This window comes from Ammodytes marinus (genome assembly GCF_949987685.1).
Source record: "Ammodytes marinus genome assembly, chromosome: 6".
NCBI classification, from domain to species: domain Eukaryota; kingdom Metazoa; phylum Chordata; class Actinopteri; order Uranoscopiformes; family Ammodytidae; genus Ammodytes; species Ammodytes marinus.
In genome coordinates, this window is record NC_137235.1 from 17,312,469 (window position 1) to 17,384,557 (window position 72,089).

The following is a 72,089-nucleotide window of genomic DNA, read 5'->3' on the forward strand; positions in this document are numbered from 1 at the left end:
GTAAAGTTGACATTAGCATTGCTAAAACCAAATACAATTATGTGAGCTAACACATTTTAGATAACTTTATCGAGGTAGTGCAGGGAATATTTTATATCTACCGGTAAGTGAATTAATTTAGTGATCTTAATACCAGAAAAACATGGCAAGCTAGCTAACTGTGTACAGCCACGTAGCTAAGCATGAGCTATCAGCCTTGATGTAAAGCGTAAATTGAAATTAGTTAACATCATAGGAGTAGATTTAGGTGGGGACGCAGGGGACACCCCCCCCCCCTCAATAATTAGAAGAGATACATTTGTATACAGCAATACAGAATGCCTGAGAGCCTTACTGCATAATATTCCATTATATTTACGTCACTGGGAGCCTGTTGTCTTTTCCTTAACAGAAATTAAGACATTAAAGCGGACCTATGATACTTTTTGACTTTTATGACCTATAAACGTTGTTATGATGATTTATAGTCATGTTTAACCATACTAGATTATCAAATAATGACGTACATGCATTTCGACGTATTCCCTGCTTACTGTCTGGGGTGTCTGTGCAGAGCACGAGACACTATTCTAGCCAGTCGAGAAGTCACGTGTTCAAAGCGGCTTGACGCTTTGTAACTTCGTGACGTCGCATGTAACTTGGTGTCGTCACCACGCGGATGTTTCCATGTATGGTAATGCTGCCACTTTCCTACCGTTTCCTACTCGCGTCTGCCTCGCGCCCTTATAGGTCCATGCTCGCACCTCCCGCCACTGAAAGTGTTCCGGAAGGAAGGTAACCAATCACAACGAAGTTGGGTTTTCAGGAAGGGAGGGGAGGGGGCGGAAATGTCAAAAGCAAAGTGTTTACAGTGCATGCTGGATCGCCAAAATAAGAGAAAGAGCTTCCCGAAAATCTACATAGTTTTTTGTGATGTGATTCGTGTCAGGTTGCTCTATAGCAGTGTAAAACAAGAAATTAAGACCAGAAAAGTAGTATAATAGGTCCTCTTTAAGTCCTCCATTAATAAATAAATACAGAAAGCATTTAAATTAGTGAATAGAAATTCACCAGAATGCACAACATGGTATGTTTGAAGCACATTTCTTTATGGTGGAGTACCCCCAGACCCCCACTCAATTCAATGTAAATCACTCCAAAATAGACTGGTTTGCTGTCAAGGTCAAGGTCAAGGTCAAGGTCACTTTTATTTATGTAGCACTTTATAAGAACCTAAATTCACCAAAGTGCTTTACATAAAATACATACATTAAAATACAACAGCACACATTTAAAAACACTTACAGCAATGACACAAAACAATTCATTAAAACGTAAAAGCCTGTGAAAAAAGGTGAGTTTTAAGAGTGGACTTGAAAGTTTCCAGAGACTCAGATGAGCGAATATGGTGTGGTAAGCTGTTCTGTTTCGGGGCAACCACGGAGAATGCACGATCGCCTTTAGTTTTAAGCCTGCTGTTTGGCACATCCAGAGATAAGCTGTTTGCAGACCTCAGAGCTCTGCTTGGTCTATGGACCTGTATGAGTTCCGCCAAGTACACGGGGGCCATACCATTTAAAACTTTAAAAACAAACATCAGGATCTTAAAATCTATTCTGAAGCGGACCGGAAGCCAGTGCAGGGAGGCCAGAACAGGGGTTATGTGCTCCTGCTTCTTTGTGCCTGTCAGAAGACGAGCAGCCTGCAGCTTCTGTACAAGCTGCAGGCGACGCAGCGAGCACTGGTCTAAATCTACATACAGTGAATTGCAATAATCCAGTCTTGAGAAAATGAAGGCATGAATAACCACCTTTGACTACAGAGCCAATTTGCTTTTCAAATTTTAAATCTCTGTCAAACATGACACCAAAGCTCTTAATGACAGAGCAGTTTTTTAAACCCAGGGATGGGGGTAGAGCAGCAATACATCAGGTCGGCAATACGTCATCTAGACGGAACTCTCGTGACCACGCCCCCTTTGGGGGGAAAACAATACGGCTTACTCCATTGACACAGACAGCGCGATCATTCAAAATAAGCTCAAATCTGCAATGTCCTGAGCTGTTGAAACAAACATCATTGTTTTATTCCTTCGCCATGCCCCCAAAAATTCCCCTAAATAAGGTCTGTATGACAGCAGGAAGCTCCTGGCTTCCCCTGTGCTCTGCATCCAGTGGGAGTTTGCCATCGTAAAGAGCCGTTAGGACCGTTGGTACAGTCTAGTCAAGGCATAGCGCTATAATGTTAACATATAAGCATTATTACAGACAACAAAACTTAAAATAACAATTATTTCACGTGTAATCATCTTACATAGAGACTCAGTGAGGTGAAGATATATATCAGGGCATGATATCTCTGGCCAATGGGTCGGATCATTGCGCCAGCTTGATGCTGAGAGACTAAAAAGACATGGTTTTAGATTGATCAAATTAATCATTTAAAAGTGTCTTTAACGTTATCCAGCCAGCAGAGTTGTTGTAAAGGATCTTGACATTGTGTCGGTCGGTCAAATTTTAACTTATTTACCTCTGATCGTTTTCTTTTTGTGCTGTTTTGGACCGCAATTTTGCATTATAGTCAATGGCACGTTCGGTTTGTTTTCCCCCCAAAGGGGGCGTGGCCTGATTGCCGACCTGATGTATACAGTCGGCATAACATTCTACACGCCCAAACACTATACCTTCTGTCTTACTGTCATTAAGACTCAGGAAACTAAGACTCATCCAAGTCTTAATTTCATTTAGACAAGCAAGAAAAAAATTTGCAGAGTCTTTACAGTTCATTTTCAAAGGGAGATAAATCTGAACATCATCAGCATAGCAATGAAAAGACACATTATGTTTGCGGAGAATGGATCCAAAGGGCAACATGTACAGAGAAAACAATAAAGGACCTAAAACAGACCCTTGGGGTACCCCACAAGTCATATTCCATTATATTAACTTCACTGGGAGCCTGTTGTCTTTTCCTTAACAAAAATTAAGACATGTCCACCATAAATAAAAAAATTATAGAAGGCATAAATTAGTTCATATAAATTCACCAGAATGCACAAAATGGTATGTTTGAAACACATTTTTTTCCTGGTGGTGTACCCCCAGACCCACACTTATAGTCTCGACAGTAGTTTGTGTGCTGGAAGTTTTATTGTGAAAAGGACACACCAGGAAATGGTGAAACTACAGCGAAAACTGCCGGTATGAAGCATGAAGTCAATATGACTCTCAGCACAGTATTTCTCTGTAGCTGTCTCAGAACATTTTATTTTGGTGATAATTAATGAATATAGAGCTAAATAGGTGTGGCGCCGCCGCCATCTACTGGTGAGAATGTGTATCGTTTGTGACGTGCGTTCACGTTATGCTGTCATTCATGCTGTCAGAATAAGGGCTGTCAGTTATGCTTTTTCGCGGTACTCTCCCTGGATGGAAATGACGGACAATATTATTTAAAGCTAACTCTTCCCAACAAAAGAAAGAAGGCGCACACGGTATGTTTGTCAACTTTGTTTAATATGTTTGTAATGTGTAGGATATTGTATTTCTGTGTATTTACAATATTTCTGTTTGTATTTTTCTTATATAGTTTTTCACGGTGGTGATGTTGACACAAAATGGAGGAATAAAAACCAAGTCAATCTAATCAGTGAAGCGTAGTTCTTCTACAATGAGTTTGGGAACAGTTATATTCTCTATAGTTTAAAGCAGAGAGACCCGAGAGAGACGCGCGTCTCTCAGAAAAAAATAGGCAAGCCTCCTGAGGTAAAGTGGAGCGTCTCTGCAGATTCGCCTCTGACGGGCATCGGCAGTGCGTTCGAGGTTGGATGTGTGGCCGCTCTAGGTTGATTACACGGTCAGTGAAAAAAAGTCAGACGCAGACGCGCAGTAGACGTGCAGTGGAGGTAGGATGTGTGGAGGCCATCACTCGTTGCTTCCCTTGATTGACTACCGCTCGCTCTCCTCACTCGCCCACTAACTCACTGACATCAGTCACAAAAGCTACTCTCGTATCTTGATCAACTGCATTCAGACATACAGTAGGCTACACACACTCAGTCACTACTATCCATGCTTAAAGGAAGCAGGATTAAACCACTGGATAAAGATGATCAAATGTATTTTAAAAAAGCAAAACAAAAACATACTTCGATAAAATGTTAAAATGTTTCAAAAATATGTTTAAAATGTGTAAAATAATGAGAAGATTTTTCAAAGCACACAGGAATTTTGAAGAAAAAAATGTTGGGGGGAGAGGGGGCTCAGCTGAAATGTGTTCACTCTCTCACACTTTGAAAACCCCTGGTCTAGTACAATGATTATGAAATTTTGAGTTTGGAAAAAAAATAACATCCAAAAGTATAAGGTAAATCTATCTCACCTTAAAAACAAATGTGCACATTTGGAAAATATGTATATCATAAATAGACAATAACTTCAATTTATAAAAAAAAGTGTTGCACTTTGTACCAGAGCTTTTGAGAAGGTCACTAATCTAGCAAACTTTTTCTGCAGTAGCACACTTTTATATAGACGATGAAAATGTACTTGCCCAGACAATATTACAGTATGTTAAATATGGATAAATCAGACTGTATGTTAATAAACATGACTAATGAACAAAAACTCTTCTTTTTCTAAGGATCCAAAGTGATTTAGTAACCTCATTGCAGACAAGGCCAACCTTTTCTCTCCAGGAGAGTTTCTTCATCATTTATATACAATTTGATTTGGTCATTGTCATGAATCTTTTCACCAGCAAATAACATGAAATTGGACTTTTTGACATTAAGAGATACTGTAACTTGTTTGTTTGGAACCAACTTGAGAACTGGATAAGATTATAAAGTTAGCTCCCCTATTAAACTTTTTAGGTCTCTATGCACTCAAACAAATTATTCAAGCCCTTCTTAGATGTGACACATTAATATTCTATTTGTTTAATGAAATATATATTCATTCAAATAAAAACCAAAGTTTAACACATGTAACTTAAAATATATTCATCTCTCTGCTGACCCATCCATTCAACCCAAAAAGATTGATTTCAATTAGGGGAGCATGCGCAGGTGAGGTGACCACGCCCTTTGAGTCTTTCCATGCCATTTTGTCCCTCTTCCTGCAGCGAGCGACTACAACTCTACTACTCTCGGTAAGTTTTCGTTTTTTTTTCAGTAGTCCCAAAATGTGAGATATTGTGCATGTTGTTTTATAAATTGGCATTTGTAAAGTTGTCGTGATAATGTAAAGAACAGACAAGTTTCACAAAGTTTTTTTAAGGTTGAGTTGGCAGTCCGTGGCTGTGAGGCCTCATTTCAGTTTTGAGCTAGCTTAAGGAACTTTTAAAAATATTTTAACTGGAAATTTGGCAGCCACACTACCTCCGTGAGCAGCGCCTGTCACATGTGGCTCAGCTGAATGAATCTAGAATATATTCAGGTTGAGGCTGGGGATGCATCTGTATACAGCTCAAAGTTAACATGATGGTTAAACAGCAGATACCTGATTTTGAAAACAGCAACACAGAAGAGAAATTGCACTCAAAATCAGATTATCTTCAAAAAAGATTAGATGACACAGACACCTTTAAAAAAGGTCTCTCAGCTCTCCTGCACACACAAGTTGAGTCAACACTCGCCACTGCACCTATACAGGTATTTGCCATTGTTCTTCATCCACAGTAGACCTCTGCAATATTCACTGTATTCATCAATATTCATATGTTTGTTTGAGGTCTATGTTATTTGGAACTTGGCTTTATATAAAAAATTGTGTTTTATGTTAAAAGAGTGTTGTGTATTTTAGTTTTTCAGCCATCTGCTGCTGAGGATGCCGAGAACGTCCTTGCTGCCACAGTTATGGGCATTCACACAGTCTGTCAGTTTTTGGAGCCAGGTGAAGTTGGAGTCGTCAATGAAGGCGTGAAAGTCCTTACCGATGTCAGCAGTGCTACAATAAATAGACTTTAAAATGTAATTTTGAGGTTAAATTCTTGTCTGTAACTGTTGAACTGTGCTGGTGCCTGTCTTGGCCAGGACTCTCTTACAAAAGAGAATTTTAATCTCAATGAGACTTCTCCTGGTTAAATAAAGGTTAAATAACATTAAATAAAACAATGTATTTCATCTTGCTGTTTGGGCTTATCTATGATCTGGATCTTAGTTTCCCAGACAACCTGAAATACACTTTTGAGTTTGTCCAGAAAATACTCAAACTGGATTAACACAGGCTCAACACCGAAATACAGCAGTTGAAAAATCAAGCTGTTCATGTGAAAGGAGGAATGGGTTACCAATAACTTTGAGCATTCAATAAATGAGCATTGGTCTGCAATTGCTCCTCCCTGATGTTTTGCTGCCTGGACCAGTTGCTTTAAGCCTGTGGAATTTCGAACTCCATTTGTAAAATAGACAGTATTTTTCAAAAATGCTTATGCACTTTTATTACTATTTATAGTATTTGATCTTGTAATTTTTCAGGTGTACACTTACTACACAGTTAATTTAGTTTTGTATGCATTTAAGTTGTGGTTTGCAAATAACCTTATGACATCTGCTGTATTTCTGCAACTGTCGGGCATTTTGAAAATGTTTGGAAGTTTTGAAAATGTTGTGGCTGTACTGGCATATTTCTAAGGTTAACATAATTTTTGTATTTAACTGCAAAACTATGTGTGTATTCAGAAGTTCTATAAGAAATGTTATTGACCTTAGGAATAACATTTTGAGGTTCCAAAAAATAATCTTTTGGCTGCATTACTGATCCTGTTGGGTTAAAACGACTTTTAAATAAAAGCCCCACAAACAAGTCATGTCTCATGTATGTTCTATTAGGGTAGAGGGTGGAATAGGAGGGGGGGATTTTTGAATAACTCATTTCCAATTAACCATATATTTTTAGGTTGAACAAACACAATTTATTTTAACTACTTTAATATATGTACTTTAGTTTAGCTCTCTTTGACACAAATATGTAGAGGTAACTCAATTTCATTTCATTAGATAGATGAATTTAGTTTCAGCTGGACCAACTTAAAAAAGATTTGGTAGATGAACTCAAATACATAATATTGAATGGATCGACTTGTTTTAGGTTGGGGTAACATATTTATTGGATGGAAATTCTGCCCACAATTTAATTGAGTTCATTTATTTGAGTGTGAGAGAGAACAAGGCTGGTGTCATCTGCAAAAAGCAATGACATTTGGTTGATTATTTTTATGCATAGGCCTACATGACGGAACTGGAGGGTAGCCTACAATGTAGCATTAGAACAAACATGTTGTTTTACACTTGTTGATTTGATTATGCCACTTGTCAAAATTTTGTGTAATTTCAGGGACTGTGGATAAAACGAAGCAGATGAAGAAAAGGCCCACAAGTTAATAAGTTACAGTGATTAATATTTCCTTATAGTGTTATTAAGATGTTTGTTATTTAAAGCCGATGACGTAGTAACTGTCAGATAGCAGTGGTGACGTCAGTCAGCCGGAGCGTCTATGCATGACTTTTCTTATTTATGACCACTTTTGCAGGGCTGGAACTCACTAAGCAGGGCTGCACACTAATTAACTGCCACGATTCACTGGTCGTAATGGATTAACCTCTCATCACAAGTGTAATATGCCTTAGCAGACTATTGTTCTTTTCCCTGGTTTTGCTCCTGTGCATGTACTGTAAATGTAACCCTTAAGGGCATTAGAGTAGGCCTGCTCAGATATTGACAAGTCACTAGTTCTTAAAGCTGGGGTATATGATTTCTGATTGGTCAAAGTTAACATGAGCTGTACACTTTGACCAATCAGAGCGAGGCTCTTGGACTGTCCAGTCACTTTGGCACGACTTTGTTGGTGTAGAGCGTGTCAGGGATGGACCATAGGGGAGGGACCAAACAGAACAAGTGGAGCGGTTGAGGTATTTGCATTTGAATCTCTATCCCAACTGCCATTTTCTCCCCAAATCCTCCACCCCAGCTTTATAGAGGAAAGAATTAAATGACAACACAATGATTAACTGGAGCCACTGGTACATTTTAGATTGACTGTATTAAACTTGGTCAAAAAAAATAAAGTATCCAGTGTTCAGTGCAAGAATATTCACAATGTTTCACAGGTTAGACCATAACATTTTTAACCGAGAAACAACTCTTTTTAAATAGGCTACCATTAAATAGGCTAGCTAAAAAATGTCCGTAAGGAAAAAATAGCAAGTGTTCCTTTTAAGTTCAGTTTTCGTTCCTTTAGTTTCTTCGGTTCGGCCAGTTCAGCATACTGTAGTCAAAAAGGGGAATGTCAGAAGTAGTCTAAAAAGTAAAAAGGTCAAGTGGTCATGTGTGGCGCTTCAGAGCGCTTTCACCTGATATAGGCTACTCAAGTGGTTGATGTAAAGGAAGAATAGGCCTAGTCTCATCCGGCACAGGTGATCTCGGTCCACTCCTTTGGATAAGGAGATCATCCAACCACTCTCTCTCACTTCGGTTATGTTTCCCTTCAATTTCAACTTGGTGTGTATAAAGTTTAACTGCCACTTGTTACATTTCACTCGTTTTCAATCACCACTCGTTTCACTCTGCTGGTGTTAGCGTTCTGGCTGCGCATTGACGACAGCTACGGGAAAGGGCGGGGCTTACTTCCCTCTACCCAATAGGAGGTCTGTATTCTTAGATACAGCCAGTAAGACTCCAGTGTGAGCAAAATCCCTGATTGACAGCTTAATGACCCAACAGGTAAACAATGTGAGAATTAGGGGAATAGAACAGACAAAGAACAGAAAGGGGAAGAATAAATAAATAAGTGTATACTATGGGAAATAAGATAATATAACAGGGCCCACCCTTTCTACTGGGTTACATCAACTAAAAGGATAATCAAACAGCGGATAAATTACACACCAGTTTCCTCCACAACATTAAATAAAGAATAAGCAGTGAGAAAATGTTTAAAGAGGACCTATTATACTACTTTTCTGGTCTTAATTTCTTGTTTTACACTGCTATAGAGCAACCTGACACGAATCACATCACAAAAAACTATGTAGATTTTCGGGAAGCTCTTTCTCTTATTTTGGCGATCCAGCACGTCCTGTCAACACGTGAGTGTGTGTGCTTCGGCAATCTCCGCTCCCTCCGCCTGTGCATCGGCCATCTCCGCTACCCTCCCCCCCTCTTGCAAACCCCACTCCGTTGTGATTGGTTACCTTCCTTCCGGAACACTTTCAGTGGCGGGAAGCGCGAGCATGGACCTATAAGGGCGTGAGGCAGACGCGAACAGGGAAGTGACAGCATTACCATACATGGAAACATCCGCGTGGTCACGTCACAAATTTTTATGCGACGTCACGAATTATGAAAGGGTAGACCGCTTTGAAGACGTAACTTCTCGACTGGCTAGAATAGTGTTTAGTGCTCTGCACAGACACCCCAGACGGTCAGCAGGGAATACGTCGAAATGCATGTAAGTCATTATTTGATAATTTAGTATGGTTAAGCATGACTATGAATCATCATAACAACGTTTATAGGTCATAAAAGTCAAAAAGCATCATAGGTCCTCTTTAACAAAAAACAAATTGTGAATGTTGACACTTGTTGGTTGTTGTGTGGGAAACCGTTGTCCTCTTTACAGTCACTTCCATGCTTACCATGTCACAGTTGACACCGACTGGATTCTGCTCAATTCAGGAAATGAATTGGACCATGAACCTCTTGAGACATATTTTGTTGATGACAAACATTTTGTGTCCTTATGGTATTCTGTCTAAATATTTTTATGTAAATTTGTTTGTTACATGCCTGTTATGTTGTTTACTTTGCAAACTTCACTGTGATAAGTTTAATACTGGATCTTTGTAAGGAGTTTAATACTATGTGAGGAGTGTAATATATGATTCCAGGCCCACCAATTACATATGTCATCCCGAACAGGTAAAGGTTACGCCTTGTTGCCAATTCGACTGTAGAGAACCATCGACACCACCATGGCAGCAATCTGTAAAGAAAACAGTACATCAAAACAGTATAATGATATAATGGTTCTGGTGGTAATGGTACATTGAGCTGAAACTCACTATGAAGCTGATTGATAATTTATCACTAGGAGTGAACCTTTTGCATTGTCAGATGGTTATTTGAAACATTTGAGACTGTTTGCCTGATGAAGGTCTAGACCCAAAATGTTGCAGCTATTTATTCAATTTTTTTTGCAGGTAAGACAGTGATCGGGAGTCTAATTCCCTTGTATTGTCTTATCCAAAAAATATGCGTAACAGCAGACGTGTGTTGTAACAAATTTTGATTGTTATTATTTTATGGGCATATTAATCAAGGAAGCACAATATAAAACAAAAGAAAATGTAAAGATATTTCCCCCAAACACGTCTCTAAAGGCCAGGACACACTGCCGTCGGAGAGTCTGGAAGGGGCGGGGACACGAATCTGTTTGGTGTGTGCCGTGATGTCGGTCGTCGTAGATGTCGTCGGGCTTCTTTTTTCTTCTTCAGTTGGAGCAATTTGATTGGTGGAGGGCTAGCGAATCAGTGAAGCCCGGAAGTGAGGCGGGTAGCACAAACAGCTAACAACATTTAGCCATTGTTTTTTAATGTGTTTGTTTGTTTCGTTCAGCGAGTAGGCCTACTCACAGGCATCAACCCTTGTTGACTGCTTGACACCATGCTCGACACTCTCTGCTAAAAATGGTGCTCTTTATGGTCCATAAATATAAATACGTATTTCTATCTATGTTTATGGTCTAGAGAGCTGTCCCATCATTTCCGGCTCCCGTATTTTTTTGGGACACAATACAGATTAGCGCCGCCTGCTGTTATGGAGACATTACGTCCCGCGCAAGCGCAGAGCGTACGGAAAGTCAGTAGTCGGCTCGGTGTGTTCTTGGCACTTTTTTGGCCGCAACGGGCAGACTGGAACTGCCTGAAACGGCAGTCTCCATTTTCGGGTAGTCGGACCGGTGTGTCCTGGCCTTAAAAGCAACCATGTGGCCAAAATAGACGGCACTATGGGGGGTTAGACCACTATATATGGGTTTGAAGCTGTTTTCTGTACCTCGATAGCAGCGATTCCTAGAGCCACCGCTGCAATGATCATTGCGTTTTCTTCTATCCATTCCGCTATCTTGATAGAGCAGCCTTTAATGTACTGGAAGAGAAAATGGCAGTGATGAAGAATTACTGTTACAGTTAATCACAGATGTGGGTTTTGTTATTAACTTGCATTCAAGTAAGCCAGAAGTAACTTGGTCTCTTACCGACGTAGATACATTTTCTTCATTGCATGGGAAGGAGATCGGGTTGCAACATTGGTCTGGATACAAACCTTCGACTTTGTTAAAAGGAGAGTCCTCGAAATCTGTGTAGTTGCTGTATCCGCAGCATTCAAGCTAGAATAAAACCACAAAGAAACCGAAACAAAAGTTCAAAAGTCTTCAGGAACAGCTGTAATGCTACAGAATTGATAGAGGTGTGTACCGATTTATTGTGAAAATCTTAGTCATCAGCACAGTTTTGTTTTCAGTAGCAAAGAAAAGTCTGTGTCGCAACTGCAAATCCTAAGAGTAGGCTAGTTTAAGAAATGTAATAATTATCGTTGGATGGGGTATATGTTTAAAGAGACACCTTTTCCGTCTCAAAGTCTGATCAGATCGATCAGCTGTGAGTGACCATAGAGATGAGTTTATCTTGGGACACAAGTATTGACTTAAAAAATCAATTAAATTACCGTATCCATGGTGCTGTTCCAGCGATTTGTCAGAGCATCATCTTCTCCGTAGTTCTTCTCAATGCCCTCTTTAACTTTATCCTTCAGCTCCATAAATACTTTGTCAGCCTGAGGGGGACATGTAGACAATCATTGTACTTGGTATTAAAGCTCTTCAGGTTTGTCCAAGTTGCCTAATCCGACAAATGGCACTTCTTGTTCAAGTAGGTAGAGTTTTCCTTTTAAAGAGCCACTTACACATTCCCGGAAGACAAACAGCAACACAGCTCCAGCAACCTCGACAAGGAAGATGATCAGCACAATACTGAAGAACTGGATGAGGAGAACATTGATACTGTAAACACTGGAGCCATGAAATCAAGTCTGACCAACAGTGTGGCTCAAGCAGATCATTAACAATGATAGTTTGTGTGTGTGTGTGTGTGTGTGTGTGTGTGTGTGTGTGTGTGTGTGTGTGTGTGTGTGTGTGTGTGTGTGTGTGTGTGTGTGTGTGTGTGTAGCTGATCGTAGAACCGCAGGGATCAAACCAAAAACGACATGCTAAAATATCTAACAGCCCCCCCACATCTCCCAGAATGCAAATGAGATTCTTCTTGACTTCTCTGATGAAATAACCGCAACCAATTCAATATCTCCAATACAAATTATTCTCTCTGCTCTCCAACAATAATCTAAAAGCATTTTTTATTTAAAAAGAAGGATGTTTATGCTTCCTTGAACACATCACTTAGACTTTAAATGAATCCCAAATCACAATGATGTTTTTTTTATTGAATTTCATTTTGGTTTGTATTTTGAAGTAAATATGCTATATTTTTCATTCTTCAACAGAGACATTTGTGGCGTTATTACAAACTTTGTAAACACCAGAGATGTTGCTGTCTACAAGGCGTAAGCAAATAATAATAAGTGAATAGCTCACCGTCATTAGCATACACCTGCTCTCCTTGACAGCTCCGCAGCAGCCCAGGAAGCCAATGAACAGCAGCACTGCACCCACTCCAATGAGCAGGTAGCTGACGGTGGCCAGGTACTCTAGCTCTGAAGGAGCATCCACGGAATCCAGTAAACCCATCAGAGAACCACTGTCCACCTTCAACCACACTCCCACACCCAGGACGGCTGCACCTGCCAGCTGCATGATGGGTGAGGGAAGAGGATAAAGAGTGAAGCTGAATGTTGACTGTTATTACACAAACAAAATTAAAATAAATTATCTTGTGAGTTTGAACTATAGGAACGTGGTTACCAGAAGGTGAGCAGGAGTTCAGCCTGACAATTAATCAAAGTAGGTTTTAAAAAATAAAAATAACAATATTTTTTTATCCTTTTAATAGCCTTCTTGTTGAGCCTTCAATTATTACTATTTTTAACCACTTGTTGTCTGCACGGTAAATATGAAGCTACAGCCACATGAAAGTTTGCTAAGTTTAACATAAAAACTCATAAATTAATATGTTTTGTATAATGTGCTGGATTTTGTTACATTCAGAATGGCTTGCTGTTTCTTCCCCTTTTTCAGTCTTTTATGCTATGCTAACAGCCTCCTAGCAGTAGCTTCCTCTGTAGCATTACAAACATGAGAGGGCTCTCTTCTTCTTGTATACATTTAGGCGAGAAAAATAGATGTGTATTTTTTCAAATTTTGAAACTATTCCTTTAAGCTATCACTGAATGTATAGTCGGAAGTTTATTGTGTTTCCAGGTTTATCTTCAAAAGATAATTTTACACAAAGCCAGAAGTGAATATCTTGCACTTTTTGATACTTTTCTATTTCATGTGTGTTGTCTAGTAGTCTGTCCTGGGCCACTTAGAATAGAGTTGGACTGCAAAAGCGCAACATTCGAAGACTTCTTCTCTTTCAACTTACAAAGATGGCGCCATTGAAGATGAACATCATAGTTTTGAGGAAACCGGAACAACACATCTTGGCTGATTTTGTTTTCTTTTTCTCAAACTGTTCAAAAAAAGAGATAGAAAATAAAGGTGTGTTAGTTCAGATGCTAACTAAATAACACTGTAATTGCTTTCATGCTGTCATAATCCAAGGTTTCGGTTGATGTGTGAGATAAGTGGCTCGTTCATATCTACACTTCGTGTTTTATTTTGCCTTGCCTGTCGGTAAGGATTATCAAGCGCACATTCGAGTCACATGGTATCTATCAATCTGGTTCAGAGCTGAAAAATTAACTTCCTTATGCTACAGCTGAACTTTTTTTACTCTACATTGTAAATGTAACATAGACGGATTATGAGATAATGCGCCCCTGGGCACAAACTCTTAAAGGGCCCCCCACTCGTCCCTATCCAGTCAGGTACACTGACTTTTCCACACATATACATACAATTAATAGCAAAAACATATTAAGGAAGTCATTGTTTCCCACAGGAGTTTGGGATACTGTTGGAGGGACCCTGTACCTTGTTGGGGGGTCCTTTTTAAAGTAAATGCATCAATCTGGTGCACTTTGAGAGGAAATTTTAGAGGCTATATCAAATCCTGAGATGCAGAAGGAACATTATTTTTAAGATGTTTCTTAAACAGGCAGCACTCTTTACTCTGCAACTGTAAAAACAGTACAGTAGATTGGTCTGCAGACTCATTTTCTATGATAGAGGGGCCCATTTCAACAGATTAAGGGTGGATAGCTACTTTTTATGAACAATTTAGAATTCACACATAGAAAGCTTATTTCTGTATGTGTGAGGGGGCCTTCAAGGCCCCTCATGGAGACCCTTAGACAGAGCTACTAATGCTGTTGTTTTTAACTTGCTTTTGTATTTCTCCCCTACTAGTTGAGGGGCCCATGATGATTTCTATCTTGTTACATTTTAATGAGTATCCTTATATTTAGGCTATTCCTTTTTACACCCTGTTATTGACATCAGTGACCGAGCTCTTTGACTATGCAACATGAAAAGTTACTATCAGTATCTCTGGCTAAGGGCCCCCCTGAGCCCTTGGGCCCCTGGGCCTGTGCCCAGTGTGCCCGTGCAGTAATCCACCCCTGTATTTACTGTATGCCATAAAAATGTAAAATGTTACATCAAGTGGGTCATGGACATAACGTAATAATCTAATGTCTTCAGATGAGTTCCTGATTATTGGTAAGGCCAAAGTCTCTGAACAACTTACTGGTAGTCACACTGCAAGTACATGAAGAACCATAAAACACTCACAAACATCCTTGTCTCATCCCTTGCATAACGTGTGTTCTCTGTATCAGAGGCATGAGCACAGTTTTAGAGTTATTTTCTTTTATCATCTTCTTTATTGCAGCTTTGACTAGAACAGTCAGTCAGAACCTCCATGGCAAATGTTTTCAAGGAGGCAATAAAATGCTTCCATAACCCCGGCAAAATAACATGGTGATTTGGAAACATTATATGAAATCTTAGTTGAAAAGTTGGAGAAGATTTTGAGGTTCCCTCATCAGCTACTAGCAAGTTTAAGATGTAAAGGAGACAGTTCCCTCTGCTTGGTAGAATCAAAGGGTTTTGTTTTTTACATACCGTTTCGAATTGGATGATACTTAGTTTATTGAATCAGTCAGTAGTTACAATGTAGGATTATTATCATATTAAATATGAAAACTACTAAATTACATTAATAAGACAGGACATAGCAATGGACATCAGCTTTGGGAAGAAAACATTTGATTACAGTGGAAATACATCATAACATAAGTAATAATTCCAATTATCAAATACAAGCCATGTGTCATTGATCATCCATTTGATCCTTTTCTCAGGCAAAAAAAATCCTGGATCATGTCATATATTAATTTGCTATACAATAGCTGGATTTAAATCAAATGTATAGTAGTTTTGATAATATAGTTGGATATTTAATTAAAAATATGAAAACTAAAGAAGCTCTTACCTGTATTGCACAGAGTTCTGTCTGTCCGCTGAGGTCTGATCAATCAGGAGTGTCTGCTGAACGAGGCTTTCACATGCCCCTTTATCTTCTCACAGGTTTCACACAAACACACGTGTGCAAACACACACACACACACACAAACACACACCTAAAGGAGTTCATGACCTATACGTCACCGATTTTGCTTTCCGGGTAAGCCAAATTTGCTGTGGCCAAAGTCCCTTTAAAAATAGATACGTTTATGACAACTTCCTGGAATAACTAGTTCCTGTTCAGAATAATTATTTAGATGACTCATTTATTATTGTATTCAATTTAACACAGAGCTCAAAACACAGGACCAATCCAAGAAGTTAAATTATTGAATGTGTGAAATAAACACAAACTTGACGAATGTGTCATTTTCTAATGAAAGAAAAAAGACTTTCGGGATAAGATGTGTAAAATGATTGATTCCTTTTCAAAATGATTAACCAATGTCAACACTGGTTAAAAACTTGAGGGAAATGATTAGATATTTCCCATTATTCAGAAGTGTTCTTTAACACAGAAAAATATAATTGAAATTACTTTGCACAAAAAACCCACAGACATATTGTGTAGATACACATATTTTATTCCCAACATTTAGAGGGACATAATAAACCTGGCAAAGGAACTTTCGAACTAGCATTAACCATTACAGTTACAAAAGAAAAAAAGGAAACATTTAAATTCAGAAGTAAATGAAAAAATCACCCCAAAACAGTAACACCAAGTCTGGACGACACAGACCTGGAATCACCCAGCACCTTTCAGGTATTTTTTACCTCTTTTGTCAGGTATGTTTGACTTTGCACTGAACGGTTAAAGAGTGTTCTTTCTCAGCAGGATTACAAATCCACACAAAACACAGTTGTGCAGTGATGAGTCACAGTAATGCATGTGCGTGCAGCGCCCACAAGGGGGCAGCATGATCACAAGGATTCCCACACCACGCTGATTTGGTTCATGCTTTTCATTGGCATCCTCTCCTGCAACAGGTGCAGTTCACCCACTAAACAGGGAATAGTAAAGCATAAAGCAGAGGTGTCGGACAAAAGGCACAGCTGCTCAGTGCAGCTCTTTGGCATCTCGGTGTAACAGTCCCTATCAAATCACAATGCAGCGGCTGGAGTTGCCACCAAGACGGGGAAAAAGTCAAATGAAAAAGGGAGCTAGCCATGATAGTATTGCAGTAACGTATGGTAAAGTACATTCGCAATGATAGATTCAATTCAGTTAATCTGTGTGTGTGTGTGTGTGTGTGTGTGTGTGTGTGTGTGTGTGTGTGTGTGTGTGTTATTATGGAACCCGCTCTCTATGAATTTCAATTGCCAGCAGCGATCAGCATGAGCAGCCGCCCTGGTTAGTGGGGGGCTTCTCCTTCAGGTCGGTTCCCTTTTGATTGACTGACGGACCGGCGTCACCGTTGGGGCTCTCGTTCATCTTCTCATAGATGCAGTCCACCAGCTTGTCAAATACCTGCTTCACGTTAACGTTGTCTTTGGCGCTGGCCTCGAAGAACTGGAAGCCTGGGGAGCGTGGCGGGAGAAGGAAGGATTAGGAGTTGTTATAGGTGATTTGGTTTGTGTGTACTTGCTGAGCATGTCATAAAAGTGTGCATGGTCATGGATGTGTGCGCTAACCGAGCTCCGTAGCCAATCTTTGGGCATCTTCAGTGGGGACCTGCCTGTCTTCTTCCATGTCCAGCTTATTGCCCACTAGCGCTACTTGAGCGTTGCCCCACGAGTATGTCTTGATCTGGGTGGCCCTGCGAAACACCAACACAACATTGTTCACAACCACTTTACTGTATGTCCTGCAGCGACTTGGTTCAGTTTTGAGGGACTTCAGAGGCAAATATGGTAAACTTCAAAGGTAAAGAAAAGAGCTGTGAGTTTTAGGAATCATATAGTGACTGGGGATAAATGTGGAATAATGATAGTTTTCCTTTCCTGTATCTGGCTCCCGCAGTAATAAAAAAATAAAAAATGTACCCCAAGTTTTATCTTTATAAATGTATTGAACACATAGTAAAAGTGGCAGGTAGTCTGCAGGTTATAGACACCAACAAATATACTGCTAACAATCAAATTCATGCCACAACATATAGCACAAAGGCCTTAACTGATTGGATAACACACACACATACTGATATACATGGTGGTATGACGTAAAATCTGTAAAAGCCCACGCACCAGTCCTGTACAGCGCAGAAGGACTCCTGGCTTGTGATATCATACATCAGCAGGAATCCCATGGCTCCTCTGTAGTACGCTGTGGTGATGGTGCGGTAGCGCTCCTGCCCGGCTGTGTCCTGTGAGACACACACAACAACACACTTGAGAAATTCTGGGACTTTTATTCCACAGGAAGACAAAACCTACTCACCAACACATACAGTACAATCCTAATAATAGACAAACATTTATTCTATAAATTAAATAAAAGAAAGAAATGGGAAGGGATGCAAACAAGAGGTTAACTCGGTTGTCCTGGGAAAGAAAGGTGAATCATTAACTGTCTTGGAGCAGAAGTTATACCATCCCACCGTATGTTGATGTAGCCACACCCTGTAAATACACCAGGATGTGCTGTCTGCTTTGTGTGTATGCCTTAAGGGACACAAATATATACTATTACTCTGACCATGTTATTTTCCTGTTAGTGCTCTTGTCTGATTTAAAGAAAAATGTTAAAGCGTTAAAACATAACTCTGATGTGGATACATTAAAAACAGCATTACGAAATATGTTTACTGATTGATTTAACTGATGAAAAATAAGGGCAGCAGCTGGTGTGTACAATCATAACAGATGGACGTTAGGTGACCTACAGCACGTGTCAAAGGGACCACACTGTGGGAGTCACAGGCATGAGATTTGACCAGTGTCTCACACACTTTTACGTCCAATTATAGTGCAAGGTTTGACAAAATAAGACTGTTTTAAAGGCCCCTTAAGAAACCCATTCAGGTTGCCTGGCAGCCTATAACATTTGACTTACACTTGGCACTTTCTTTGTGTACAAGTGTGCAACTGTCTCATTGTTAATTAGAGCAGAGAGGGCATGCCTTGCTGAATACATTAAGAAAAAAAACAGGAGCTCTGCGGGTGAGTCCTTGCCTTACGCTAACATTCAGTAATAGATGTGTCCCGGGTGTCGGTCTGCACTGTAAGCACATTCAGGGCTCTCAGGCAGCTCAAAGCCATGCATCTTTCATGAACCCTGCTGTCTGGGGACCATGTTAAACATCAACTGTCATTAACTCAGGAGTGTGAGGAATGAGTTTGTGCCACATCCACAACAGGCTGCGGCGTGTACAGGGGGGGCAAACTCTGTGTTGTGTAACAGAGCTTTCTGGAGCACTATTCACTCTGCATTTGCTCCAAGATGTGTATTCCAAAACCCCTCTCAGCCACCAGGTGCACTCCATTAATTACCTCAAGTCAAATACGGCTATGGCGTTTAAGAGGCTGCAGAGGTTTTAAGGGCTAGGAGCTCCTTTACACCTCAGTGATGTGAATGTGCCACCTTAACCAGAGATGTTTTTCTTTATTCTTATTGAAGAAAGATTTGCAAATACTAAGACATTTTATTCAGAAAAATGATTAGCATTGCAATCTATTTCCCATGGCCCACATCACCCCTAAAGGGTCTGGTTGCAGTTAAACAGTAATGCCCAGGCTAACTGCTTAAGGTGTGTCAAGGTAAATTAGTAAATTAAAATAAGAGTAAGTAAGTAAGCTTTATTTATATAGCGCCCTTCACAGACCAGCGTCACAAGGCACTTCACAATGCGCTTCCAAAGCGCTTTACATATTCACATTTTATACACACAATCAAACACCGTAGGCAGTAGCTGCCATGCAAGGCGCTTTCTGAACCATCGGGAGCAATTTGGGGTTCAGTGTCTAGCCCAGGGACACTTCGACATGTGGCGGACAGGCGGGGAATCGAACCTCCGACCCTGCACTCCAGAGGCGATCTCCCTACCCACTTCGCCACTGCCGCCCACAGTAGTATAATAACCGAAGGACAAACAGGTGAGCTGTCTGCCATCTGTGCTGCCAGTCACACAAGAAAGAAACCTCTACCAATAGAACCAAATTGAAAATGTCACATTCAGAATGGTATGAAACCAAACCTTACCTACAGACATTAGGTGTTGACACTCAGTCAGCTAGCTTAGTAAGCTTTTGAGTGATTGTTAATTTGAGTTAAATCTGGTCAAATTAGAACAAGGTCTGCCAGCCTTTAGTTGCAGGCAAACATCTATGAGTGTGTTCTGGCCTTATCTTCCAGACCTTCACTGTTTTCTCCTGCTGGCTAAGGACAAACCAGACTATGTGCACGTAATGGTAAGAAAGGAGGGGGAAGTAAGGTAGAGTGTTTTGCTAGCTCATGCCAGGATATGTTGCCAAGATAAACAGAACTATGTCCAAACCACTTAAAATAATAATAATAATAAAATACTATTATTCCAAAACTATATTTTTTTTTTAAATGTTGTTTTAAATTTTCAAAACCTATAACAGTCATATAGCTTTGACCTGCACCTTTGATCTTAGAGTAGAAACAAACAATTAAAATGTTTCTTCAAAACTTGTTACATTTAGCAATATTTAAACTTTTGGCTAGTGTAGATGGAATACAGTATACCACGTTACCTTGGTTTCAGATGAATGGCATTTTACATCACGTTACAAACTACTTTTTGAATCCGTCTGTCTTTCTACTGCAACACTCTTATTCTCTATATTTTTCCGTTCTCTGTTTCCCACTCTGTAAAACATATAATACATCAGATTTATATAGCGCTTTTCCAAATGCTCAAAGACGCACCTGGAAAAGCTCCACATCCAACATTCTACCTTTACAAACAGAACACAGACAGACATTGTGAATTCAATACATCAAAATTATGCTGTTTTTGTGTTGTCGCAGGATGTCTCTTGAAGTAATTATCTAACAGGTGTTCCTTTTTTAATCACATTTCACATTTTCAACGTCTCAATACGTCGTCCCCCCCCCCCCATCTCACCCAGATCTGCAGTTTGACTCTCTTGTCGTTCCTGCAGATGGTCTTGACTTTGAAGTCGATGCCCACCGTGCTGACGAAGGCCGAGGTGAAGGAGTCGTCGGCGTAGCGGAAGAGGAAGGAGGTTTTCCCCACGCTGCTGTTGCCGATGATCAGCAGCTTGAACATGAAGTCAAAGTTCTGGTCGGCCGCGTCTCTCGGCTCCTGGCCCACTCCTGGTTCTCTGGCTAGTGCCATCTGTCCAAATGAAGCAGGACAAGAGGAGGCAAATTGTAATGAATGGACAGTGATACTCATTCCTAAAATAAAATAAAAGCATGGCACCATTATTTTGGAATGCTCTTTAATGGAGTCTGTAGACGATCAACTAGTGCCGAAAGGATCAGTTAGTTCAGTGATCAGTTAACTGGCAGAACTACGTTGTCATAAATGAGGATAACTGATTAATCATTATATTCATTCATAAACAAATGTGTTTTGTTCTTGCTTTTTCAATGTTCTTACTTTTCTTTGCTTTATATAGGCCTATCCGATTGTAGATTTAATATCCATTGGTTTCAAACTGTTGGTCAGACACAACAACACTTTGAGGATGTCAAGCAAGGCACAGAGAAACAGTTTTCATCAAGAAAGCAAAAACATTACATTTTTTGTTCTAAATTGTGAGGATTTGCTTCTTTTAGTTGGTCTTGTTTCAATGTAAATTGAATACTATTGAATTGAATTTTCGACTATAGTCAACTACAACAAACGATTTAACGACATAAACTCATGACATGCATGTTTTCTTTTCTGGCTTTGACATTCAGACAACAGATACATACATTGACAATTAAATCACATACATGTTAAACAATTAGCAAACTGGTTCAGTTCTTATGTTTACTTTATTCAAAATATGTGAATGATGACAATAAAAGCGAAGAAAAAAATGCAAACTGTGCAGTGCAAAGAACTATTTTAGCCACATTTAGCTGTTTTTTTGCTCAGCTGATAATGATTGATAATGGGAAGATTATGCAATTAAAGAAGACGTATCCTGGAGTTAGCTTCTGCGATGAGTAATTACTATGCTTTGGCTCCATCTCCAGCCTCTCTGGCTGATACTGCTGGCTTGTTTAAAGATTGGAAGACTTGAGTCCGAGACAGTGACTCATGTGTTCAATTGTCAGAGTGAAGAATCTCAGCTATTTGAGCATTCTAGTAACAGTTTTTGCTTAATGCTTAAACACTAAAAGTTGTTGCTATTCCCAAAGCATCACAACCTCTAACTGTTGTGACCATAAAACACAAACACAAGCACCAACCCCACAAACACAAAATAGGCTTTGCACTGTGTTTGAAATTCTGCAACACACTTCTTGCAAAACACTACACACTCTTTTTTACACAAGAGACATTGTTCAAAAAAGAAATCTCCTGCAATCCTTGGGAAAACACATCTATTTAAAATTCAAAACACAGCTAAAATTGGAAAAGCACACAGACTCACACACACAAACAAATAAAAAATAAAGCTAATTGAATACCAATCAGTATGAGCCTTAGCACTACAAATATACCTCAGGTGAGCTCAGCTTCTTTGTGAGACAGTAAGAGTCAGGGGAAGAGGACGAGAGAGCGGCAGGAGGACAATAACAAAGAAGGCAACAGACGGAGACACATACAACAGGGACACTAGAGTGGACCATGTTATAGATCATGGCCTAACAATATAGGAGGCTGGGCAGAGAGTCCAGCCCAACTACACAATAGCTCCATAATTAGGAGATTTAGACTGGATTGAGTGTGATGTCGATGAGGTGATGTGGCCAGACGAAAACAGGAGGCGGTATCCAAGGGATTCATAATCCACCCGCCCCATTCCTTACAACAGTTTTTTTTATTTTCTCGTAATTGTTTCAGAGTTTACAGTATAGTAGTGACACACTGAATTGCTTGTTGAACTGTAATCCTACCTATTCATTTTTTTGCTGGCCAAAACCATGACATTGCAAAATGCACTTTTTTTTCAGATGCTTTTTTATTTTTATTTTCATGTGTCTAGATGAACTGTAGTGAACCAATCTTTCACAAAAAAAAAATCAGTAGGGGACTTTTAAAGTCAAAAACCATCCAAAGTACTGACTACAGCTGTGTTTAGCATAAAGCACATCTGTGTGTTGTTGCTGCTAGGAAAGAGTAATTCAAAGGTGCATGTGTGTATTGTTTTGATGCTAAAAACAGTTTTGAGATGGGATTGTTAGGTTTTGTTTCAAGAGCTTCATTTTGCCGTATAAGTTAGAAGTTTATCTCTATGTGCTTTGTCTCATTCGGCCTGTGTTAAGTTTTGACACAGTGGGCCAAAGTCTGCAACATGTGTGTAAGCAATTGGCAAAAACTGTAACACTCACATGTCTGAATAACACTAATAGCTGAGCAGATTCTGTTGTTGGTAAATGGAAGTGTTTTTTTGTTGTTTTGTTTCAATGGTCATTCCTCCTCCCTCATCCCTCTCAGCTCTCATCCCTGCGCAATGAATCACGGCTGGGCCCTCGCTCCCTCCCCCTGTTTCTCTCCCTCCATCAGTCAGCCACTGCTCTCTCCCTCTGTCCATTCGTCACGTACACTCACGTTACAAAACGTATTGGATCCACGGAGGGAGGCTGCCGCTGTGGGCCAAGAGGAAATAGATACACCCCCCTTATTCCCCACCCCACTGTATGTTTCATCCATCACCCGTATGACCATTCATCGACCCGCTGACACTCCCATTTTAACACACAGACACACTTACGCACCCATTTATCCTCCTTTAGGCCTTCTCTCTCTCTCTCTCCCTCTCATATTCATCCATACATCCCTGCTGTCAGCATCCATCCATAATCCCCAGACTCTCTGTTTCCTCCATCCCTCTGCATCAAGCACCCCAACCCCACCACCATCTCCCCTCCCTCATCCGTCAGTCCTTCACTTCTCCCTGATTACTGGGATCTCTTTGGAGACCAGCTCAGCATTACTGCTTCCAATACTATAAAGAGGGGCTGGCCGGGGTGTTGCTCTCTACTACACACTCAGCAAAACACCAATATCCACGCATGCGCCTACTCATCGGTGTTAAAACACACAAACTAGTGCCCGGAGGCGTATAAGGCAGAATGAATCGGTATCAGCAGAAGAAAAACATATCATCTCGCTAAAAGTTTGATAATATAGCCCACGCGATATGACTGAGCAGCAGATGTTGACAGCTGGTCTGAAGTTGATGGAAACGGTTATTAGAAATGGGGCGTGTGCACTTCCCAAGACCTTGCTACTGTTTGTGTGAGGACACATGCCACTTGTTGACACTTGTATTTGTTTCATCAAGTTCTTTCTATACAACCCAGCCAATATACTACAAACCACAACATAAAAGTTAATATTCTGACACCGTAGGCTGACAACAGTAGCCTACCAACAATTAGCCTAATTTGCCTACCATACGGTGGCTCAACTACAGCCTGAGGCATTAGGACAAACCCTCCTTCTGAAAAACAGTGGGAAATATGTTTCTTACCTCGGATGTTTTATGGGGGTTTGTCTCCTCCGTCCGTCCCGCGGTCGTTCACCTCTACCTGGAAGCTGATGGGTGTGCACTGCTGCGGGGCTGGGGCGCTCCTCTCCCGGATCTCCAGACTGTGCATATGCCTGTCACCGGGACACCCACCACCGCGTAGCCACAGTCAAGTCCTCCGTGATGTAAGCACGACAACTTCCTGCGTAGACTTTCATAATAAAACCACTGGTGAACTCGAGTTTTTAACGTGTGAAGTGCAATTCTTTGTTCAGGCAACCTTTTACCAAAGTTAAAGGCCTACTTCACCGGTTTGAATATGAAGGTGTATTGAATTCTGAGATCCTATGTAGTATAAATGTGCAAACAAAAATTAAATCGGTTCATCCTAGCCTGAGAAAAGGCAGAAAGAGTGTTTTTTTAACCCTATATTTCTCCTTCTCGTGACATCACAGAAAGAGAAATATAGGGTTAAAAAAAAACTTACTTTGTAAATATTACTGTGATGTCTTTTACTGTGACATCACAGTAATATTTACAAAGTACGTTTTTTTTAGTTGTGTTGATCTGTAATGTGCGTGCCATTACAGCTATATGAATAATCAGACTACTACAACATTCTTAAAATGAGTCATTACATACAGGCCCGGATTAAGAGGAAAGATTACACTAGGCATACCGCATTTTTTCGGGCCCCCTCCAAACGGACACTTTATGATTGGGTGAAAAAACTACATACATTTGACCTGCATATGCTCAGTCCAGGAAAAAAATCGCTTGGTTTGACGGTTTTGACCAACCAACTATCTAAAAAAATGTTAAACATAAAACAGAGATAAGCAGCAATGTTTTACATTAACATAGGTGCATAGCTTTTATATACTAGCCTATCTATGGTGCAAACAAACGCTGGGCATTTTTGCTTATTGACAATAGCAATTAATTTGGCTAATTACTAAAATTATTGTCAAAAAACAACTAAACATATAATATAACCAATCAAAAAGAAAAATGTACTATGATTCAGTAAAAGCATTATGGTACCCACATAAACATTTTGCATTATAATTTATCCTGCTAAACTTTTAATGTGAAGGTTAAATCCCCACATTTCCGGTAACATTGTGCCTTTCACTGATTAATTGATGCAGTTTCAACAGTAAACTTCAGGCAGCCCTGCTATAGTCTGTGTTGAATAGTGCAGGCGGTATGCAGTAGTAATGCACAAACATGCAACTTTTCAGTTATATCTGTCACTTATACACCATGGATAAAATATATCAGCTGATACTTGAAGTCTAACATTCTCATATAGTACGCTGAGCCTTAAGATGTAAAGGTCGGAGAAAAAACAAGCCAACATTGAGACAAACCAGTACAGGCACATATCAACAAGCATCAGCCTGGCTGTTGAGAAATTCAGGGGAGTCATGCACAAAGGCACGTTAATCCCGTTGAGCATTATGAATACAAGAGTGTATTTGTGCGCAAAGTCTTTCTGTGAATTTGAGACAGAGTAAATCATGTTGGAGCAAGATAAAAACTACAGCTGCTGGGCAATGATGCAACAGACCTGCCAAAACCACAGCATGAACATTTTTTCTGTTTCATTTTTATTGGTGCTTGGCAAGACGGTCCAAGATACTGCAGTATCACACACACTCAACAACACACTGGAGCTATACACAAGGTGAAATGTGGATTGTTTCTTAGTGAAAGCATTTAAGTCAAAATCCTAACTAGCCTATATATTATATTCCCTTTAGATCTGAGGGGAAATGTATCATGTGATAGATTGCTGATTAGCCAAGGAGAAAGACACATTTGATCACCTTGGTGGAAACGGTTATTGTGTAAAGTGACAACATGTGAGATGATATAAAAAGCATGAATTTGAATAAAATAAAAAAGTTATCACCTAACACAAATATTTAGGTATTTTCATAGGAACTAGACTATATCTATGTTGTGGTTATAATCCTCATCGTAGGCTGGTCCCAAACATTGTTTTTTGTAAAAAATAAATAATAATCAATAAAAAAATAACAAATAAAACTTTTTAACTGCATGCCGAGTCTGGTAGATCTCACCAAACAGTTTCATTCAGATTTAAACAACTTTTCTGAGAAACGGCCATGAAACTTCCGCCATCTTGAACAGTATCATAGTCACTTTAATGTTAAACATACCTCCCAAATCTTTATGTAAGAAGACGTAAAAAAAAAAAAATTTAAAAAAAAACTCTGTAGACCTATTAAGGCTGATTTTTTTTTTTTGGGGGGGGGGGGGATTTTACATGGACACCTTCTCTACCTGGAAGGTTCATGTGGAACTGACTTAAGGGGCCATCAGTTTTTCCCAGGCTTCTGATCTTTTGAGCGGAGGTGGAGGGCGGGGTTGTTGCGCAACCATAATCTGTGGAACTCCTTGATGAAGGGCTGCAGCAGCTCTGGCTCCTCAGTCACCATGATGTTCTCCAAGTTGCTCTGCACTGCATTCAGCGTCCAGTTGAGGGAGCCGGTGACGAGCAGCCGGCCATCCACTATCGCAAACTTGTGATGCATGTACACAGAGCCCACGTCATACCGCACACAGATGCCTGTGGGGCGGAGGGTGGACAGGTATTAGGGGTTTAGAATATTCTACTATGATCTTGTACAGTATATGTTATGTTATTCGTTACAACAACAAAAAAGAGAATGTGGAGTAAATACAACATAAGGTACTTGTGCGTTAATGATGGTGATCAAATGTATGTAAGGATCACAAGTGCACAATTTCTACACATTAATTCTATGAACTTTTCCAAGAATAAAACACCGGTATAGAGTTTCTAACTGGACAGTACTGAACTGACCTGAGTGGTATTATAGAAGGCTTATGTAAGAATCTCACTGCTTTTAAAACCCTACTAAAAGCAGACCATTCAACCCTACTGCAAATGTCATCTCACAGCAAGCTTACAACTCTCAACAAGTAACATTTAAGGTCACATGAATGATTTCACTCCATTAATTCATAAGACAGCAGGTGGTTTTTCCTATCCAGTCTGAACAGGAGAGATACCATGGATACAAAAGCTTCAAAAGTTGCGCAACACAAAACTTGATAAGGCTTTAGTTATCAAATCTTAAAAACAAGTCTAAACCCAGGTCTTTCTATTTATTTCACTTTTCTGATTCCTCACACAAGTATGTTTGTTATAATGATTACTTTTTCTACTGCAAGAAAATAACATATCAAGCCATAAATGAAATCCAGTTTTTCTGACACTGCCATCAGCTACTGAAAACTCTGTATACATGTACTCCTAGTGTTGAATATTGTAACTGCAGAAGCTATTTCAAATAAAACAAAGTATATACATTCACAATTATACTCTAATACAGAGAATGATATGAATACTAAATGGGTTTTATTAAACTTTTGTATAGAAATGTTCTCATCTGTTGTGTTGAATGCAAACTAACACACTAAAGTATTACTTTGGTAGAGTATTTGATTTCAGTTTACATTACACTGCAGACTACCAATTTTCAGAGCAGACTTAACGCAGAGAGCCATTAGACATTAGTCATGCAAATTCTCTTTTCAAAGTGTAAGTGCGTGACCTTTGAATAAATAGTGAATACTGACCAGAAATCTGTTTTAAAAGGTTAATTTTGCATCTGAGTAATATGTCCCCTTGACCCCACTAATCGCTCTGTGAAAATGCCTTTTTAAAAATGTATTCAGCTCAAAGTGAAGAGAGCCAGAAATTTAATTGCAATTGGAAATTAAAGTTTCAGTTTTGACCACACATACCCTGCATTCCAATACCCATACTTTCATACTATTTAGTATGCCAGAAAAAGATTTAGGATGTCTCAATCTACATGCATGTCAATTGCAGTAGGCCAAAAATACCTAGTTGACCCACCAACTCCAATTGCATTTTGCAGTATTCGTCTTTAGTCTTTTAAAAAAAAATCTGCCTTACATGATTGTTTTTCTCTCCCGTGGCCGTAACACTCTTCTGTACTTTAGTACCTAGGTAGTATAGTAAAAATAAAAAGTATGTGATTTGGAACGCAGGGATAGTCAAGAATCGATGTCCCCTTATGAGGGAAATGTGTTACAAGAAAACTGTTGACCGCCCCGAACTGACAGTAACAAAGCACAGAGCACAGGTCTCCTTCAGCTATTTGAAGTTAAAGGATAAAAGAGGAGTTAATGATTATCAAAGTGGTTCTTGTGAGTTTTGCAGTCACACACACACACACACACACACACACACACACACACACACACACACACACACACACACACACACACACACACACACACACACACACACACACACACACACACACACACACACACACACACACACACACACACACACACACACACACACACACACACACACACACACTGCCTAATTTGCAGTCTGGTTGCCAATGTCTTACTTACTTAATTCCTCCTAAACCATATACAGTGGCTGTAATTTATTAAACAAAGAGGGCTGAGAGAGAGAAAAAGTGAGACGGTGCGAGTCTGACACGTGACATAAAAGCTTTCAGAGTGTGATTACCCTGACTCATTGGAGGCCTTGTAGTTGCAACATCCATTCACCCATACAGTTCCTATCATCGCTCCATAAGGAACCTAGTGAGGCTTACTGGCAATGACTCTGCTATTGAGTAAGACCAGATTCATCCTTTCCTGTATTTCAAGTGACCTGACCCGACAGAGGTTAGAGTGACTTCTTTGGCAAATTCTGTCTTTATCAGAAAATCAACGTATCCGTTTCCCTCACCAGCCTTGCGGAGGACCCCGGTCTGGGAGCCATTGATGGCAGCGTAGTCCTTGTCAACGAGGGCTCGGATGGTGACGCCCCTGCTATGCAGCGCTAGCACAGCCCTGCTCAGATTCATGTTGGAAAAGGCAAAGACGCACAAGTCCAGAGAGGAGGACGCAGACAGGATGTGTCGGAGAAGACGGGAGAAAGAGGTCTCTACACCATGGGACAATGGGCAGACACAGGAACTGGGAGAGCAGAAAACAAGAGAAAATAATAGTGTGCTTCTGTACTGTATCATCTGCTGATCTCATCCATGGTGCACTAAATACCTAGCCTGGAAATCCAGACCTATATCTAGAAATATATACATAGGTTCTGGCCAAGATCAATAGACCTTTCCAACTCAAGGGGCGGCACCTAGGTGTGCATTTCAAATACCACTGCACGCAATTGGATAGCAGCACTACAACCAATCAGAGCAATGAACAAGGTGACGTATTAAGCCCCGTTCGTTAAGCAAACAGCAAGGTTAACTGGTAAATTAAACTTTTCCCGTGGTTGGTCGGCAAATCAGAACATTACTCTTTCTTGCTAATGAAAGATTTGAGTGCCGTCTTCCAAATCGTTAAGCCGCCTCAAACTTAAACAACATATTCGCAGCCATCTCTGTTGTTTACTATCACGGTTTCGATGGCGCATGCACAGCACTGTCGTCATCTGGTTACGTCCAGCCCAGAGCACCATACGTAGGGCTCTGGCCCGCCCATTTCAGATAGAACCAATTGAAACGTAGCTAAGAATTTTCTGACATATTTAATGAGCTTCAATGGAGAGTGTCCAGACCAACTGGCGCAGCAAATTTAATTTGCCAGCGGCAGATCTGGATTTCTAGGCTACTAAATACCCTTTGCGTATGGATATTGCGATGTCGAAACGTGGGGAAACCAACTTACAATAGCTCTATTTAGCAATTCATGCAGTCATGCATTGGTGCACAATTTTCAAGCAAATTGCTCTCTAGTAGCATCGGTGTTACTGTTTAGATAATGTTCGAGGTGTAATTGTATGCAAAAAAACACATCCAGTACAGAAAAGAACAGTTATGTTATGTTGTAAAACGACTGGGGGTGAGGATTGGTAATTGCACTGGAAAAATCCACTTATTGAAAGCATGGAGGGGCTGTGTTTTTTGGTTTCTTGTTATTTCAACATACTTGACAGTGATACAGAAAAACAAATCCTATATAGCTTTTTCATTCAATGCAGCGATTATTTTTCTCTTACTAAGGCGAAGATGGAGCGAAGATGTGTTCCACACAGGCCATCTCAGAGGGAAAGAAGATGACTTCATTGAGGATCCGGCCAGGCCTCAGGCGACGGCGGAGCCAGCCCAGCAGCTCCACACTGAGAGAGAGGGCCACCAGACCCACACCAACCACCCGCACCGTCCACATCACTGACATGTTTACTACATAACAAAACAAAGCAATGTTTAACAAGCAAACATATAGCATGATGAAATCTCTATGTTTTGGCTTCTGTAGTGCAATAACGCATTAGTCTGCCTCCTCAATTTGGAATATTTGCTACATTTCCCTATTTTGAGATCACTGTTTATTTAATATATTTTAATAACTTGTGTCTGTTTGAAGGTGTCACTTGGAGAAATCAGGGTTTACATTAAATAATCTGTCATTGTATAGAGAAATGATCAACCAAACCAAAATCGTGGTCTGAACATCAGTAAACAATTCAATTAATCATGAAGTATAATGTCATGTAGGCCTAGATCAATTGCAGAACAAATGTATCCCTCATTGACACACACACACACACACACGATATGATGTATGTGATTAAATTAATTAGAACAATTGTGTATTAAAACTTTGAGCAAAATGTTGTTAATTTAATTTTTTCAAATTGGCTGATCATAGATATGATTTACCACAGACACATCCTCACTGAAAAAGTTCCAAATTAAGTTTTTCACTTTCTTCGATAGATGTCGTAGTATTGGCTAAGGTTATGTTGAGCAGAAAAATTCTAGTCATTGGTTAACCAAGTTAATAAAAACTTAATTGAGTTAAACTAACGTTGTTTAACCAGTGTGTTCTTGTTCCACGAGGACATTGATAACAAGATGATGATGTGTACCTTTATCACAAAGCGTCAACAGAAAACACTTGGAAAAGAAGACAGGCTACGACGAAAGAAAATAAGGGCTATTTCAACCAAGTTAACGCCAAAGGGTTAACAACATCCCATTTCCTATTGTCGGAGGGCATGCCCAAACATAAAACAGCAGAGTAGCCTAATTTTAGGCAGAAATAGCCAACCTGAGATCTAGCTTCTGTCGCCACCACGCGGGAACAGGCGGTGTCTGACGCTGTTTCGTCAGATGCCAATCCACCTAACTGACGTGTCCGATAGCCAATGGCTGCCCGCCGAACACACATTGTCGTCCAATCATTCAACAGGAATGGTTGCCGATGCCGGGTCTTCAGAAAGCTTCACACCACAACGTGTACTTTGTTTAGCCGAAGGTAAACAAGATCAAACTTTTACTAGAAAACATTTAGCAACCATGACGTGTATAAAAGCTACTAAAAGTCGAAGCACAATCAAATATGTTCTCTTACCACCAGAGTCCGTTTGACTTTTTTTCTCTTTTCGAGAGGGTTTTTAGGTTGAGTTTAGATCAACAAGAAACATGCTAACGTTAGCTTGCTTACTTTGGTTGCCAACAATATGGTGGTGTAGCTGCTGACTGGAGTGGTTTTCTGCTGCAAGTATTCTTGCGTATTTCCCTATGCTACGTTGTTCACCTGTTGCACAAGTTCAGAATGTGACTGATTTTGCCGTCTCTTTGTCGCACAGACTTGATTCAGTTGGTTTGTAATGGGTCGCCGCAAGTCCAAAAGAAACCCCCCTCCTAAGAAGAAGTTGACGGGAGATCTGGACACGCAGTTTACCTGTCCGTTCTGCAATCACGAGAAGTCATGCGATGTTAAAATGTACGTACGTATCGCAAGACAACTGCTATTTGTCTAAATTTATTTTTTATCTCTCAGGTGATGGTTGCAAACTTTTTTTTCTTTCATTTTTGTGTCAACAGGGAGAGGACCCGAAATACTGGAATAATATCATGCACAGTCTGTTTGGAGGAGTTCCAGACCCCCATTACCTGTATCCTTATTCACTCATGAACGTCATGAACTAATTCACATTATAGGCTACTAGTAATAAAAACGTCTTTAATTGTTTCTGATTAGGTAGGTCTATTTCATTATTTATGTAACAATTTCTTTCACTTTTCATGTGATCAAGTCCACTTTAGTGTGGCTATTGTTAAAGGTATACACTTTTTATTTCCAACATTTTCCACACAGTCGATTGAGCGTGTTCTGGTAGTGTATCCATCATGGAGGTGGCTCAGACTATGTCTACACTCATTTTAAATGCATAAAAAGCTGTAACAAAAACTATTTTGGTCCCGACCATCTTTACCATATCATATAGATCCCTGCCTACAGCTACACAAGTGAACACGGAGAAACAGCTTAAACATCTTCTTCATCTTATTTTCAGTTGGCAAACACCTAAACCACACATCAAAGCCAACATCTGGTGAGGAGTAGGACATATAAAGCCCAGCTGATCAAGTTTTTGTTTTGTGATCAGAAATCAAAACAAAATTACAGCACATTGGCCGCAAGGAAGGAATATCAAACAGTTTCGTTATCTCCCCTTATGTACAAGAAACCCACATGATGATAACTCATGCAATTCCAAGACAGCTAAGCAAATCAAGTTCAGGTCAAGTTTCTTCAATATCATATGTAGTCGTTGGCAATGACACATTTAAATCTCTGCTCCCACCGACAATGCAACATGCAAAAAAAAAGAAGATAGAACTCAAAAGGGAATCTGAGACATGAACAGACGATAGACAAAGCAAACTGAAGGCTGCGAGACAACCTTGAGATTTGAGATTGTTTTTAAGAAATCTCCCATAAGACTTTCTTTGCCTAAGACTCATTGGGGGGTATTACTTTTTGATTCCAACAGATACTAAATTATTATTATTTTTTTAAAATGGAGAATAGTGGAAAAGCAAGTGGCTTGGAAAGGAGGGACAGGCAACAGCCATTTCCTGATCTTACATCTGATATGTGACATGAATTCAAAATGTGATTACTACTGGAGGAATATTTACTGCTCACCCTCAGCTTAATAAACAGATACTTTTCCAGCAGGTGTTGAGATTTTGTTTTCTCTTCTTTATTGATTTTCCAAAGTTCATGTCATCATGCGCTGATATGCATTCTTACTCTTGAGCAGCAGAATTCCTTTTGTCCTTAATCCATTGCTCTTCAGATCTGTCGGAGGCAGTCGACGTATACAGCGATTGGATAGATGCCTGTGAATCAGCCAACCAGTAGCCCTCATGGAAGCTGGCCGTCTTTGCAGGAGCACAATGAAGATGTGGCCAGCAGTCCCAGGCCCTTATATGATCAGACTGGTCAGGGGACATTTATGAAATTTTAATTATTCCGTTTTTAATATCACTTGGGTTTTAAAGCTGTGTGGACAGCAGTTTTTCAGTCCTTGGCAAGAAGTTGAGGCAGTCCTGTTGTCTTTCCTTTTCCTCCATTTTCTGTGAGAGACACAACTCTTGTTTTGAGTCTTGAGATTTATCACTTAAAGGTACAACGAGTAAGTCGGCACGTTGGCGACACCTTTGAACAAAAGCGGTAGTATTTTTACGACGCCAGCTGTCGTGAAGCTGTTTTCTAGCTCGTGCAGGGCCTCAAGATTCAAATAATCAGGAAGCAATATAGTGCGTGTCCGTGTGTTGAAAGTGTGAGGGCACCGGACTCTTTTCGGCTCGGTGAGAGTGGTTAGTGACACAGCATCAACTACACCTGACCTGATTGCAATGAGTTGATCCATTGTCACCTCTCACGGAGCTGAACGAGTATGTGTCCCCAGTCCCCACACAAAGCGAATGAACGAGAGACGGCAGTTAGTTATGGATCACGATGAGGTAATGTGTTTATGTTGTTGTAAATAATGACTATTTCAGATGAATAATGGTCATCTGATGATGCTGGTGAGGCAAAGTAAACTTTGTTTTAGTAGGCTACCGCTCATTCATTTAGGAGTAAACACTGCAGTCTAGGTTCGCTGCGTGAAATTATACGTTGCTTGGCAACGCCCTCCCGCCCGCCTATCACTCTCCCTTTGAGCTTTTCTTCATTGCATTTTATTTTTTTTTCTTTGATGGTTCAGCCCCGTTATCAGTCATTATGACGACAAATAACTGTCTCAAACAAGGCTCCCGCTCCCCTTCTAGGATGACCAGATCGCATTTCCATTACTTTTCACACGTCCCGCAAATTGAGACGTTGTCCCGCATTGTTATTGAAAGTGAGCCCCCCTTTTTAAATGCGTGTTTTATAATCTGGCATTTATCCGATAGCTGTCAGGAGACAGCAGTCTCCGTTTGTCTGTGTGTGTGTTTGTCTGTGTGTGTGTATCGGGCTGCTGGGCTCAGTGGCTCTGTGAAGGTGCTGCCTACAGTGCTTCAACGTTCACTTTCCTGTTACTTCAAAATAAAAGCCAACTCACGTTTGTCAAGTGAAATGCTAATGTGAAGCCAGTGAAATGCTTTTAATGTGAAGCCGCAGCCTTAATGCTCTATTTGTTTAACAGTAGCTAACTTAACTGCTGCACGCTGATCTAAAGATAGTGTTTTTTTAATTTAGAAAGCCGTGTCTCTGGCATTACCGGTGGTGACACGAGTTTATTTTGCTAAAAAAACGGCACTTTGTCCCGCATTGTCCCGCACAAACGTAGTCTTTGTCCCACATCTGGTGAATTGGGATCTGGTCTCCCGCTCCCCTTCCCTCACCTGGAGTGATAGGCTTTTCAATTCACGTTCCTGCGCCACACTGAAATCTGCGACCAATACGGATATGTGACCATAGAGCATGCACGCGTGAACCGAAAATCGGACTGGGTGTACGACCAGATCAAATGCAGTAATAAAAACTATATAAAAACGTCTTTCTTTGCACTGATGGTCTCGTTTGCTGTTAAAGGTAATTTATGATTATCAGAGGAAAAATTAGGCTGTTTAAAAGATATTTAAATGTTACTCGTTGCCGCTTTAATCTTCACACATTGAGCAGGCTTTGTGTTTTCAATCATTTTCTTGTAGAATTTGAAATGAGTCACAAAGATTATTTTTAGATGCAGTGTAAACAGGCCTTTCTAAGTAGTTTCTGGAGATCCTGCTTTTTAAATAGTATTTGAATGGGTAGATTTGTAAGCTGCTCAACTTTTATTTAATACAAGAAGCCAGTGTCAGGGTGGTCTCCCATCTTGCCGTTTTTTAATGTGAAATCAAAAGAAAGTCAAATCTATGTGGTTCGCAGGATGAGAAATACACATGTGAATATGTGGATTTTGACTGAAAATGGAGAAAGGAGTTGGAGACTGCTCAGCCAGACTTTACTGCGTGAAATGCGTAGGAGTGAACTTTTTCTTTTGTTGAATGATGTTACGGGTTGTGTTCGGCCCACAGCTCTCCTCATCCTCCTGCAGAGTGGAATAAAACGTTTATGATTTCTGCTTAGCTGCTAAGTTCAAAAGTTTTGAATTTTAAGTACTTATCGGTACGTTTTTTTTCACTTGATTGTTTGTTTTTAGCTTACATTTCAAAAAATAAACATTTTCAAGAAGTACAAGTGATGTTGGTTATTTAGCGCATATGTGCAGAAAAGTGTGATCCAATCCTGACATCAGTCATTCATTTTGGGTGTTTATTTTTCTATGCAACGGCCAACGGTGTTTAATAGCATAAAACATGCTGTTTTTTTAAATGTAATGAATTTGATCATTGTGATCTTGAAAATAAAGCAGAAATATGACTTCATACAAATGAGTGTTGGTTGGTTTTCATTGAATAGTATAATCAAGTGTATATTTTGTGATTTGATAGCCCGCTAGAGTAGAGAATTGTAAGTATTTGGTTGAACACTGGAATAATATTTTGAAATACTTTTCTTTTTGCATTCAATATGCGTTAGTCTCTTTGATTTCATATTTGAATGTAAGGTCTAATTTCAACCATTAAGTCATTAATGTATGATTACTTGTTTATGGAGTAGGAAACTAAATGCATGGATTTACACATAAACATCCTGTACAGCATTGAGCAACATCTACTAGTTACAAATGGAGGGATGAACTCAGGTGGCATTTGAATGATTTCTCAAAGAAATTGAAATTGTATATATAAATATATATATTTTAAATCAACCACAAATGTTTCTCAAGTGTCAGTTCTGGTATGTTAACTTTAAACACTTTGCCTTTTGACTTGATTTAATAGTAAAAGTCGGAATGTAGAAAAGAAAGAATAGACACATCTTCCAAGTCTTGGGTTTTATTTGAGCATGTTCTGTTTCAGTTTTGATTCATCATTCACTACACAGGTGTAGCCAGAATAAAAAAACACCCTTTTCAACAAAAGAAAACCCTTTACAATGAAATACCTTCAGGAAGACAACAAAACAGATGGAGAACCAAACAAAAACAATTATTTTTTAATAACTACAGGCAATTAAATTCAAAGGTGTCAAAGAAATTGGTAGTGCCGGTTTTTAAGGAAAATGTCTGTGCCCAGCGTTCTGTTCTACTCTCCTGTGGCATCTGTGACTGTGACAAATTTGGAGGAGTCCAGTTTCCCTTCATCCCTTCAGAGTGCAGGATGTAGCAGATCACAAATGAAAGAGGACATAGTGTAGCAAGGCTGTGCACCAGGCAGCGCTGAGTGATAATAGATGAGATGTGGAGTGCCTGCCTGGGCTCTCCACCCAGGAAGAGTGTGTCCATGCATGCGCACACTGCACTGTGTATTGTGTTTGATGATGGACCCCAGCTGGAGAGGTATTGCAGACGCCTTATGAAACATGCTGGAGGATGATTACAATGGAGAATGATTATCACTTAGTCTCTCATCTGTCTGTGCACGTCCCCTCCCACTCCCTCCCTCCCCCTCTCTTCTATTTCTCACTCCTTTCTCCTCTCTCCCATTCAGCACGCGAGGTCAAGTGTCACTCTGTCTCCGTTGTCAAGGCTGCCAATCACCCACACAGTGAGTGCGAGGCAACTGTTGCCAAGGAAACAGCGATTCGGTTGCTAGGCACCTGGAGCTGTGCTCACAATAGTCATTTTGTTGCTTAGAAGCACACACACAGACACACACACACACACATGCATACACAAATACTCACAGCGTCAGTGTGAAATGTGGATACATTATAACTAGACAATGTGTTAATAAATAACATATTTGCTTATGCAGTAGCAAGACATCTTGGAATGGTAAATGATAGGAGTGTAATTAATCACAAGCAAGTTTGCCAATAGATGCTGGTATTTTGCTGAATTTGCAAAGAAATGTGGATTTTCTAATTTATAATCTTTAGCAATAATGCTAATGTACCAAAACTGCATGTAATTCAATGTTTTATTCCACCACCTTTGCTGCTTGATTAATCAGAAAGCCCACGAAGTCCAAGAATTTGTCAGACCCACACCTCAACTTGATCAATAAAACACATAAACATCCATCATTCTGACTAAAAATAGTTACCCATAAAATCAATCAAGCCCTTATTTCCCCACTGGCACATAGACCCAGTGAACTTAGCTGCAATGTGTGTGCATTCATAAACGGTATGTGGGGATCTATCTGTATGCTCGTTTTCTTAAGAGACATCAATCTCCTATTTCCCATATTACTAGCATGCAGATAACGTGAACACCTCATGCAGTTTATGTAGCTGTGTGTGTGTGTGTGTGTGTGTGTGTGTGTGTGTGTGTGTGTGTGTGTGTGTGTGTGTGTGTGTGTGTGTGTGTGTGTGTGTGTGTGTGTGCGTGTGTGTGTCCTTCTGTCTGTCTGTCTGTCTTAGCTTCCGTCATGACAGCCAGTCAGCTGAGCCGAATGCTGAAATGCCAGTAACGGATGCAAGCTTCAACATGTCTTCATGTGTTACCCTCCCCTGTTGCTGCTACAGGCATCAAACTCTCACACATTTTTAGAATGAGGAGGGAAGTCAAAAATAGGAGTACCAGAGTAGTTGGTAGTGTGGTGGGTTGATTGTAATACACTGTTATAATGTACCACGCCGTAGCATCACTTTATTTCCAAAAAGCAATTTTTTGGCAAACTTCGAATTTCTGTTCCGTGTGAGGGAAATGTTTGGTGCAGACAGAGTGTGAATGGCTGCGAAAGACATTCATCAACTGATAAGATTATGGGCTCACTTGTGTGCACAACTGACTGACAAGGGTATGTAATCAAGGTTTGGAATTAACGTGGGAGTCTGAAGACTTATGTGTTAAGCTCCGTGCACTGATGCCTGGAGGGTTTAGCTTAGCCGCATGGCGCATGTCTTTCCCCACTGGCGCCTCTGCAGGAGAGGCTGAATCTCTCCGGCAAAACAAACTTATTTCCTCCACTTGCTTGATAAAACCTACCTTGATAAACACCTTTTCAGTGGCAGCATTTGATTCGGCTATGTGTTCTATAAAAAACAAACTTTTCTTAATTGACAAAATCAGCATTTTTTTCACCTCATGAAAAGTCACTTTTGGGGGCTTGATTGGACTCCCCCCCCCCCCTTCACCTTCTCATGGTGCTCTACTTGAATGAGGCTCTGCTTTTTGGTCCCATGTAGATGACAAAGCTTCCACTCAACTACGCGTATTCTCAAGCAATAACATCCACATCTGTATTATCAACCCAAGAATACCCGTGGTCGAGACCGGAGCAAAGAGGCCCACCTCCTCCTCCACCTGCCCCTCCTCTGTTCCCGTTTCTCTCTTTCCTCTCAGCTCTGAAGCTCATTCTCCTTCTTCTGCGTTGAAGCCCCTTCAGTTTTGCCCCAGCACTCCCAGTGAGATTGCAGAGTGGAACAGAGGAGGTCCGTGCGAAAAAGGCAAAGTCTTTGAGGAATGTGGCGCCTAGGATAAGAAAGACAGGGGAGAAGATCACATTTACACTTACAGAACAAGTTTTTAATACACATTTCAGGCACGCTTGGAGTCACACCTCGCCCGATAGTCCCATGTGAGACTAATATCCCTGATTGGGAGCTTTAAGCAATAGCCACACACACACACACACACACACACACACACACACACACACACACACACACACAGACACACACACAGACACACACACACACACACACACACACACACACACAGAGACAGTCCGCTGTACATCTGCACCTGAGCTACACCAAGTAAACAGATTGCAGTGCCAACAGCCAGTCTCCTTTTTGCTCTCCCTGGTATCAAGCAATCGTTTAGCCAAGCGCTGATGGAGAGGGCATGCTGGCTCACCACCAATAATCAAATAGTTGTCAGTGTGTGTTACACTGCACTGAGGGCTGAGACTGATTAGCAAACAGATGTTCAGCTTTCACCTCCATCCCTTCCTCCTCACACCATGCCCCCCTCCATCTATCTCCTTCTATCTTTGTCTCCTCTTACGTATTGTTGGAAGACTCCTTGGTATTGCACCCCAGTCAATCAACAGCTGAGGAGGAGAGAACAAGAGAGGGAAGTCATTGGTACGAGGGAGGTGGGAGACTGGGTCGGTAGCTGAATCAGTACCATAGACAGCTCCCCCTGGCAAGCTCAAGCTAGTTCACAAACATGACTTGACTGCCTCTCTCTCTCTCTCTCTCTCTCTCATCTCTCGCTTTCCCCCTTAACCTTTTCACTCTAATCATTGTGATCCCTCCCCAGCCGTCTCTCCGGCTATTGCCCTGTGTTTACCCGTTGTGTCCCCTACTTTGTCAACCTTAAGATCAGCTGGTTTTTATCCATTAAGACGCATGCATGAACCCCACATCGCTTCTCTACCTTATCCCCCTTCGCCGAGAAAAGCGCCTTGCTGGCCATGAAACCTGACACTCCTGGAAAGTACTACCTTTTTTTTCCCGCCCCTGACAATTGTCTCGCCTCATTCACACCTGTGATAGTCTACATCCTGTCTTTCTGTCACCCCAAAAAGGAAGTAGCAAAACTCGCTGGAGCCATCAGGTCGGGGAGGAAGATCTTGACACTTGTCTCCCTCATTATACCTCCACTCCTCTGGTCCTCTCTCCTCATCTCTCTCTCTCTCTCTCTCTCTCTCTCTCTCTCTCTCTCTCTCTCTCTCTCTCTCTCCTCGCCTGTTGACTCGTCCTCCATCCAAACTGTCCATGTATGTGACCGCTGATGACGGCGACTCAAGCGGACGTGTCTTCTGTTCTCACCAAGAGCTGTGAAGGGATGTTCGTAGGTGTCAGAGATCTGGTATAAAAATACTCCCTGCTAGCTGCTGCCCTCCTCACTACACAGGAGGACACTGTGTCACTGGAATGTCTCTGTCTGATTTGGGAGACCTTATGCCTTATGTGTGTGGCTTGCTGGTATACAGCCATGAGAGAACAGGTCTCGTGTACGTTGCGTGTGCCAACACAGAAGCAGTTTTGAGATGGATCAGGTCTTTTCTTTTTACTGTTTTGTCTCCTCAGTTTTGACTTTTACATTCACATCAATAGACCTTCAATCCACTAATTTACAACTGTACTTTTATAACAAGACATTTTCATTTCACTGCATGAGACATCTGGTTTGCATTTGTAAGAAAATCCATTTTCAGAAGTCACTTTGATTGAAAGCAAACTGGCTCCAGCTGGAGGGCCTAATGAAGTGCAATTGGTCTGTTTTTCATTTTTATGTCCGATGCAACAGACGTATCAATCCTTTAAGGTGCCTGGTGTTTGGGATGGATGCAGAAGCAGAGGCTTTGCCAGAGGCAAAGGCTGGGCAGGCTGGAGATGGAGACAGAGACTGAGCGGACGCTGCTGGGCTGCTGCTTGCACATTACTGCTTAATTGCTTGGAACTAAAGGCGCTGTTATGAGGATGTTTATGCTTATGCCTGCAACAGAAAATCTTCTCACAGTCATTCTGGCTTCTAATAGTCACTACCAGACAAAAAGAAATGCCTGAGTAATGGCTATTGCAACACATTCAAGCCTAGAGTGCGGAATAAGAATATATAGGCATACCCTCTCTGTGCCTTTGGCCAAAACTTTCAGTGACAAACTTAAAACAGGACACTTTGCTTTTCTTAATCTTGCAGGGGCGTTTATCCATATTAGGCCCCAGTTGGCGTACTATCCAAGATAACCACACAACCACCACATACCACTGTAAAACGAAAAGAAAATTGCAGATAGTCAGCACCTGTCTTCTACGTGACAGGCTTTGGTATTAAGCTTTCTTTGTTTGTAAATACATCCGCTTCCACTGACAAGGAGAACCCAGTTCAGAGTGGCAAGCGTGGATTGAATCTTTAACCCTTTCCAGGGAGTGGGAAGAGATTATTTTTTTTAACCATCTTTGTCTTTGCTCTCGCGGGCTACACAGTAGCACGCCACGTTGGCACGCCGCTGGTTAAACACTATAGGCTGCGTGCAGGTTCAATAGGCTTCTCATCAAGTCATTTGATAGGAACTTGGGTGCGAGGCTGATGGGACCAACCTGTTCACTAACCAAATTATAATGAAAGCGTGCCAAACACAAATTGATTGGGCGTTAAATCAACCCCATCCACGCACGCACGCACGCACGCACCCACCAACCAACCCACCCATGCAGTGCTACAAAAACCGGCTCCCAAAGCGTAAATCCGACAAGGCTTGTTTTCTTCACTTCGGGGATTATCAACAAATCCACCTAAAATATCAGGATACAGTAAAGTGATGGGACCCCCGATCACCGCCGCGCCGTCAATTGTTTCCAAGACGCTTCTCGCGGTCAAATAACAAGCGGAAAATAAATACTGAACTTACCGCTGTTGCCACCTTTTTTATGTCAGCTCCCGCGGTAGCCTACATTGTATCCATGCTGAAGTGTGGAAAAAAAGACTATACTGTGCAGGGAAACGCCCCCCTTCCACCCCACCACCACTCCCGCTGTTCCTTTCTCTCCTGTGCCGCTTCTCCTCCTGCATGTGGGGAATCACATAACCACTCCTTGTTTTTTCCAATCTTTCCTAGGGAGGGATGGAGCAACAGAGCCTATGCAGCAGCATCAGCATCCCATGCAACTCAGCTGCAACCTCTCACCTCTCCTCTGATCCGCTCTCCTTTTTCTCCTCCTCCTCTCCCTTTATTTCTTATCCATGCCTCCAACCAGCCCCTGGCGCCGAGGAGCATGGCCTATAGTGCTGCGGTTATAAGCTGTGACCTGTGCCTTATTAAAAGGGAAACAATTTAGTTAACAGTGAATTAATTAGTTAAGAATGAGTGAGTATTATTTTACCCTACCCATGGTACAAAAAATAAGCTTTTTTGGTTTTATATGGCAAACTACTGCAGCTTTCAGGACAAGTAGTGGTTTTCTTTGTACTGCCTCCATAAGGTGTTTTGTGACTTTAAAGGTTTACAAAACATAATTTGCTCATTTTCAGGTTCAAAATGGTTATTAGGGTTTATACTTTAAACTGATTTCATGGTGTAGGCATAGTGTCCAAAAACACTTTAAAATTCTCACAGTGCAATTGCTAAATCTACTCTTTTCAGCCTCTGTCTGGATTGCTCTGTTTTAGAGACTGTCTCTCAAAGCACAGCTTCCAAAAAGCCCATTCTGCTCTGATTGGCCCTGAATCTAACTGCTGGTTTGAAGTTAGATTCAAGGGTAGCTGGGGGTGTCCTTATCACAGGTTTAGTTAGTGCTAAGTTAGGTTGGTAATGGGGGGTGTTGCTTCTCTCCCTCATGTCATCATATGACTGGGTTTTTCGAACACATGTTTTCAGAAATGTTGAGGTGGAAAAAGGACAGGGTTGTCCTTCATATTTTAGGAGTCTCTTGACACACCAGATAATGTTGAAAAACCATGAAAAGGAGCTTTTTGCATAATAGGTGAACTTTAAATGTGTTTGTGTTTCTCACTGTAAAGGCCTTTGCACACCAGGCGCGTTTTATACGTGCGATTAATCCGTTAATTAACGAACATATACAGAGTCAATACAAGCTTCCACACCAGCGCCGTCATTTCGCATCGCGAATTTGCGTTTTTAATTTTTTCGAACTGAGTTACATTTTTCTGGGACGTCGCTTCCAAAACATTCGCTTTTACGTTGCGTTTATTCGCGTCGCGCCCGGTGTGCAAAGGCCTTAAGGGTTAATTGCACTCATCCTCTAATGGCTTTTAGTTCCCTTTAGGTTCATAATATAATGAAAATCTACTAGGTTATATTGCATCTATAATGACTGCTGTTTAGTGGCTCCTATCTCTCTGTATAATTCCTAATAACGGAGTTGGACAAACATGTGAAATACAACACAATCCAGTGCAATAGCCTTGCATACAGTAACTTGAGCTTACTGCTACATTTTGTAATGTTTCTAATTTTGTACACATTTTGTAGTGCTGTGAAGGTAGGTTTGCTGTTTTTGGACAAAACAGCAACCATGCTCACAATGTAATAATAATATGATGCTACCCAAAACAATAGAAAGCAATCACTGGCTCACACGTCTTTTAAGATTAACCCCTAAAAAATGTTCTGCTATGTTTTTTATTTATTTTGTGAGCCACATTGTATTGCATCTTTTTGTATAAAATGTGCTATGTAAAGTTTATTATAACGATTATTATTATTGTACGGTAAATCATGTTCTTGCGCCTACCGTTGTTTCGCTTTTTTTCCCCTGGGCCGGGCCCAGCAGCAGACCCAGGTTCGATTCCCGCCCGCAGTCGTTCTCTGCATGTCACTCCCCTCTCTTCCCCATTTCACCCCTGTCTCTCTGCACTATCAATAAAGCATACAAATTAGTTGCCCCTCAAAAACCCCATGTTTGTGTGTTTGTGTGTGTACGTGTTCAGTAATGATCTTCACAACAACTAAACTGTCTTTTGTCTTTTGCTATAACTTGTCTTTAATTCTCTCCCATTTATCCTCCTCGTCCTCTCTTTGCTCTCTTCATTTCGATCCGCAACGTCAGAGATGGAGCAGCAGACGGACAGCAAACATGTAAATGTTTTTAAGAGCCCACAAGGCTGATGCTGTAAGGCACTGGAGCCTTCAAGGCCATTAAAAACCAACAGCTTATATCCTCAAATAGAAGTCTCTCTCTCTCTCTCTCTCTCTCTCTCTTCTCTCTCTCTCTCTCTCTCACACACACACACACACACACACACACACACACACACACACACACATACACGCATGTACAGACAATCACACACAGTGTTAATGGTTTCGTAATTGTCAGAGGCAGACCATTGAGCATAATCAGTAGACAGCAGCAAGGCAAAGAGCAATATTTGTAATTTACTATGGCAGACAGTACATTTTTATTACCCCAGGGCTGCTGGTTTGTTTTGGGATGCGATAAACTACATTCATCCACATAGGGGAGAACGGGGTTGGTAGGCACACTTTTTAGTCTAGTGTGAATTGCTCATCACCTAAACATCTTTCAATAGTCATTCCTACAATCAATTGAAGCTTAAGGTGTTGGCTTGAAATGTGTATCCCTCTCAGTTTCCAGCGTATTGTAATAAAGAAGAAATTAATCATAAAAGACACCCTGACACATTGTGACAACCAACCCCATCAAGGGGTCGGTTGTCACACACTATGGGGTTGTTTGTCATTATGTTATCTTAATGGGAAAAATCTTAAAAAGAAGGCAAGAAAGCAGAACTAAATTTGAAAGTTTAATTGTATTGTCAAGTTGACAAATAGGCCTACATAACTTAATGCATCTTAACACAAAACGAGCAAGGAATAAACAAACAGGAAAGCCATATTAACAGCCTATGTAACAACATAAAGAAAAAAATAGGTCTAACAATAACCAGGGTGTCAGTGAGGATACAGCTTGACATTTGCTTTCGTTATTGGGTTCCTTTCCTGGCTGCAGCCTTCGGATAACATGTGACAACCAACCCCCCAAAACATATGATGACCAACCCCAACTGGAATTTCTTACTAGCATCAAGGCTTGCTAGCATCAAGGCTTACAACCATCCGACAACTAGTTAGCTAGCTAACAACAATCTAAACTATAGCTTTCCCTTCACACTTTTTAAGGATAACAAGTGTTTTGTTATAAACCCATTGTGTAAAAGCCTAGAAGAATAATACAGAGGAGCTAAATATTTTCAATATGACATGAAAAACACAAACAGTCCTCTCACCTCAAATTCAGCTGTCTAACTCTAAGGAGGAATATGTAGGTGACCTCTGATCCCAATTCAGAGAGACAGCGCCTTCTGGTGTCGAGATATAACAAATGTGACAATAACCCGTGTGACATATAACCCCGTTCTCCCCTACTTTCTATCTCTCGCTTCACATACTCTCTTTCTTTCTTTCTTTCTTTCTTTCTTTCTTTCTTTCTTTCTTTCTTTCTTTCTTTCTTTCTTTCTTTCTTTCTTTCTTTCTTTCTTTCTTTCTTTCTTTCCCTCTCTATCTCTCTCCCTCTCTCACTAACACACACACACACACACACACACACACACACACACACACACACACACACACACACACACACACACACACACACACACACACACACACACACACACACACACACACACACACACACACACACACACACACAGTGGTTCAGCCCCAGACTGTCTGTGACCTTGGGGTCAGGAGCATTACGGTGAACTGACAGACACTGAGTCAGGGAGTAAAGTTCAGCTCATCACAGGAAATCACATGTGCACGGCTCAAGAAAAGGTGTCAGGAACCATTCCTGTAACGGCCAGGTATTTATTTGATTCTAAAATGACATAACATGTAAAAATATAGAGCGCACCATAACGTGATAAATAAACATGTCCCAACAAGCACACAGGGGCGTTTAGTGATGTTATAAAGTTTATTTTAGTTTTCTAACGTCCAAAACACTGATTTAACAGTCAAAAGCCATTAAAATAACACAAGTAAGAATTATCAAATTGAGTGCCTTTGCAATCTGATGCAGAACTTTCAAATGTCACTGATTCACACTCGAATTGGAGAGGAAGGATGCCCCTGTTGCTCAGTACTAGTAGTAGTTTGTATGATTGGGGAACAGGGAAAAGCTGGCAATCAGGATGGAGAAACTGTGCATGTGTGTGTCAGTGTTAACAAGAGAGACAAATAGGACACACCAATAGGAACAGAGAGAATGGGAGAGGGAGAGAGAGAAAGAGAGAGAAGCAGGTGCATCACTAATGGCTTTTTAAAAAGGTTACAGCGTAGAGCTCTTCTTTTCTAATGGGGCTCCGGCTGTGCTTGAGAAGCAATTTCCGGAAAAGATAATGTTGTCGAGAGAGTGCAGAGTTCTGTGTGTGTGTGTGTGTGTGTGTGTGTGTGTGTGTGTGTGTGTGTGTGTGTGTATATCTAGTCGTTAACAAGACTGACAAACACAAACTCAAAGGACCACAAAGAGGGGGCGGGGATATATGGGGCAATTGAGAGAGAGAAAGATCAGAAGAAAGAGATCGAGAGAAATTGCCAGTGTATGCATTTCAAAGTAATTATGCCATTTTATTTATTAGCGTCAGGTTTTCTGTTTTAGATTCTTCTTTTTTCATTATTATTCCTTAACGAAATGTTACATTTCAAAAACGTTAGAACTGGTGGATTCTGAAAGCCTTTTCTCCGTCCTCGGGTTAGCATGGTGAACACTGCCACACTGTGTCCACAGCACAGTACTACAGCTTTTTTTTAACTGAGCCTGGTCCCAAACCTCTGTCAAAATTAATCCAACAATGTCCTTGTTAAAAGGTGTAATAGCACTTTTTTTATTATTATTATAGTTTTACCTTTCCATCACTGAATTTACTGCAGATGTGCACCCTTGATAGAGAAGGTAGGAAGAGCAGTCTTCATTCACCGAAGAAGAAGCTGCGAAATGGCCACTAAGGGGCAGTACTTTTCCATCTGTTGGTCCCAACTTCTGATTCCAGTGTTTACAAGGAAAAAGTGACTACATGATTTGATGCCCTCTGCTTGTTTTTGAGTGCATTATATTTAATTTGTGTGTACTGTAAGTCATTTAAAAATGTGTCGCAGCTCCTATGTTTTAGTTCCTCAAAGCCACGACACACATCTTCAGTCTGCAGTATAGGCTACGTATATGTAGGTCTTCCAGCACAGACAAGCCATTTTCCTGTTACAGTGGTAAACGTCAGTGTTATAAGAAACTTTACCATAAGATGCTTTTCCTACCATAACAGGTCAAACAATTTGCTTGAAAAAGGCATAATCTTCTGTGACAGGTAGATATCTCCCCCCCCCCTCCAAAAAAAGCATCTTTATACTTTAAGATACAGTGTTTCTGTATGTTAGTGACTCAAAGTAATCGCATAAAACTAATGGAGGTTGTCTAAAAGCAAAGATATATCCTTACGGAGTGCGAAGAATCACAACAAATCAGCTGAAAAATGTAATTCAGGCCGCAGTGTGTGGCAACTGCAATTTATTTTGGTAAATAAATACAAAACAGACACATATTTGACAGTTACGGTGTTCTCTACCTCTTCAGTTGTTTATGAAAAAATCTAACTGAAAAGTTTCACTGAAGGTAATCTCAGTGCTATAATGAGCACCACTTGCTATAACAACAGGCATTGTTAGGACACCTTGGCAGGGGTCCTTTGAAGGCCTGCAGTTACACACAAGCACAAGTGTGTAATTATAGCAGCTACTTTTGATAGTTTGACTTAAGAAAACAGATTGCCAAATTAACAGTTATGCTGCCATACAGTGTGCTCACTAGAATCATAGCACACACAAATCCCAATAAGCACACACACACACACACACACACACACACACACACACACACACACACACACACACACACACACACACACACACACACACACACACACACTTAATGAAACCATGTCACCGTCTTTTTTGAGTAACCCATTGCACAATCTCCTACTAGGATATACTGTATATTACCCGACTGCAGTGTCCTTTTGAACTGAGAAGAACCAAAGCAAGTTGTAAGCCAAACACTGCAGCTGTGCACTGTTGGATTTCACACACTTCTCCACTGTGCTACAGTGCAGCTTTGGATCAGACCACTACTCATGTTCCTAGAAGACAGCTTTAGGTAGCTTCACATTGTTCACACAGGATAAACATTATGTTAATGTAGTATATATTGTGTAAAGAAACTTATATACTGTACAAAACTATACGAAACTCAGAGGTCTTACCTCTGGTCTGTGCCAGTGATTTTCCAAAGTCAGTATAAGGAAAATCTGGGAATAACTTAACGGGACAGACGGATAAACAGTAGCATCAACAATGGATGCGATATTATTCTTATAAAATATTAATTTTTTCAAAGCAGAGGGAGCAAATACATGAAATAAGAGGAATGAAAATGACGAGGGGGGAAAGAGAAACTTTTATCCAAGTTCACAAGAACATAAGACTCCATGTGGGTATATATCATGATATGCGATAACACTGTTCACAGCATGGAAGTAGACCCTACAGACATTTATAAACACAAACCTGAATAGCAATTAGATAAAGAGATATTTGAAAAATGTATGTAAATCTAGTTCATCTTCCGGGATGAATAAACTGAATCCCCCCCCCTCCAAAAAAAACAAACGTTGAATCAAAAGCACAGCTCTAGTGTGCATGAATCACTCTTCTGTCACTTCACACATTATACAGCTATAGATCAAACCCATATCCCCCAAAACAAACCAAACACAACACAGATCATTGAAAACCGAATTGGTTCACCTGTGCTCTAATTTACAAAAGTGCTTTCTTCTTGATCAGCGTCTCTATAGTTTTGAGGATGGAAATAACACTGTATCATAATACTCCATGATACCTGCTTTGATTACACAAAGGTCTTTGTATTAATCTCTTCCTTTTCCCCATTGTACTGTCCTGAGTGTATTAAAATGTCTTTTGAGGACGATGATTGGAATTTTTCTTTGATCCTCTAAAAACTCTCAGCTCGGTTGATTTTCTTGATTTGATCAAGGGTTTTATCAAGTCATTTCCAGCCAACAGTCTTTAGAGTCACTGTTGGGTCTTTGTGGAAAACAAGGAAATATGACATAGTATTGCTTCAATACCTCTGGCTTTGGAAAGTCTTTCATGAGGTCTTTGACACCTGAAAGAAAAAGGAGGCCATCTTGGAGGACAAATAGGACGGAAAAGGACACAAGGGCATGTTTCCATCTCCCAGTAATCCTTAGCCGACAATAGGTCTCAGCCATGCTTGCCACGTGCACATGTTGCCGCTCTGCCTCCTGTGATTGTGATCGCTGGGCCTTCAGACCTGGGTGGATTTGACCCGTCGGAGTGGATGTCGTGCTTCGGGGTGGGTAGGGCAGGGCGGGGGGCATTCAGTGGGCAGCTCTAGACTGCGCTGGTGAGGCAACGCCGCGAGGGGAGGAGCACATCGGGAGGGGTGGGGGACGGGATTGGCTGATGGTCATGTGATCTCAGAATACGATAGCCCTGGAACCTAACAGGAGGGAAACGGACAGAGAGAAGATAGGAAGAGGTAAAAAGGGACGAATGTAGAAAGTACAAAACAATTGGGAAGTCAAAACCTGAGGGACTAGAGGCGATTAACTTCACGTGATTGAAACAGAGAGACAATCAGTGATGATGTCTAGACAAGAGATGGGTGAAGCCTACACAACAGAAATATCAGACAAAAATAAGATTCTGTGAAGAATTCAGATGGATCCAAGGATATCAGTGAGAAAAATAAAACAGTAAAAGATGGAGCCACATAGAAAACAAGGCTACAGCCATGCAGCATGTCCTTTGAGACCTACTTCAAAGATATGCTTTGAGCTTAATGCTCACATAGGGATGCTTATGCTAAGGTGATCAAAATGACAATGCCAACATGCATTGTATTAGTTCAGCGTATGAGCATGTATGCCTTTGCTAACTATCGCTAAACACAAAGTTCATCAAAGTTTAATTGGAATGTGTTTAGTTTTGCAGATATTTGGTAGCCTAATAAACCAAAGTAAGCTATTGAAATAAATATGAGAGGAAAAGTCAGTATGTGCCTCGCCAAAAGATACCTTTCAGACAAAAACCAATACATTATAAAGACGCTGCACAGTCTAAGAGGTCATATCAATGTTCCCAGGGCTTAATGTTCCCAAGGTTCAATGTTCCCGGGTTTATATTGCACAAAATAGGATGTTCCTGAAATTAGCGATTAGGTTCAAGCATCACAGCTGGGTGGTTAGGGTAAGGGGAAAGAGAGGGGTCCGAATGCTCAATGAAGCCTTATGTCCCATAGGGGACGAAGAGGAGTAAGGGAAAGAGAGGGGTTAGAATAGGAGTGAGACTGACACACACACACACACACACACACACACACACACACACACACACACACACACACACACACACACACACACACACACACACACACACACACACACACACACACACACTACTACCCTGATATATTACCCCATTGAGTCTGGGAACATTTAGCCCTGGGAACATTGATGCGCTCTCCATTCTAATGTAATCATCTCAACCATATTATCGATGTTCTTCCAGAATGATTTCCCCATCCCTTACCTGGAAGCCACTTAACTTTTCGAGTGGACTCTCCACGCGGGGCAAGCTGAGGAGCGGCAGCCCCATGTGGGGCTCCAGGCGCTGCTGAGGTGGAGGAGGAGTTGGCACTGATATCTGGGTTGGCTGGAAATTGTTAATGACACATGATACCTGATGAAGAGCAGAGAAGAGAGGGTTAAAAGAAAAAGGAGGGCATGAATGATTTTCGTGCTCAGTGTCCATGGGAAGAGATAGCAGAGATGAGACAGTGAGAGGGATAGACGTAGATAAAAGAAAGTATGAAATTAATGAAAGATATGAGGAGGAATTGAAAGAAAGCTAAACTCTTGTGACAATGAGAGCGATGAACGCTGTAAGCTGGGTTCACACCAAAAGCAGGGCAGGGGGCGGGACGTTTAAGCAGCGCTAAAGACATCACTCTCGGTTTATGAATAGTCTGTCAGGTTTGATCTTTAAAGTTAACTCCAACCCTTTATGCTTCTCCTTGAAATTGATTTGGGCCTAGAGGGCTTAAGATCAAATTACACTATTTAAATGGTACATTTTCAGATGGGTCCATTGAAATTCATAAGAATGTGTGTCCACAGCCGCTTTCACACAGGCATAGAGGCTAATTTTCCTCAAGCTCGCCTTAATCATCAGTCCATCCTCCCACCATCTATCATGCACCCACATCACGCCATCACTGCTCTCTCTTTGCACTCCTCTCTGATAAAATCCTTCCCTATTCATCATGCTATGCTGCCCTACTGCCAAGAGCACTTCCTAGCTAAGTGTTTGGTCGAAGCTGAGTTGGACCTAAACTTTGAGGTGTCTGATTTTACCATTTAAAAAAAATATTATAAGTAACACTTTACAATAAGGTACACACAATGTTAGGTAGTTACTGAGTAACGAATGAAAAATTAATGAGTAAATACTACATAGTTATTGAGTAACTACTATATGCCAATATAGTAACTACTACATAGTTATTCAGTAACTACAATATACTAATTTTGTAACTACTACATAGTTATTCATTGGCAATCTATGGAATTGATTGTGAGATAAAATAAATAAGCCTAAATGATACAACCTTCTTATCAGTTGTAAGTCAGCCAGAAACCAATGCAGTCATTTTTTGTCAACTTCACACTGCTTCCATACTGCTTTCTGCCTTTATTAGACAGTATCTTTACATATACTCTTTTCCTCCTGCCTTTTCCATACATCTACAACTATCTCCTCCTCCTACATTCCTTGAAGTTCCCTGACTTGACATGAAAATGAGGGTCACCCCTCAATTGATCTCTCGAGTATAAATAAAGGTTAAATGAAAAATATAATTAAGTTCCATCCATCTCATTTTCGTCCTTTCGCTCCCCATATCTCCCGGCCTTCATTTCACTCATCTTCTCACCAGGAAGGCAGCGATGGCTCCTCCCGTCACAAACCCAGCCACAACATCGTTCCAGTGGCTTCTGTGTTCGGTCACCCGCATCACCCCCACAAGCACGGCCAGAGACAGCAGCACGAGGCACAGGGTGGGCTTAGTGAGACGGGTCCCTTTGGTCCGGAAAATCAGCGTCACGTACATCTAGAACAAAGAAATACATTTGGAATAAAAGATGTCATGTAGCTATGTCTTAATATGAGGATACGGTGCTATTTGCAACAAGGCTTATTCTCATAGGAATGGAATCCAATTCTCACTGGATTTTGAATAGTCCCTCCATTCAAATGAGAGAGGCGCACCGTCGGCGCTGTCTGCTCGGAAGGGAGATTCATGAGCTGTTTGCCCACATTTCCCCCTTGAGAGCACGTGCTCTATGGATAGGGCGTTATTTTTTTTTGTCATTTGCACCGGTTTAGCGTCCGCAAAAGCTGCACAATCCTTTAGTGGATGTGGCCCTTACTATGCCTTAGTTCCCCATAAAAACCCACTTCATAAATACTGAACTATCCCTTTAACAGGTTTAACAGCTTGAACAAGCCACAAGAGGCTGCACTCTAAAGTGACTTTAGAGCAACTGAATGGTTTGAGTTACAAAAAGAAAGCACCAGGAAAACACTGCCATGACTGGTTTGATGCTTCTGAAAATGACAGGAACATGGCATTGCAAGTTAAGAGAGAACAAAAGCTCAATTACATTTTTCGTATCAGGAGTGCTAACTAAATGTTTCCACTTATATATTCTTATGTAATTTCCGTAGAGATCAGGTGATGACAATCACAGAAGAAAACTGTATTTCAACCCGGTAGCGCCAGGCGTATCATATTTGACACATGGTTTTTGAGAGCTCTACATCATCAGTGTCATCCTTTTTTCCCCTAAAAAACCTGATGTATACAATCAAATACATGCAATGCACGGATAATCCACCAGAGGCATTCATTCATGCGCCAAAGAGCCTTCAATTGAGACATCCAAGATCGATGACTTCATGAAGTGATCCACAAGTGTTTTTTCATGGATATATTTGCCAATTTCTAAAAATGTAATGAAAGAAAAACATAAAAATTGTTGTAACACTACAATATAAATGTTTACTGGATAGGTGCCATGCAAAATAACTTAATATTTCATAAATTATTCTATAGTAAAACTGTGTGGAAAATGTGTGTATCAAAATAGATACAGCAGGTACACAAGACAAAGTATCTCCAACTGTCCAATTGTCATTCTTTTGCATTTAATATATTCTAGTCTTTTTTATCATTTAAGTAAAATAACATAATAAGGTATATTTAGAGTATATTTAGAGTAGAAATTGAGATATTTATAACCTGTGTTTTATTTTATACATATGCATAATACATCGCTAAATAAAGTGGTTGTGATAAAAAAAAAAGTTGCCAAACTAACTGAAATCCTCTTCCAAGTAGCTACTGGTTCCATGGGTTTTTCATTCGCTGCGTGACAGCTTCATTATAGCGGATACATATCCTGTATTCTGTATGTATAATGTTGTCACTCTATTAAAACTGGTATTTTCCATGTATTAAATACTCAGAAAGGTGTTTAAAAGAAACTCATGGTTGAATGCGTTTATAATGATGTGTTTAATATGTTATTGTTTTTTACATAAAAAAACTGTGAGGACTAAATTGTAACAATTGTCGGATGTATCACAAATGATATAAATTAAAACTCATAAAACTTTGGTCCCACTTGCTAACAAGGCAACATTTAACAACGTTCCTTACCACTGTGTAAATTGCTGAATAAAAACTGAGCGCTGCATCTTTGGAGGGGAAGGATTTGCGGGCAGACACCACCAGGTATGGGTTTCCTGTGCAGGCCCGGCGGTCTGTGATGTACTGCAGCGGAGACTGGCAGCCCAGAGCTGTGTAATTTGGCTTGCAGGCAGACAGGAAATGAGGCGTCTGGTTTCCTGTCACCACTTGACCAGCATTGGCAAAGATGGTGGTGGTGAAGAGGCCGAAGGAGTAGACACCTGTGTTAAAAGATAGAGAGAGAGACAGACCAAGTGAGGGAGAGAGAGAGAGAGAGATGGAGAGAGGTCTCTTTAAGGGAATCAATGAGCCATACGGACGTACAATTATGTGATGGTCACTGGTGGGTTTATTAGTTTTACAGAAGAACATGCTGACTGTTTTGGAGACATTCAATTGCAGGCAACACTCTCTCAGCCATGCTGTATCCTGAGCCATGTGAGGTTATCTGCAACATCTGCCTTGGATCTGCCATGTACAAATAAAACAGTATCATCTGCATACATTATAGTTTCAACCTCAGGACAAACAGATGAAAGGTTGTTAATATAAAGGCTGAACAAGGGTGGACCAAGAACGGATCCTTGCAGGACACCAGTATGCAACTGCAGTGACTTTGATCTACGATTATTTATGAAAACTGACTGAGACTGTTAAAAACCACCCATGGCATTGCACCAATACAGAATCAATTTTGATATCTTGGCAAGGATAACTTTATGATGACTGTATCAAAAGACTTCCTAAGATCAAGAAATACTGGACCTTCAACACCACCCAAATCAAGAGATTATTTTATTTTCTCTAAAAAAAGGCAACTAGCCGTGTCTGCTGAGTGTTTGGCTCCAAAGCCAAACTGCATGGGATGGAGAGAGGTGGAGCGCTTATCTAAATGGAAAATAATCTTCTCAGCTTCCCGTTTTTCAGCAATTGTGAAGGCTGTCGGGAGAATACTGATCGGCCTATAATTACTTAGGGAATTTAATTCACAGGATTTGAAGATTGGAGTTACAATAGCTGATTTCCAGGCATTTGGAAACTGTCCAAGCGATATTGACTGATTAATAACAGTAATAATGTAATAGGATAAGCCAAAACTGAGCCCAGGTCTTTAAGCATAGTCGTATCCATCCCAAGGCAAGTTCTAAAATGGTGGCTGGGTACACTCTGCCCCTGGTCGACTAGGACACTCTGGAAGATTTTTAAGGCCTCTGCTATTTCATTTGGGTGACTTAAGAGAGTTCCATTTAGGTTATAAAAGATCCCAGAACATCAACTGAACAGGACATGATGTGCAGAAATGAAACCAGTCCACAGGAGACCTAAGCTTAGGACAAGGGCTCTTTCTGGCCATATGAAAGAGTAGTACTGGTGTGAGTCTTAATGAGCCTTGGTCCCAGAGTGCTATATTCTATTCTATTTGGTCAGAGCTAAAGAACCTCTGATCTTTAGGACTATTAACTGACCTAGAAAACGTACAATCCTACGGAGGAGGGGGTTAAAATAACAGCAGTCAGCTGTCACTATGGTCTTCTCCTGTGCTCCCTCTGTCTTCACAAAGAAACTTGTCACTTCCCCGATCAGGATCTGGAAAAGAAAGACAGACCAACATATTTTAGACAAACAGAAAAAGCTAAAATTGTGTCATTGTAGATGAGTTAGCTTCAATGAATATTCTGTCCATTAAATATGGTGCTAAATTATTTATGAGAGTTCCTCCTCTAGCCTTGCAACAATTTAATTTCCCCCTGGCCAGCCTGCTTTATAATTCCCCTCATCTTTTGCCTGATTGTATGCTGCTTCAGTAAATCCCAACATTAACGACTCCCCATTCACTCTCATCAGGGCTGGACTGGGACAAAAAATCGGCCCTGGCATTTTGGGCCATGGCAGCCCACCATGATTATTTATACGATATGCGGAGGCAGGGGCGTTGCACCAAATTATGGGCCCCTATACAGGAAGTCCTGATGGGCCCTCTGAGAGGCGGTCTTACAACACAAACATGTAAAAGCTATGTTTGTCTATAGTCCAAAACGTATGAGTGACTGGTCCCTCTCTGAGCCAGATAACAACACAATATTTCTATTGATGAATGACCAAATCATTACGCGTACTTGAACACAACCCCTGGTCTAATTACTCTTAATAAACATGCACACACACACAGTAGCCCCTTTTACACAGCCAGTGAAAGCCGGGAATATGCCGGCCTTTCGGCCCTTCGCCCTGCTGTATAAATGCGACAGTTGCGGAACGAGGGAAGAAAGGTGCGAGTGATCGTTCCGGGAATTTTACTACCTCGGGGGGTACGTTTTTATTTTTTGAGTGCAGCCCCCCTCTGCCTTGGGCCCCCCAAGCCTATCCGCCGTCTGACGGCCCTGAACGTAACTGACCATCGTCAGATGCTCATAATTACCGAGTAGAAGTTGAATGCGTGACAACACAATTCAATGCAGCCTCTGAATGGGCGGCCCTCTGCTGTGTGTGTGATTGGGCCCAGCCTAGAACCATACATAATGAGTAATGGCCTGGGACAAAGTTTTATTTAACTTTCAGGTGAAGTTGACAGCCTGCACGCACATTTATATGTCCACGGCACTCCCGAGAGGGAAGGGACCTCGGCCCTCGGCTGTGTGACTTGGCCGGGCCGGGCCGAGTCACACAGCCGAGGGGACAAAAAAAAAAAAAAAAGATTTTTAATTATTATTATTATTATTTATTTTTTTGGACCCGGCCTGGCCCAAAATGCCTGCCGGCCCACCGGGCATTGCCCGGTACGCCCGATGGCCAGTCCAGCCCTGACTCTCATCAGTGGAAGTTTGTAAACATCAATGTTTTTATAAACCTTTCATCTCTCTTTCTCTCCTTTTTCTGTACGAATTTAGTGCAGATCCATAAAACCATGACTATCCTTTGATAAACAATGTCATGTAGTTCAATGACCTCAAATGTGGCTATTGGGTTTGCCAAATAACATACATCCAACACATATAATACCCATTTCATAAAATATTTGAAATATATAAGCTAATGTTTGACCCCAGCCCGAACAGACCCCTTTAAGACCTCCATTATATTTTTACTAGTATAGCGTTAACACATTTGGAACACCTGTTCAAAATAGCCCCAAGCCTCTTGCAGCCATTTTAAAAGAAGTTTTAAGAATTAAAAAACGTCAAATCAGCAGGACATCGATATTTTTTGACGGGGGAATGAATTTACTAAATACCAAGTAACACATTTTTGGACACAAATACACCCTGCATACTGAGCCTGTCTGATAAGGGGACCCCTGCTGACAGAATAGATGTAGGTTACATGCTCATACAATATGCATGGCCCAGAGCCAGGAGCGTGGGACTGAGCAAGCTCCCTGCGCTCATTGTGACAGATGAAGGCTGAGGTTTACACTAGCGCTGGTGTTATGGACTAAGAACCACTGATGTTAGGTTCAGTTAGTTTGTCGGGCATGTGTATCACCATAAATTATTTCTTTGCAGTATGTACTGCAAAGCAATGCAGCCCCGGAAGCCACTTGCGTTGGGGAACAAGATTCTGGGTTCCTGAAGGCGTCTTTGCAAGATATGAAGGCTGCATCATCAAGCAGTGGCCTAAATTTACAGTGAGACAAAAAGTTTTGTATGTACAAGTAGAGCTTGTATACTGTTCATGACAACAATGCTAAACAGGATGAGTGGCAAGTTCCTGGTACATGATGGGGAAACTGTACGCATGCATAACAAAATACCACTCAGGGCTGTACGCTTATTTTTTAAAGTGGTAGCACTGGTGCTAGCAAGCAAAAAAAATCAGTAGCACAAAAATAAATTTGGTAGCACACAAAGTATGATCGAAAAGTTGCATGACCCTAACCCTTGCATTTAGCTCTAATTACCTTTGAGCATGCCATCTTGGTTTTATCTGAGATTATCAATGAATATGATATCCTAGTGTGCAGTAATAATTGTAGAAAAATTAATAGGGGTGTACTGATTGCAATTTAGACAAAAGAGTCTAACCTGCCAATGGCAATTTTTTTGCTGATTCAGAATTATTTCCCCCCATAGAACTATAAAAATAATGTCTATATCTATATAATTTTTATATAAACATATCATTATTATATTAGGCTAATAATAACAAAATAATTTAGAACATTTCATTCTTTTAATGAAAACCAAACTTTAAAACATTGAACATATAGCCTATTAAATAAATTAGTAAACATATTTATACAATTTAGGCCAAGTTAAATAGGTTGTGTCAAACTTTGTTTAAAAAGACTACTGTTGACTGCTCTCTGCAGCTGAAGGAGTTACTTTTCAAGCTAGAGCACTGCAGGGCTGTGAAGTGCTAACTTCCTGTTCTTACCTGCTTCAAAATAAAAGTAAACTCGTATTTGGTTAGTAACAGACTTTTATTCTAAAGGCGCACAGGAAATGTTTGCACACGCGCTAACTTGACTGCGTTAATGTAAAGAGAGCCGTCTCCTTCCTGTTTTAACCGTTGGTGAAGTTAGACGCTATAATCGCCGCACAAGCACAGATCCCGAGCACACATCTTTCACCAGCCAAAGTGGAGGGTAGACTTAATAACTTACTCGCCTAAGACTACATTCACCCGCATTTGGCGAGTGTTAATGTAGAGCCCTCTAAGCAGTGTTGTGCATCACTCCTCTGTGTCTCAAAGAGACAACATCTGCTCATTAGCACTGGTGCGACAGGACTTGTATTCATCATCGCACGTGATCAATTTCAGTAGCAAATGCGATCAAAACTGTCGCACTGTACAGCCCTGCCACTGCACACAATTGGATAGCAGCACTATGATCGACTACGACCAATCAAAGCAATGAACAAGGTGGCGTGTTCAGCCCTGTTTGTTTAGCGAACAGCAGGACTAACTGGTAAATTCAACTTTTGCCGTGGTCGGTCGGCAAAACATAATTTGATTTGAGATTTGAGTGCCGTCTTCGGTTAAATTTTTTTTTTAGTCGAGTCCAAAGTCGTTTCAAACAACATATCTGCAGCCATCTTTTGTAATATCACAACTTCGACGGCAAATGCACAGCACTGACGTCATCCACAATAGTACTCAATGCAGACTAATAATCTAACAACATTTTGGAAAGGTGAATGTTGGCTTTTGACTAAATTGTCAGGCAGCACATTAATAATAAGATGTTTTCAACAAAGAGATGACATAAGCTTTTCACACCATATTTGGATTCAATGGTGTGCAACACTTATTCCTTGATTATTCCTTGGGGGCAACATCAAACCAAAGGAATCAAATTCAGAGGGGTTGAAGGGCATGTCGGAACATAGATGAAAAGATGTTGTGATATGCATGGTTGCTTTTTTTTAGAAGCACTGACTTGTTGAAACATGCATTTGATGGATTACGGTTGAATGAATACATCTTGTCTGGTGTGACAGCAGTTCTCTCCTTAGCTTTGCAGTTACATATAATAACATTAAACACTGAATGGTCCTGCTACTCTTTTTCTGTCATGTTTCTTCTCTATTTGTAATATAACTGTGAAGTCTACAGTCTTTTTCTTTTGCGACTACACCCAAGCTAATGTGTTTGCATCATCTTTCAATGGAGATGTGCCCCCCCCCCCCCCCCCCACTGACTTGTTACATCCTACATTTCTTCAACAGCCGTGTATTCGAAAATATCTGCTGTCGATGCCTATCCCTTTTCATCCTGATATCACTAAAAGGTTGTGTCCTGCTGCTTCACCAAGCATACACTTTAATCACAACCAAAGGTGTGTAATAGAAATAAAAGGTGCTGAAAACACTTCAGGCTTTGAAGAAACCTTGTACCTATCCAGCAGCGTCTTATTCAGAAGTCTCTGCACAGCAATCAATATTCATGAAAAGACCACACAAAAGCTACAATCTCTTGGCCTTTTACTAAATGCTAGTGCAAAGCCTGCAGATAAGTAACAGATGTGTTCAGGGGAGCTCTGTGGTTAATTTAATATCAAAGTAACAGTAAACAGGAAGAACACAGGCTGACCTAAATCTCAAAGGTTCTCATTTCTTCACTTACTGACAGTTTTCTACTGAAGTATTGCCTTGAATTCATATTGTTTATGCACATTTATTCCTGCTGTTTTAGCAATCTTAGTTACATTTAAAAGACAATGAATAACATCCATGGGAAATAACTCTTATTCTTTCACTGTCAAATAGAAATCTCACAAATGTGTCACTGCAAGAAGTGCTACTGATTTTACAAAGCATTTTGCAGTGGAAACGAAAATGGCATATTTAATGAGAGCTGTCAGGCACAGCCACACGTCCAATGAGAACTATGCTTATATATTCATCAAATGACTTTCAAATGAATGTAATGTCAATTATGTTGCTGTAGTGACGAACCTTCCGAGAATTTTAAGCTGAATCCCTCAAGCTCAACAAAGAGTTTCAGTGCCTTTTTCAGCTCATTGTTTTGGTTTTGAAGACCTGCAACTTTACTGTTTGCTTCAGAGTTTTCAGCAGTAGGCATGTGTTTACAGCAAGGCAAAGTTCTGATAACCCCACTGTTCACTACCTGCCCAACACAAAACAACAGACACACAAAGGAAGCGTCTAACTCACATGTGTCAAACTCAATCTGGCCCGCGAATCAATTCGGCCGATTTTAATCAATTCTGAAAAAAAATTAAAATAAATTCTTCTTCATGGAGCCTGTGCCATATCCGCACGTCGCATACGCTCCCAACTGTTAGGAAACGTACGTGGCTTACAGCTAGGAATGTCTGCTGAAAGTTCTACAGCTCAGGATTTTAAGCCATGAATTGATGAACTTGCATCTAAGAAGAGCTGTCAGTTTTCTGAGGGCTGTAAATAGGCCAATATATGTGGCCAAATAGCATGCTAATATTGATGATTGATTGTGTCAAGTGTCTAAGGCAGTGGTGTCAAACATCCGGCCCGCGACTTGTAGAGCACACATTTCTGAGCATTTAAAAAAAAAAAGTAAGTTAAATTAAAATTAAAATAAATTGGGAAAAACGTATTCCAAAACAACAAATAACCTCTGTATTTAAAAATAAATCAAAACAGTAGAAGTTGCACTTTTATTTAATTGTATTTTGTACTGTCTGCATGTTTGCACAAAATGTGTCCCTGTACATATAGTAAACAAAATTGGACAACTGTAAGGTCAGTGCCTGTTGTATTTGTGTATTCAAATAAACAGTTGTTTATTTCATTAGTGGTATTGGCATCTTTGAGCAAAATACCCCCAACATTTTTGTGCTCCGCGCCGCACCTCCTATTCCCATGGCCAGCAGCAACCTTTACTAAGACATTTCCTGGGGGCTACAGAGATCCCCTCTGATCCGTGATAATGTAGGTTACATATGTAGGCTGAGTTATAAAGCATATAACTGAAAAACAAAGCTAAAGATTTGGATTTGACATATGTACGTTATTTTGCCATTATTTTACTGGTCAGGCCCACTTGAGATCAGAGAGGCTGTATGTGGCCCTCGAACCAAAATGAGTTTGACACCCCTGGCTAACTGGTCAACATTGCTTTACAGCTAAAGAGACAGATATTTTGTCGTCATTGTTTTTAAGCAACAACAAGTGCACACCTACAGACATGCAAAACAAAAAGGAGTGGAATTACAAAAATAAATACCACCTAACAATAAGACACCTCAGAGAAAAAGAAACACTACATAAGGAGAATTCTGACGTAAAAACAAAGGGTCATATGCAGTGTATAGGTAATTGAAACTTATTGAAAGAAGTTAATAAAACAATAAAAGAAATAATATGTGTGTGTATGAGTTTGTGTATATGTGTGGGGAAAGAAAGGAGAGATAAGAGGATAGAACAAAAAGAGGGAAGATAAGCCTCAACACGAGATGGACAGACTTTCAGCAGTGCTAAAACGATAAAACCCAACAGATTTTCCGCTACATTAGTCTGCCTCTAAGGGAGGGGAGGATTGTAGGGTAAGTACTTTTGTGGTTTCGGAGTTGTACAGATGGAGACTGTTAGTTCGCTGGCATGTACCCCACAGCAAAGAAAAGGTGTCTGTTGCCTTTCACATAATTCAGGGCTGCCCTTCTTTAGAGGGTCGATCTAAAGGGGCATTTTTTGAGACAAAAGCGGTCACACAAGAATTGGTACAGCATAAAAAATACCACCACAACAAAAAACACCACAGCAGCTGCCAGTCACCGTCAAAATAAATTTAACACCATACAGGTTTCTCTATATTCTTGTTCAGCAGCTCTCAAGTCTCTGCTCAAACTCCTCAAATCACACTCAATTTGAGGGCATCTAAGCTTTGTTTGAATTCCCTGATAAATATGAAAAAAATAAGTCACCCAATTGTGGTCTGAAACACTGAAAAGTCTTGGATGACAGATCATAGTTGGCATACACTCTGAGAAAGACTTAACAATTCTTTCTAAAGTAGAAGTAGCTTTGTAGGTTTGGGAGATGAAAAATGCATCCAGCTTCAGTTTTGATAAGGAAATAGAATATGCTCTCGCTGTGATCAGCTGTGAATATGCTGTTATGGCCAGAGAAATGTGTTTTCAACACCTATCAATGCACAAAGTGCCAATGGGCTAACATCCAAACTGTAATTTCCTTTAGACTACGTGGAAGGTGGAGTGTTTTATCTAATCAACTGGAACAAGGTGAAATATCACTCTGCAGCCAATTAGTTTTGAACAGATGTTGACTGTGTTCTGGAGGCAACTGCTGTGTCTTTTTAGGCTGCTTTTGTCTTATCTCATGATAGTCAGACAGAGAGATCTCAACCAGACAGAGAAGATATAGGTATGATTAAGATAAAAACTAAAGATAACTGTAATAAGAGGGTGAAAAGAGAAAAGCGGAGGAGTTGACGAACATGACAAAGAAAAAATAGCATAGGAAAAGGTTGGATGAATAATGACTGACACAAACTATACTCTGCTGCCTCAGAGAGCAGAGAAACAGGGATCACATGGTGTATGTGTATGTCAAGATTCTTTTGAAATGGGTGAAGCAACTCTGTTTTTTCCAACTCCGAAAACCATGTAGATACGTTGAAATTATATTCTTTTGTGAATAGATTGGCACAGAGAATGCACATAGATGTGTTTGTGGAAGAGTGATGGGAGAAACTCTGCAGGTTAATTAGATCTTAATTGGTTTCCTTTCATTTTGCACCTTTTTTGAAAGGGTGACAATCTATTCTAGGATGTTATTTTGCTTTAACGAGCTTTACTCCAAACAGGAGGAGAAAAAAAAACCTCAAGAAAGAAAAAGGATGAAAAGACGATCGGCACATAAAGGCACTTCAGAGAAATAAAGTCATTTGAGAAAACACTTTTTCCGAGAGTGTGTCGAGAAACAATCGAGCAGTCAACGGAATCTAATGATGCACTTTGACTGTACAGATAGCTATAGGTAAACTGGTGGCTTTTTTCTTTTAACAAAATATGTATTGTAGCTGCTCATTCAACCATCAGTGGCAATTTTCAATCTCAACCACAAATAATTACAAAAAGAAAGACATTGAATCGCAGAATACACAGATACAATTGAGCTACAGGCATGTACAGTATATGTGGAAAACAGACGCAAACAAGCAGAGATCCACACTTTCACTCTCTGTCTTATAAGGTAATCACACAGTGGCCTGGCTATGAGCAATACTGACAGCAATCACAACAGGAACAAGTGATGCAGCATTAAATCTCCGCTTGACGTCACAAGATATAAAAAGGAATTTAAGCCTAAGGGGGAGTGTGGAAATGTACACCGTTTAAAAAAATATATATCCAGATATGTTTGGGATTTTTCCATCATTCATCATTTAACAGTTATAACAGATATTGTGGAGAGAGAAAAAAATAATTGGAACTGTTTCTTAATCATATGAGTGAGTAGCACAGTGTTCAAATCCTTACCAATGTGTTGTATGGTTAATGTGTGTATCAGTGGAGGTTCTTGACACTACTTCAAGCACCTTCTTCTTCTTAAATTATGTATTACTCACTCAAAGCAGCTCTTGTGGTGGTTTATTGTGAAAAAAGAAACACAAAAAAATCTTCAGGGGATTACACCAAGCCTACATTAAGCTTCTGCAAACATCACATGACATTTGTTGACATTACGAGCCCAGTGCTCCACTTTAAATACACACACACACACACACACACACACACACACACACACACACACACACACACACACACACACACACACACACACACACACACACACACAGGCAGCTTTCTAACACACCAACGATGGTAACCATGACAATTTAGCTGCTTCAGATCCCGCATCACCCACACACTCTCTCTCTCTCTCTCTCTCTCTCTCTCTCTCTCTCTCTCTCTCTCTCTCTCTCTCTATCCAACTCCTTCTCTCTGTCTCGTCCTGATTTTATTTTCAGTTTTTTCATTCACGGCCGGGCAGCTTTCCCAGGTTGTTGTGGAGGAGAAATTAGGCTACCAATAACAACACCCCCAACCCCCTGCTTTTTTTCTTCTGTTTCTCTTTTTTTTCTTTCCTGATTTAAATATAAGTGTCCTTTCTCAGCCCCTCTTTTCTACCTCTCTCAAATCCTGTGTGTACCCAGCATGGTTTTTCATGTCTCTGCAATTTCCTGTTTTTTTTCGGTGACCTTATCCTCGCTTACTCTGCGACTCTCTTTCTCCACCTCCTCATATTATTCCCCCTTTTTCTTCCTATAACTTGTGTCTCCGCTGATCTGCCTCCCGTTAAGACGAGGTCCAGGGATCCGGGATCAGTGTGTGGGTAAAGACCTTGCAGCTTATCTACCAGAATTTAGAGTGTCGTGAGTGTATTGCTGGATTAGGGTTCTCATCTATGCTTTACACAGCGTGTCTTGGCTATCACAGTGGGAGCAGATAGCTGGTCAGGCGTATCGACGTGGGGCTACACAGCCTGCTGCCTTCATCTCTTCAATCCTCCACCCAGCGTGATTGGCAGCGACAGGATAAAGCTGTGATTATCCCTTATTATCCCTGCCCTTTTGTCACTGCTCTCGCTCAAAAGCACGATTACTGACACACTCATCTGTCTGTCTGTCTGTTTTCACTTTCTTTTGTGACATACTTTCTTCTGCTCTTATTGTTTGCCAGTTTGGAGTGACCATGAGTTTAATAAACACTTCTTCAATGTACTTAAGACACCATTATTTTCGTTTTTTGCCTTTTGTTTCGCCTGGAACAGGCACCGAATGGGGATTGGACCCAAAACGCAGAAACAAAGAGCTGGGCATGTAGGTTTCAGGGTGGTTTAATTGGCTACAAGACAGGGATGAAACACGAACAAAAACCAGAAAAGGAACTACAGTGGCATAGCAACCCTGGGAAGACAACATTAAAATAGGATATTGGCTTGAATATCTGGAGTGTGGATAATGAGGTGAGTGGAAACAGGTGAGGGGATGGTTTGAACTGAGTGGCTGACGAGGGAGAATTGGGGACAGGTGTGAAGACAGGGAAGTGGCCAGAGGGGGACAACAAAACATGAAACCTTTGGTCCAACTGATCTTTTACATGTGATTTCTAAACCCTTATTCCCTGTTTTCCTGAGCAAACACTCATGCAGACTCATAATCGGGTAAATAAACGAATATGACTTCAACAGGACTTGTACAATGCATGTAAACCCCTTTATCCGATCTACTTCGCACACAAATCGGCACATTAATGGACAAGCGAAGACGGATAAGAACACCTAGATAACTCGTTCATAGTCGGTATTCTCTCTGCATGTATAGAGGGATCGGACATCGCATATCGGAGTTTGCGATCTGCGCTTGCTTGAGAATCCCTGCCGGGTATTTCACATGGAAGTGGAAGGAGACAATGTAAAAAAATAGTTGGGTTGTTGCCAGAAGGGAACCGGACGTGGCTCTATAACCACTTGTTGAAAGGGCTACAGCGCCACCTAGCATAGTGGAGACAGCAATGGATCGGACATTTATCCGATTCCTGAAAGGCCATGTATACTCAGAAAAGTGACACGGTCAGTTCGAGTGTCTAGTTCGGTATATGTCTTAATCCAATCTAGTTGTGCCATAGAGTGTTACATGTGCTTGCTAAGACATCCAAATGAAAATCATATCTAATCTAACTGTTTTATAGGCTGAAAAGACGAACAATTAAGGGCAGTTAGGTACTCTGCTAAAATGTAGATGGGTGTCATTCATGAAAAAGATAGGCGAAGGTCCCAGAACTATCTATGCTCTTGTTCACGTCAAAGACAGCCATAAATTGTGATGGACAAAGAATAATGTTATACGCTGCACTTCACCCTAAAACACACACACGCACACGCACACACACACACACACACACACACACACACACACAATGTGATGCTGAACTATAGCCAATAACGGTTACCTATACTATTTTGAGTTTGCACAGTAGGGGAGAACGGGGTTGGTAGGCACACATCTAGTGTGTATTGCTCATCACCAAAACATCTTTCAATAGTCATTCCTACATTAAATTGAAGCTTAAGGTGTTGGCTTGAAATGTGTATCCCTCTCAGTTTCCAACTTATTGTAATAAAGAAGAAATTTATTATCAAAGACACCCTGACACATTGTGACAATAAACCCCATCAAGGGGTCGGTTGTCACACACTATGGGGTTGCTTGTCACAATGTTATCTTAATGGGTAAAATCTTAAAAATAACGCAAGAAAGCAGAACTAAATTTGAAAGTTGAATTGCATTGTCAAGTTGACAAATAGGCCTACATAACTAAATGTATCTTAACAAAATGAGTAAGGAATAAACAAACAGGAAAGCCATATGTAACAACATAAATAACAAAAAAATAACTAGAAATCCCGCGGAGATTTTGAAAGTACGGGCCGCCCGTGTAAATCGGGGAAGGAAAGAAATCACGGCTGACCCCCGTGGTCCGAGAGGCTTTACAGTAGAGCACCATGAGCTGTACATGTCTGACAAATGATAAGTCGATCGGTGTCAGGGGGAAAGGGGCGTGGCCTGGCAAACATTGCATTGGTGAATTGCGGTTTTCGCATTTGTGGCGCCCCCTATGGGTTAACCTCGACAAGCTTAGAGGGCCACGCTAGCACATGTCTTCTGCACATATCCTGCAAGTTTCATGACAATAGGACCTACGGTCAACGAGTTATGGCCAATTTGTAATTAAGCCCCGCCCCTGCGTAAACGTTTTAGTCAATGGCGGCCGTGTTTTCCAAGCTATCCTACTAATATTTTTCGGAGACGTGCGTCATAGTCCCCCGGGGCTTCGTGAGACATTTGGTGTCGATAAAGTAAAACTTTAAAAAGTTGTGGTTAAAACCCTGTTTTTCAGTTTATGCTAATTAGCCGAAAATATTTCCCGGTTGACTTTCATGGTCCCAGAGGCTTTTTTGTAGAGCACCCTAACATACACCTGTGTGAGAAATTTCAAGTCAATCGGACTTACGGTGTGCGGGGCGTGGCCTCTCAAACTTTCTTCAGTCGTTGCTTAATAACAGAGCCCCCTAGCGGAAATTTTGAAAACTGTCCGTGAGGCTATATTGTAGAGTACCATGAGCTGTACAAGTGTAATCAATTTCAAGTCAATCGGAGTCGGGTGACATTTGTGGCGCCCCCTATGGGTTAATCTCGATAAGCTCTGAGGGACATGCTACCACATGACTTCTGCACATACCCAGCAAGTTTCATGATGATAGGACCTATGGTTAAGGAGTTATGGCCAATTTGTTATTAAGCCCCGCCCCTGTGTAAACGTTTTGGTCAATGGCGGCGGGAAAAAAAATCATGGCTGACCCTTATTGTCCGAGAGGCTATATTGTAGAGCACCATGAGCTGTACATGTGTAAGAAATTTCAAGTCAATCTGAGTCAGGGGGCATTTGTGGCGCCCCCTATGGGTTAATCTCGATAAGCTTCTATGGACATGCTACCACATGACTTCCGCACATACCCAGCAAGTTTGATGATGATAGGACCTATGGTTAAGGAGTTATGGCCAACGTGTTATTAAGCCCCGCCCCTGCGTAAACTTTTTGGTCAATGGCGGCCATGTTTTTCAAGTTGTCCTACTAATCTTTTACGGGTATGTTTATTGTAGTCCCCCGGGGCTTCACGAGAAATTTGTTACGATCCTGCCTGGGCCTCAAGCCCTTTGTGGTTTTGTTCTCCCCTTTCCCTTGTCTGATTGCAGGGTTGGAATCAGGTGTGCAGGAGCCAGGCACCAGCATCCACAGCTGCCACCAATCTTCTAATCTACTGCTCTACTTATGCCAGATTGTAAACTCTGTTACCCAGTCAGTAACTCTCCAGCCACCTAGACTCTTTGTAGTTCCGCCTGCATTTAGCTTGTTGCTAATACTGTTTTTTTTTGCCACAGTCCTCCAGCCTGACTCCTGCCACCAGCTCCAGCCCTCGTCAGCCAGCTCCCCCTCCTTGGACCCCTCTGCCTGCCTGCTCTTGCCTGCTTAATGCCTTTCAGCCACTCCAGAGCCCGGCCCAAAACCCCAGATTCCTTCTAAATAAACCCTCTTAAACTGGTACTGTCTCTGCGCCTGTGTCCTCCCTGTCCAGCCGTTACAGCCTTTTGCTGTTCTGTTTCTTCTTCCCCAGCTGGGGTGGAGTGCACTGGGGTGCAGTAGCCTTGGCATCTACTTTGGGATGCACTGGGTCGTTTTGATTTTGCAGCCCTTTTTTTCTTTTGCATGCTAGCCTTTTCCTGCTCTATTCTCTCTTTTTCTGTGGTGTCAGTGAGGATACAGCTTGACATTTTCTTTCGTTATTGGGTTCCTTTCCTGGCTGCAGCCTTTGGATATCATATGACAACCAACCCCCCCCCCCTCCCCCCCCCAAAAAAAATGTGACAACCAACCCCAACTGGAATTTCTCGCTATTATCAAGGCTTACAACAATCCAAAAACTAGTCGGCTAGCTAAAACAATTTAAACTATAGCTTTCCCTTCACACTTTTTAAGTGTAACAAGTGTTTTGTTTTAAACCCATTGCATAAAAGCCTATAATAAAAATACTGAGGAGCTTAATATTTTCAATTTGACATGAAAAACACAAACAGTCCTCTCACCTCAAATTCAGCTGTCTTACTCTAAGGAGGACTTTGTAGGTGACCTCTGATCCCAATTCTGTATATTTCCAAAATTTCACAGACAGTGCCTTCTGTTGTCGAGATATAACGAGTGTGACAACCACGCCGTGTGACATATAACCCCGTTCTCCCCTACTCTTTATTTTTTTGGTACAAACACCCCTCCTGCAGGGAAGTCATCAGGGGGACCCTGATCTCTTTACAGTCCATTGTTTTGGACAGAATTGTGGCGTGATGCACACATCTTTGATGGTTCTTTTCCGATCCACTTCTGTCTGTCATATGCGACTCCATTATTCATGAAGGATTGTCCCCAGGCTTAACAGTATGTAAACTTCTGGCCAATTTGCATATGGGCATTGGATGGATGTGTGCCTAGGGAGTCTGTGCTAGTGTGTGTGTGTGTGTGTGTGCACTCTTCCTCAGGCCACGTGATAGATATAATACAATGCCGATGACAATTGCAATCAACTCGAAAATGTCAGAAGAAAGATGTTTGCGTGGGTGACGTGCCCCGAGCGATATTTAAAGATGCTTACTTCAGCCTTACTTTACAGCTTTAATGTGCAAGTGTGAATGTACTGTACATCAGTGGGCGTTGGCATGTGTGTGTGTGTGTGTGTGTGTGTGTGAGAGAGAGAGAGAGCTTTTAGGTTGCTTGTCAAAGATGACAACTCTGATTACAATAACAATAGAGGGTAAATATAGAATACGGGAAAATGAGAACAGGAAAAGCCCGGATTTTCTGAACAACATAATTTGCCAAACATTAGCATGACAATGGCGCAGTCAGCGAGATTGAAGGGAGCCATTTTAATACAGGAGAGCTGTAGCAGGACTTATTTACAGCCTCCCAAAATTTGGATCACAGTGTATGCGTCTTCCATATACACATATATGAGGTGTAGAGATGGAAACCAATTTCCGCGTCCAGTGTGTTTATGAAGGAGAGGAAAAAACTGCTGGTGACATTTCCATCTTAATTCTAATGTCTGATTAAGAAGATTTAATTTTTGTGTTATAACAGCATGTTTTTACAGCTGGAAGGGTTAGCGTGCTGTGTGAATGAGAATCAGTAGTGTTTTACTCTTTGCAGTGGTGGAAGATGTATTTAGGTGCTTTACATGTAAGTATTAATTAATTAAGTATTAATACCACTGTGTGAAAATACTCTGACACAAGTAAAAGTCCTGTATTCATCTATGCACGCATCATTTGATTGTGGCGTCGCTGAGCCATGTAGATACGTCTAAAAAGTCTAGATTCCATGAGCTCAGAAAAACAGCCCTTTTGTCAGCTCTGTGATGATGTATTCTATCTAATTTGGTAGTTTATTAATACTTAGTTTATCTTAAAAAGTAGTAGGATGTTCCCGACCCAGAAATGAAAACTGAATTTTGCTGTTGATCACATGAATTCAAATCTAAAATCGCCAAAGTGCAGCAGTTGAGTTAATGTACTTTGTCATATTCCATATACTGCACCTTTGTATTAAAGCGACTCTTACCTTTGGTGCATTTTTACACTTTTTTTTGGATTAGGTTAAAATGGTATTAATAAGGTAATTACACTCTAAAATATAAGACAGACCCACCAGGAGTAAAAACAAACAATGATTTCAATCTCATAATATTATGAAAAATATATATAAAATTCAACCAATCAAATCGTTCGGACCGAACGATTTGATTGGCCGACAGACCTGTCTGTTTGCGGTCTGCTTCTGTATTGCGCATTCTCAACTAGAGGGTTTGTTTTGATTCCACGGCAGACAGTAGCGAGTAGCGACCATTGTAGAAAAGGCCCCAACGTTCATAAGTTACAGTGTTGTTAGTTCTTACAGTGTGTTAAAATGTGTTTTGTTCAGTGTGGATAGCAGTCGGTTAGGGCCATGACGTCAGTCGGACAGAGAGCCTGTTTAGTTTCCGTTCTCTTCTCCCTCGGTCAGATGTGTGAGCGTTGCCGCAGTAAGCGATCATTCCACATGGAAACGTGTTTATCTGAGTTTAAATGTGAATCACCCGTGTGTGAGTATGTACATGCAGTCCCGATCGCTGTTATAATATAGTTTGCATGCGATTCACGGGTCGCAACAGCTGTTGTAACGTCTCCTCACGAGCGGAGTTTAAACCTTTGTTCTTTTCCCGCAATCTATATGCGACTGTGCCTGTGAAAGAAGGAAAATAAAGAGCGGATAAAACCCTACTCCTCCTCTCCTCGTCTCATGCTTATAGTCTGACGCCTTTGGCCATAAGTGGTATTCTGGCCGACACCTCTGAAGTGAAACCAGTGATACAAGCATGGAACGAGGGTGTGGGGGCATTGGAGGGAGGCGGGATGGTATGATAGTGCTGTAATTCTCAATTGCACGATGGGTGTGAGTCCCTTTAACTTTGTTAACAGATAAAACTAGCCACATCCAATGCTAGCCACTGTAAGACCTGAAAGTTCACCAAATGTTCAGCACTTTATATCATGATCAAATGATGCTGAATACTGGAAATTTGGTATGACCTGCAACTAAAACTAATACTTTGTGTCCAATAATTTGTGATTTTTTCCTCCTAGAAAAACGCATTTTAGCAACTCTGATGTATCAGTTGTATTGAAATGTGAGCTGTACAAGTTAGTTCAAAGAGCAAAGGCAACAGTCATGGTGCTGACCACTTATTGGGACCATACAAAATGTAACATTCCTTAAAAAAACAGAGCACTGATTCCTTTACTTGTTTCTATTGAAATCTGCAGCAGCTTTTACTTCTGCCAGTCTTCCTCTTCATCCTTTGTCCCTCTCCATCTCTTCACACTGAGGATGAACCCCATTCACACTATTAAAAATGTCCAAAGGCAATGTGGCTTTGACCACATCCGGCATCTGTTTTTGAAGATATGACGTTTACAACAGCAGTGTGCAGCTTGTTTTGTATCCAGAGCTCTGGCATGACTGGATGACATGGTCTGCCACTGTGAATCGCCCCAATCCCTATCTTTCTGTCGCATGGAGCTGCATTATGCATGAAAGCTCTGCCAAAGGTTTTCACAGACAGCGGTAAACAAACTTGGAACAGCGT

The 72,089-nt window shown here is 40.9% G+C and overlaps 5 protein-coding genes across 5 annotated transcripts in view; 1 reads left to right on the plus strand and 4 right to left on the minus strand.

The window, feature by feature from the left end:
* Positions 1-9,906: 9,906 nt before the first annotated feature.
* LOC307251440 (tetraspanin-1-like) lies at positions 9,907-13,633 on the minus strand (the record flags this gene model as incomplete). The annotated part of the gene is made up of 7 exons (XM_080028811.1): positions 9,907-9,963; positions 11,034-11,126; positions 11,236-11,367; positions 11,706-11,813; positions 11,943-12,017; positions 12,628-12,840; positions 13,577-13,633. The coding sequence occupies 7 exons, from the start codon at positions 13,631-13,633 to the stop codon at positions 9,907-9,909; spliced, it is 735 nt and encodes a 244-aa protein (XP_079884937.1).
* Positions 13,634-16,190: 2,557 nt separating this feature from the next.
* On the minus strand, positions 16,191-24,332 carry LOC307252183 (ras-related protein Rab-3D-like). Its single transcript, XM_080029790.1, has 5 exons — positions 24,190-24,332; positions 20,655-20,888; positions 17,809-17,927; positions 17,257-17,381; positions 16,191-17,142 (listed from the first exon to the last, which is right to left on the minus strand). The coding sequence occupies exons 2-5, from the start codon at positions 20,886-20,888 to the stop codon at positions 16,955-16,957; spliced, it is 666 nt and encodes a 221-aa protein (XP_079885916.1). The 5' UTR covers positions 24,190-24,332; the 3' UTR covers positions 16,191-16,954.
* A 2,202-nt stretch (positions 24,333-26,534) lies between these two features.
* pld6 (phospholipase D family, member 6) lies at positions 26,535-30,432 on the minus strand (the record flags this gene model as incomplete). Its single annotated transcript, XM_080028812.1, has 3 exons — positions 26,535-26,785; positions 28,985-29,214; positions 30,254-30,432. The coding sequence occupies 3 exons, from the start codon at positions 30,430-30,432 to the stop codon at positions 26,535-26,537; spliced, it is 660 nt and encodes a 219-aa protein (XP_079884938.1).
* A 1,041-nt stretch (positions 30,433-31,473) lies between these two features.
* Positions 31,474-35,884, plus strand: LOC307251846 (transcription elongation factor 1 homolog). The gene is made up of 4 exons (XM_080029272.1): positions 31,474-31,515; positions 31,850-31,986; positions 32,088-32,158; positions 33,350-35,884. The coding sequence occupies exons 2-4, from the start codon at positions 31,871-31,873 to the stop codon at positions 33,412-33,414; spliced, it is 252 nt and encodes an 83-aa protein (XP_079885398.1). The 5' UTR covers positions 31,474-31,515; positions 31,850-31,870; the 3' UTR covers positions 33,415-35,884.
* A 13,551-nt stretch (positions 35,885-49,435) lies between these two features.
* Positions 49,436-72,089, minus strand: part of plppr2b (phospholipid phosphatase related 2b) — a gene marked incomplete at its 5' end in the record, with an annotated part of 40,705 nt that continues 18,051 nt past the window's right edge. Inside the window, 5 exons of the mRNA XM_080029026.1 lie at positions 49,436-49,575; positions 50,683-50,816; positions 52,069-52,245; positions 53,857-54,107; positions 55,353-55,473. Coding sequence (XP_079885152.1) covers positions 49,467-49,575; positions 50,683-50,816; positions 52,069-52,245; positions 53,857-54,107; positions 55,353-55,473 — 792 coding nt within the window. The 3' untranslated portion in view covers positions 49,436-49,466. The remainder of the gene's footprint in view (positions 49,576-50,682; positions 50,817-52,068; positions 52,246-53,856; positions 54,108-55,352; positions 55,474-72,089) is intronic.

Excerpts from the sequence above, each read along its gene's own strand:
- LOC307252183 (XM_080029790.1), bottom strand. The coding sequence starts at position 20,888 with ATGGCACTAGCCAGAGAACCAGGAGTGGGCCAGGAGCCGAGAGACGCG. Across the intron at positions 17,928-20,654 it reads GAGTCAAACTGCAGATCTGG|GACACAGCCGGGCAGGAGCG; the intron begins GTGAGATGGGGG and ends TGTGTCTCACAG. Across the intron at positions 17,143-17,256 it reads AAGATTGGCTACGGAGCTCG|GCTTCCAGTTCTTCGAGGCC; the intron begins GTTAGCGCACAC and ends CACGCTCCCCAG.
- LOC307251846 (XM_080029272.1), top strand. The coding sequence starts at position 31,871 with ATGGGTCGCCGCAAGTCCAAAAGAAACCCCCCTCCTAAGAAGAAGTTG. Across the intron at positions 31,987-32,087 it reads AAGTCATGCGATGTTAAAAT|GGAGAGGACCCGAAATACTG; the intron begins GTACGTACGTAT and ends TTGTGTCAACAG. Across the intron at positions 32,159-33,349 it reads GTTCCAGACCCCCATTACCT|ATCTGTCGGAGGCAGTCGAC; the intron begins GTATCCTTATTC and ends ATTGCTCTTCAG.